Here is a 60,948-nt window from a genome sequence, read left to right as displayed (position 1 = left end):
GGAATGGACACAAATGTGTGGTTGGGACTCTGATGATCTGCCCTGGAGATTTTAACACGTGGGATATTTAATATTTTGAGATAAGGCATCTCCTTTTGGGTCTGGCCTCCTTCCTGCCTTAGCCTCCTGAGTTCTCAGATCACACAGGCCAGTACACCAGGCCAATACACAAAACAATGGTTTGGAAAGTATTGCTAGGAGGAGAAGCTCCAGAAAGCCAGGAACCTGAGGGAAGCACCCAACCCATGGGCTCTAGGGGCGGAGACTCAACTGAAGAGAAGGTTTACGGTTGTCTCCATAGCGACGCATCACAAAGGCACAGCTAAGAAGGTGCAGAGTGGAGTATGTCTGCCTTGTCAGGGCAGGAGATGGCCTTTTGGGACAAGTTGGCCCAGTGTAAGGACAAGGCTCCGTGCCCCACTCAATGTGACCCCAAGCTCCAGTCAAGTAAGACTGCCTACTCTGCGGGTCTGCGGGGCGGGGCGTGCCGTGCATGCGGTGGGGGGTGTCTGAAGTAGGGTACTTTCTGCTCAAGGGCACCCATCTCTAGGTGTGTTGCCTTGATCTTAGATGAGGCTCTAACCCAGGGAGGCACAAGTGAGTCAGAATGACCGGGAGCCCATGACCTCTCTCCTGTCCGGCCATTCATACTCCCTGCCATGCCCAAAACTCTGGGGTGTCCTTTAAACACTTCAGGTATAACCTTGAGGGGACAGGATAAAGTAACAGCTAGTGTCTTTCCAGGGAAAACAGGATGGGAGACAAGTGAGCAGAATAGAGGAAGGTTAGGAGGGAGGGAAGGAACCCAGCTGGCAAACAGCAAATACAGTGGGGCCCGGGGCGGGGGGTGTCCAGAGGGCTGGGGTGGGGATGAGGGAGGGACGGGAAGAAGGATGGGAGGAGGGATGGGAGGAAGCAGGGGGTTCAGCGGGCAGGAGCTGCTCCCCTGCAGATGAAGCTGCTAGGCTACGAGCTAGCTGGGCCTGTTTCAAAGGCGCTCTGCCAGGTGACAGATGGGGAGCTTTGCTCTGTGGTTCTTGCTTGCAGAGACAGCGGGGGTTTACCAGCTCAGCGTTTTGCGTTTGCAGAAAGACAACCTCCCTGGCTGTTAGCTGTGACACTAGTAGCATGATTACTGACTGCACCGTCAGCTCCTGTGTCCCTTCTGCTGCTGTGTCCCTTCGGAGCAATACTAGCAGGCTGCAGTCATCTAGCCTCGCTGGGTACAGGGCTGTGCAGATTCTTTAGAATTGTGCTTCTAAGAGAACAATGAAGAGTGTGTTTACATTCCAATCGAATTCTCTATAAACTAAGAATGGAAAGTAAAACCAAAAAACAAAAACAGTTCAAAAACCTTAAATGTTCTCAGTTTCTATGGGATAGCAAGGTCCAGAGATGGAGGAGGGAAAAGCTCCCAGGATTCCCAAGGGGACTCCTTAATTTCCCTTTCTAAACCCTCTATTAGGGTTCCTCTGCTGCCAGAAATCACTCTCCTTGCCTGGAATTCCCCCTTGCTTAGGATGCCCCCTCCTACCTGGGTGATCATACTCTACAGGACTTCCGGTGCCTCCACAGGACTTCCGGTGCTGCACGAACTGCCGGGGACTACACGTTTTGTCCCCAGCTCTAAATGTTCAGACCGAACTACCCAGCTGGTGACGAGGCGGTTTCATGGGTGTCCCAGAAGGACCTCTACCTCAGCATGGGCAAAATCAGTTTCCTGTTCTCCTTGGAATCTTCCAGACACTGAGAGTGTAATGGCAAGGGCCCAGGCTGTTAGAGAAGGCAGCTAGCCTCTTTGATACCTTAATTTGACTACAGAGCTTGGATCAGCTCCCACTTTCTTCTCCTGTGTCAGTTTGACTCTGCTCCTTTAGCCTGTCACAGCAACTCACCAGCCCCATCTTCCATTACTAATAAAGTCATCTTCCTCAAGGACTGATGTCTCGTTATTTAATCTTTGGTCCCCAAATAGGAGACAGTTGATGTCTGTTGTTGTGTCACTCCTGTGACTGAGTGAGCAATTCTGGGATACTGTACTCTTTTGCTCATGGTTGTTATGAAAAACCACAGAGTGGGAACTTAAAATGTCATCAATGTATAAGCCCATTGACCAGATGTAGATCTAGGCTAGATCTAGAGGCATTGTGCCTCTGGAATTTCCAGGCCAGGAGCTAACCTTCGCCTTCAGTTCCTCCTGGCTGTTAGTAGCTCTTTTGTTCTTATTTTTGAGAAGAGTCTCACAACTAGTTAGTCCAGCCTGACCTTGAACTCATGACCCTCCCTCACCTGCCTCGGAAGTGCTAGGAATACTGGCACCGCCTATGTTTCTGTGAGCATCCGTAACCATGGACATGTCATTCAGTCTCTGCTTATGAGATCTCACTGTATGTCACAGGGCTACATGGTGTTTGAGGTTCCTGGGGACAATCAGGACAACTTCCCCATTTACAGATCTGAGATTGCATGCTCAAGAGTCTCCTTGTCTGATTGCATTCAATTTCTAAGTTCCAGGATTTCAGACATGGACATACACCTTTTGGGGCCTCATCCAACACATAAATATTTTTTAAAATTCCACTTTATTTATTTATTATGTATACAGTGTTCTGCCTGCATGTATACCTGTAGGCCAGAAGGCACCAGATCTCATTATAGATGGTTGTGCGCCACCATGTGGTTGCAGAGAATTAAACTCAGGACCTCTGAAAGAGCAGCCAGTGCTCTTAACTACTGAGCCTTCTCTCCAGCTGATAAGTACTTATTAATCAGTGCATTTGGTCATCAAAACAGTGGAATGAGAACTGTCAGATGCAGGGCTGGAGAAATGGCTCAGCAGTTAAGAGCACTGGATGCTCTCGAAGAGGACCTGGGTTGGGTTCTCAGCACCCACGTGATGGCTCACAACTATCTACAGCTCTAGTTCCAGGGGATTCAACAGCCTCTTCTGGCCTCCTTGGGCTTCTGCAGGCACCTGGTGTACACAAACTCATTCAGGCACAAACATACACACAAAAATAATAAAATAATCAACTGCTACAAATAATTATTAGATGTTGTTAGTACCTGTTAGTCAAACTTCAGACTGACAGCTCCCAAATAATGACACAGAGACTTCTTATTAATTATGAAAGCTCAGCCTTGGCTTAGACTTCTTCCCAATTAGCTCTTAAAACTTAAATTAACCCATTTATATTAATTTATGTCCTGTCACATGGCTTGTTTCCACTCCTCCATACTTTATGTCCCACATGCTCTGCCTCTTGCTGGTAAATCATGAGTGCCTTAGATTCTTCCCAGAGTTCCTATCTCTGCCTGGAAGTCCCGCCTATCCTCTCCTGCCTAGCTGTTGGCTATTCAGCTCTTTATTAAACCAATCAGAAGGTGCCTTGGCAGAGACACATCTTCACAGTGTATAAAAACGCCATCCTGCAACATATCTGCCTCATCTATTAGGTTGTCGTGAAAACAAAATAATATACACAGAAAACCTTGTACAGCTTATCACAACACACAAATTAGTTACTATTTAATAATATATATGGAGACAGGGTCTCCATGTGTAGTGCTGGCTAGCCTGGAACTCTATATACATCAGCATGGTTTCAAGCTCAATAGAGATAAGGCTGCCTCTGCTTCCTGAAGGCTGGGGTGCAAGGCCTATGCCACCACACCCTGATTAACACTATTAACACCACCATGAACACCTTGGGTAAGTCACCATGGTTACCAGGGTAAGGCTTTACGAGGTAGGCAGTTAAAGGAGGTCTCAGCAGCTGGACTGTTTCTCTGCGGAAACAGCTTCACTATCGATGGGTCATTTGCAGCACTCCAGACTCTAGCTCCATATTCCCATCTGAGAAATGCTTTTACTTCACACCTGTTTCCCTGTCAGGCCCTTGTCAAACTAAACCACAGCTCACATGCCCCTCATTGGATAAAATTCCTCTGGGATCTGCCCTTGCCCCTCCCCTACATCTGAGAACAGCATCCTCCTCAAGGTACCAGAAGAGCATAAGATGTCAGCAGCTGCTGAATCTGTGCTGCTGGGACTCAGTCCATCTCCATTGGGATGTATACTTTCCAAGGCCTCCAAGGGTCTCTGTGTCCCAGAGCTGAGCATGGTGCTGGCCCACAGCAGGGAATCTGAAGAGCTAGAGCTAGAGAAGAACTGACCAGGACGGCAGCAGAACCACAAGAGATGGGTTTAAGACCACAGAGAAAGCCTGGGGATACCACCAACCACTGAGAAAGCAGAATAAACCAGTGACTACAAAAGATTTCACCAGAAACATTTTGAGGATGCTGTCATTATGGATCATGGATTTTCACATAATGTAAAGGGTTAGCTCTGATAACACCATTTCCAGGAATGTTGCCAATGGAGGTCAAAGCACACGTGTACAAAACTGACAAAAAGGATTACAGTAAGAAGAGCATTCAACGCCAAACAGAGCTATGTCAGAAAGCAGATGGGTGTCCAGGGGCTGTTGTCTGTGCTTAAGTGGCATGGGAAGGAGACCTTCTTGGCCTGAAGGCAGTCAGGCTGATGGTCCTGTCCTTACAGGCTCCTAGAGCCAGGCACTCAGCTATCCAAGCTGCTAGCTGCCAGTGCTCAGCTGTCCTCAGCAGAAGAAAAAACCTGAAGAGGAATATGCATCTACGTGATTGCCTGGAAGGCACCACGTGGAGCAGGGTTCTCAAGGCATGTCTAGGCCTGATTAAAGCAATCTTGCCTTTACGTGAATGGACACACACACACACACACTCACACACACACACACACACACAAGAAATCCCAATCCATATTCTTATGAAGTATAAAAAGCAATAAATAATTACTCAAAAATGCAAAAGGAGAAGATGACTGAATTTCGACTTTACATGGAACCCATCTGAAGGCAATATACTCTGAAATTCTATTTGGTACTGCCCGTACCTATAAAGCCACTGTGAACCACAAGAAAGGCAATGAGCTACAATTGGTAAGCCAGTGTATATAGTGTGGATATGATCAGTAATACACAGCTCCAGCTGGAGGGAGCTTGGTGAGACAAGATTTTTATCACTGAACCCTAAGTGGCATGCAATTTTAACATTGCAATTTAATTTCTAGAACTTTTCCTTTGATAGTTTTGGATTGTGGTTGACTAAAATACCCTTCATTAAAATTGCAGATAAGTGAGGCTGCATATTCTTGATCGATTTTATGGCACTTTATTATTTAGGGATCTGGTCTGATGATGTAGGGAGCAGGTCTGCTGATTTAGAAAGCTTATCTGATGATGTAGGGAGGTGCTCTGATGATGTAGGGAGCTGGAATGATTTTGTAGGGAGCTGGTTTGATGATGTAGGGAGCTGGCCTGATGATGTAGGGGGCTGGTCCAATGATGTAGGGAGCTGGTCTGTCTGATGATGTAGGGAGCTGATCTGATGTTGTAGGGAGCTGGTCTGCCTGATGATGTAGAGAGCTGGTCTGATGATGTAGGGGGCTGGTCTGATGATGTAGAGGGCTGGTCTGGTGATGTAAGGAGCTGGTCTGATGATGTAGGGAGCTGGTCTGTCTGATGATGTAGGGAGCTGGACTGATGATGTAGGGAGCTGGACTGATGATGTATGGAGCTGGACTGATGATGTAGGGAGCTGGACTGATGATGTAGGGAGCTGGACTGATGATGTAGGGAGCTGGACTGATGATGTAGAGGGCTGGTCCGATGATGTAGGGAGCTGGTCTGTCTGATGATGTAGGGAGCTGGTCTGATGATGTAGGGAGCTGAACTGATGATGTAGAGGGCTGGTCTGGTGATGTAAGGAGCTGGTCTGATGATGTAGGGAGCTGGTCTGTCTGATGATGTAGGGAGCTGGACTGATGATGTAGGGAGCTGGACTGATGATGTATGGAGCTGGACTGATGATGTAGGGAGCTGGTCTGATGATGTAGGGGGCTGGTCCGATGATGTAGAGGGCTGGTCTGGTGATGTAAGGAGCTGGTCTGATGATATAGGGAGCTGGTCTGATGATGTAGGGAGCTGATCTGATGATGTAGGGGGCTGGTTTGATGATATAGGGGGCTGGTCCGATGATGTAGGGAGCTAGTCTGATGATGTAGGGGGCTGGTCTGATGATGTAGGGAGCTGGTCTGATGATGTAGGGAGCTGGTCTGATGATGTAGGGGGCTGGTCTGATGATGCAGGGAGCTGGTGTGATGATGTAGGGGGCTGGTCTGATGATGTAAGGAGCTGGTCTGATGATGTAGGGAGCTGGTCTGTCTGATGATGTAGGGGGCTGGTCTGATGATGTAGGGAGCTGGTCTGTCTGATGATGTATGGAGCTGGACTGATGATGTAGGGGGCTGGACTGATGATGTAGGGAGCTGGTCTGATGATGTAGGGGGCTGGGCCGATGATGTAGGGAGCTGGTCTGATGATGTAGGGGGCTGGTCCGATGATGTAGGGAGCTGATCTGATGATGTAGGGGGCTGGACTGATGACGTAGGGAGCTGGTCTGATGATGTAGGGGGCTGGTCTGATGATGTAGGGAGCTGGTCTGTCTGATGACGTAGGGAGCTGGTCTGATGTTGTAGGGGGCTGGTCTGATGATGTAGGGAGCTGGTCTGTCTGATGATGTATGGAGCTGGACTGATGATGTAGGGGGCTGGTCCGATGAAGTAGGGAGCTGGTCTGATGATGTAGGGGGCTGGTCTGATGATGCAGGGAGCTGGTGTGATGATGTAGGGGGCTGGTCTGATGATGTAAGGAGCTGGTCTGATGATGTAGGGAGCTGGTCTGTCTGATGATGTAGGGGGCTGGTCTGATGATGTAGGGAGCTGGTCTGTCTGATGATGTATGGAGCTGGACTGATGATGTAGGGGGCTGGACTGATGATGTAGGGAGCTGGTCTGATGATGTAGGGGGCTGGGCCGATGATGTAGGGAGCTGGTCTGATGATGTAGGGGGCTGGTCCGATGATGTAGGGAGCTGATCTGATGATGTAGGGGGCTGGACTGATGACGTAGGGAGCTGGTCTGATGATGTAGGGGGCTGGTCTGATGATGTAGGGAGCTGGTCTGTCTGATGACGTAGGGAGCTGGTCTGATGTTGTAGGGGGCTGGTCTGATGATGTAGGGAGCTGGTCTGTCTGATGATGTATGGAGCTGGACTGATGATGTAGGGGGCTGGTCCGATGAAGTAGGGAGCTGGTCTGATGATGTAGGGGGCTGGACTGATGATGTAGGGAGCTGGTCTGATGATGTAGGGGGCTGGTCCGATGATATAGGGAGCTGGTCTGATGATGTAGGGGGCTGGTCTGATGATGTAGGGAGCTGGTCTGTCTGATGATGTAGGGAGCTGGTCTGATGATGTAGGGAGCTGGTCTGATGATGTAGGGGGCTGGACTGATGATGTAGGGAGCTGGTCTGATGATGTAGGGGGCTGGTCCAATGATGTAGGGAGCTGGTCTGATGATGTAGGGAGCTGGTCTGTCTGATGATGTAGGGAGCTGGACTGATTATGTAGGGAGCTGGTCTGATGATGTAGAGGGATGGTTTGATGATGTAGGGGGCTGGTCTGATGATGTAGGGGGCTGGTCTGTCTGATGATGTAGGGAGCTGGTCTGATGATGTAGGGGGCTGGTCCAATGAAGTAGGGAGCTGGTCTGATGACGTAGGGGGCTGGTCCGATGATGTAGGGAGCTGGTCTGTCTGATGATATAGGGAGCTGGTCTGATGATGTAGGGGGCTGGTCCAATGATGTAGGGAGCTGGTCTGTCTGATGACGTAGGGAGCTGGTCTGATGAAGTAGGGAGCTGGTCTGATGATGTAGGGGGCTGGACTGATGATGTAGGGAGCTGATCTGATGATGTAGGGGGCTGGTCTGATGATGTAGGGAGCTGGTCTGATGATGTAGGTTGCTGGTCTGATGATGTAGGGGCCTGGTCTGTCTGATGATGTAGGGAGCTGGTCTGATGATGTAGGGGGCTGGTCCAATGATGTAGGGAGCTGGTCTGTCTGATGATGTAGGGAGGTGGTCTGATGATGTAGGGGGCTGGTCTGATGATGTAAGGAGCTGGTCTGATGATGTAGGGAGCTGGTCTGTCTGATGATGTAGGGAGCTGGTCTGATGATGTAAGGAGCTGGTCTGATGATGTAGGGAGCTGGTCTGTCTGATGATGTAGGGAGCTGGTCTGTCTGATGATGTAGGGAGCTGGTCTGATGATGTAGGGGGCTGGTCCGATGATGTAGGGAGCTGATCTGATGATGTAGGGGGCTGGACTGATGATGTAGGGAGCTGGTCTGTCTGATGACGTAGGGAGCTGGTCTGATGTTGTAGGGGGCTGGTCTGATGATGTAGGGAGCTGGTCTGTCTGATGATGTAGGGAGCTGGTCTGATGTTGTAGGGGGCTGGTCCGATGAAGTAGGGAGCTGGTCTGATGATGTAGGGGGCTGGACTGATGATGTAGGGAGCTGGTCTGATGATGTAGGGGGCTGGTCCAATGATGTAGGGAGCTGGTCTGTCTGATGATGTAGGGAGCTGGTCTGATGATGTAGGGAGCTGATCTGATGATGTAGGGGCCTGGTCTGTCTGATGATGTAGGGAGCTGGTCTGATGATGTCGGGGACTGGTCCGATGATGTAGGGAGCTGGTCTGTCTGATGATGTAGGGAGCTGGTCTGATGATGTAGGGAGCTGGTCTGATGATGTAGGGGGCTGGTCCAATGATGTAGGGAGCTGGTCTGTCTGATGATGTAGGGAGCTGGTCTGATGATGTAGGGGGCTGGTCTGATGATGTAGAGAAAGACATGTGGTCTGGTGCGGGTTTTTAAAACCTCTAAGTCAACCTGCTGTTGACACACCTTCTCCAACAAGGCCACACCCCCTAATCCTGGAACACCACCAACTGGTGACTAAGCATTCACATGTATGGGATGGGTCTATGGGGGCATTCTGATTCAAACCACCACACTCATTATGTCTATATTTACACATATGTGTGTATGTCAGAATATGATTACATGTCCGCGGGTACATGCCAGGGGAGGTAGAGACATATCTCCATGCTGCTACCTAGAGCACTCAAGGAGTCACCTTCAAGCTGGATCCTAGGGACTTCATTGCAGAAAGAATTTCAGTGAGCAAGAATGCAAAGAAGAGTTGGTATTTATTACAGACACTTCTAGCAGGGACCTTAAGCATCAAGGAGACACTCAGAGAAAGAATCAGACATATTCAAGTTTGGGTATGGGCTTCCCCAGGGAACAGCCAGCTACACTGTCTTTACAGTGAGTTATTAATATGATCCTCAGCTTTCTAAGTTACAGCATAGCAAGGGGTATCTTACAATAAAGTTTAACAGTTAAGCAAAGCTTCAAATTTAAATAAAATTTAATTGGAGTGGTGATGGTGCACTCCTTTAATCCCAGCACTTGGGAGGCAGAGGCAGACAGATCTCTGTGAGTTTGAGATCAGCTTCATCTATAAGAGCTAGTTCCAGGACAGGCTCCAAAGCTACACAGGGAAATCCTGTCTCAAAAAGAAAAAAGTTAAATTAAATTTAAAATTAAGTAAAGATATGTAAGCAAGCATCAAGCTTACTTGTTTCTTGCATCAAGAATTCCCAGTGTGGTTGAAACTGTAAGGGAGATTTTTTCTTATGTTTAAGGTGGTTTTGTGTGTACAGATTTAGGGGTGAATGTGGGGTTCTAATATGGTAAACTTCTGGCCCTAAGCATTTGTTGTCTTTACCATCCTTGTTTGAGGTACCTTTGGGAAGGCATGTCTGTTCTCTGCAGAAAAAAATCCCCATTCTCTCTTAATTTTCTTTTTATTCTGCCTCGTACAGATGTAGAATAAAATAGGTAGGACTGGGGAGGGCGGGGGAGGAAGACTATAGAGGAAGGTGACAGTGGACATGAGTTAAAGAGCAAGGAGAGGCATCCAGGATGCCAACGTGTGATGTGTTTCCTAACATGACGCCAGCTGGTCACTAAAATGTAATAGGGTCCAGTTGAAGGTAGAACTCAAATCAAATTTCTCTGTGCTTTGGAACAAAAGCCTTAGCATTGTTAAAATAGCATGCATGTGGGGCTGGACAGCCGACTCAGTGGTTATGAGCACTGACAGCTCTTGCAGAGGACTGGAGTTCAGTTCCATATCAGGCAGGCAGCTCGGAATCATTTGATGCCCTCTTCTGGCCTCTTCAGTCACCATCTCATGCGACATACATTCACATGTTTGTTCACATAGGGTAAAAAATAGCATCAATGAAGGCTCAGAAAAAGCAATGTGTCTGTTTTAATGTCACCATAAACCCAACGGTGAATTCACCTTCCCTTTCCTACTGAGCCCATAAATTGACCATTATGGTTCATTGGACCCTAAGATGAAATTACTATACAGGTTTTTCTTTTATGATCTTATTTTAATCATGGAAACAACATGTGGTCAGGATATTCTGCTTTGCCACATTTTAAATCACCCTGGTGTCCTTTTAGCAGGTGACACCAACTGGGATTCCTATGCTACCACAATGAAGACAGCATTCACACCTAAAACAGGAGTGGTGCCTGATTTAATACGGTAGGTATTTGCTCATGTCACGTCCACAGACCCAATGCAAATTGACTTTGTCTTTTAGTAACTAGAATAAAAAACAAGTAGAAATTAGCATCTGGAGATACTAGTAGAGTAGGGTCCACCATCCACTCTGTGGTCCTCTCAGTATCTTGAGAACATACCTTTCCAGACTTTGTATAAGGAAATCAGAAAAATTCCCCACGTGTTCTTCCCAATGTCGCTGAGCACTGTGGGTTGATGTAGACCTGTGTTAATAGACATTATAAATGACTTGAGTACCTCCCATAGAATATAGCAGGCAGGCAGGCAATGCTGTGACTGTTGAGTGGACAGACATGTGCATGAAAGGATATTTATCCCCTTATCACCATCATCACCCATTATGTCCTGGAAGCTCGGACATCTGTCCTCTACTTCTATTCTCCCAATGAGCTTCTGAGCTCAGTGGTGGTGGAGTGTATCAGTTATTTTTCTGTGGCTATGATAGAAGTTTAGACTTAAGGTTCCAGATTGTTGGAAGGTGTAACAGCAGGCAGCTGAAACAGGAAGCAGAGAGATCTCATCTTCAACCATAAAGCAGAGAGAGCAGTCTGGAAGTGGGCTAAGCTACGAGGCCACCTACCCACCAAAATGTTCTCCTCCAGCAAACATGCACCACCTAAAGGGTCCATAACCTCCCCAAACTGCCACTGAGTGTCCAAATACCCGAACTTATGGAGGACACTTCTCATTCTAACCACCACAGTGAATGAGCAGGGAGGGGGTGGTCCTGTCTTTTATTGCATGATTGATGGGTTTGAGACCAGAAGAGAGATTCTCCATGGCATGTGCTCACTCTGTAAACTGATTCCATGAATGAGAATCTTTGCTTTTCAGAGTTGATCCTGAGAAATCAGGTGGATTATAAGCAAGCTTCTGTGCAGTCAGTCCTTGTTATCTCTGCATCACACCACCTGTGCCTCAGTTTACCTGCTGGTACAAAGGGTATGATGATCCTTGTTCAGAGACAGAAGGAGTGTCTTCTGAGCTCTCAAGCCACTGACCGAGCACTTAATCCAAAGTTGTTACTCCTTTTCATTTGTAGGTGAATAAAATGTTTGGTAGAATACAGCAGCTCAAGGGCTCCTAAGGGCTTAGTTGCTGGATGTCCCACTGAGCTGGGACAGATACCACTGTCCTCTCCCAAGGAGTATGCCAGGTCCTTGGGCTCTGACAGTTGTCCAAAGATGGAGCATTTGGAATGAAAGCCAAAACTAGAGGTATTCAGTGATTTTCAAATTCACATATTTTTAAGTTTTCATAGCTGCAATGGATGGTACTTCCAGCCCAATCTAAATATTAACATTTTTAAAATAAGCTTTTAATCATCCTCAGTGGGTACTTTAAATGCCTTAGCATATTAATATTAATTGGGGTCCTTTCCTAGTTCATTGCCTTGGCCACAATTGCATATGACATGACTTTTGAAAAATGACCTCTTTTGTTTGTTTGTTTGTTTGTTGTTGATTTTTTTTTAAACAGGGTTTTTCTATTTGGAGTCTGTTCTGGAACTCACTCCTTTTTTTTTTATAATTTATTTCATGCCATACACATGCTAACAAGAAAATCTACACCTGAGCTACAACCCCAGCTCTTATGTTCATTTATTTATTTTTGATTTAAAAACTTCAATTAAGTACCACATTCATGCAGTACTCACAGAGGCCAGAAGAGGACATTAGATCCTGTGGAACTGGAGTTTGACAGTTGTGAGCCACCATGTGTGTGCTGGGAACCAAAGCCAGGTCTTTAATAGGGTAGCAAGCACTTTTAACTGCTGAACCATGTCTCTCACCACCCCCTTGATTTTTGAAACAGCCTTACAATGTAGCTCAGGCTGGCTCAGTTTAGCCTCAAATCCATTCTCTATTCTTCACCACTCAAGGGTGCTTTACTCCAACCACAAATGCTCCTATTGTGACATGTTTATTTCTCTTTTTCAAATTAAAATATAATTATTTCACCTCTTCCTTTTCTCCCCCAACCCTTTCCATGTAGCACCTTGATGTCTCTCAATTCATGGCCCCTACTTAGTTCAGTGTGTGTGTGTGTGTGTGTGTGTGTGTGTGTGTGTGTGTGTGTGTATCTATCTATCTATCTATATATATATATATATATATATTTGTGATTATAAAATATGACCTGCTTAGTCCATATAATGTTGCTTGTATGCACTTGATTTCACAGCTGACCACTTGGCAATGGGTAATCAAGACTATTTCTCCCATCCTCAGTGACCCTTAGCTTTGTGTGTGTTGTGTGGTGCTTTGTGTAGGGCTGAGGTCCTGTAAGATTTCTTTTCCATGTTAGCATGTCTATTGGTGTCATCCTCGTTCAGTTCTTGCTTAGGCAGCCATGTTGGTGAGGCTTCATGATGGTAGCTTTACTGGTGTTTCGAGGAGACACAAAGTCACGGCAAACTCACCGTTCCTCTGGCTCGCACAATCTTTCCATGCCCTCTGCCAGTTATCCCTGAGCCTCAGGTGCAGGGTGAAGACGTCAGCTGGGATAGGGCACCACAGTCACTTGCTCTTTACGTTTTGATAGGCTGTGGTTTTCTGTAATGGCCTCTGTCTGTTGCAGATGTCTCTCTGACGAGAAGTGAGACATACACTTGTATATGAAGATTTGGAGTTAGGAACCACGGGGGGCGGGGAGAGAACAGACAATGTTTGTCTTGGGATCAGTTACCTCACCCAATATGATCTTTCCTGGCTGCACCCATGTACCTGCAAAGTTCCTTATTTCACTTTTCTTTACAGCTGAATAGTAGCCCCTAGTGTGTATGGACCACATTTTCATTATCCATTCTCCAGTGGAAGGACGTGTAGGTTGTGAAAGCAATTTATTGATCACCCTATTATACTTTCTGTAACTGAGTATATTAATTGAAAATAAGTTTTAAATGTTATTGGGTTATCACAGTCATTTTAAGCATATGACTGCTTAAAGCAATATATATGAAGTTAATAATAAATATACTACTTATGAAGTGATTTATATATTATATATGAAGTGAACAACTGACAAATTAAAAGTCATTTTAGAGGAACTACTTGTTAATGAAGTAAATGTTTATGCGTGCAGCCCCCTGTGCTTTTGGGGTGATAGGGCGCCTGGCACCAGGCTCCTTCCACTTTTGTTTTCTTTTAGTGTGCAGGCACAAGAGCCCAGGAAAATCTCCATCTATAAAAGAGCAGATTGTAAGAGAGAGACCCAGTGCCAGGGTGTCATTTAGATGCCAGAAGTCACAAGGAGACTGTAAATGACTGATCTGTTGATGGCTTGGTGGGAAACCCATTCCATTCTAGTGAAAGAAAATGACATGGCCTGTCATCCATTTACCGAGTTAGTCCCTGTTGTAAAAGTCTGAGAAATAAACAGTTCCACCGAATTGAACAGCGACAAAATTATGCCTATTGTTCATCCACTCATTTGTAACATAAAATGTTAATCTAACTGAAGACAAGACTTGGAAAGCAGAAATGGGAATTTCAACAGATTTGTTTGGCAGATTTAAAATTTTTCTAAATTTATTTTACGTGTAAGGATGTTTTGCCTGTGTATATGTCTGTGTACCATGTGCATGCCTGATGCTTGAGGAGGCCAAAAGAGGGCTTTGGATCCCCTGGGACCGGAGTTACATATGGTTGTAAGTGCCACATTGTTGCTGGGAACTGAAGCCAGGTCCTCTACAGGAGCAGCCAGTGCGCTGACCACTGAGCACAGTTCTCTAACCTGGTAGAATTTTTTAGAGAGGCTTTCAACTATCACAGACTTTAAATACATTTTTAGCTTGTACAGTTCACAGCATCTCTGTGCACTTGATAAAATCATTTTTATTGCTAAAGATGCAAAACTATATTATTTCCTGTCAAGATAAAATCTGCCTACATTTATTACTCACATAAATGTTAATATATATTTTAAGGAATATTAAGAAGAATATTGAAAAGTAAATTATGGAATACATTTTTAGGGAAGATTATTAAAAGTAGACAAGGGAAGCATAAAACAATTTAACTCCTACATGATTACCTATATACTCAAACAATGAAAATAAAGAAAGAAAACATGTAAGTTTTCCATAAACTGAGGAGTATCAGGGAGAACAATGTGGGCTGGACGTGGTGTCACACACCTTTAATCTATGTGAGTTCAAGAGCCAGCCTGGTCTACATAGTGAGTTTCCAGGCTGGCCAGGACTACATAATGGGACCCTGTCTTAAAACAAAGAAATAGGTGATATTCCCTAGTTAAGTATGTTATTATATAGAACACCATGCTAAACTTCTGAGAATAAATAACTACATTTAAAAGTCAGCTAGCCAGGCAAAACAGCTCTTGCCTGGGATCCCAGAAAGATGTCTGGTTTGCAACCAGGCTCTCTCTCTCTCTCTCTCTCTCTCTCTCTCTCTCTCTCTCTCTCTCTCTCTCTCAGAAACAACTTCATTGATTTATAACACAAGAATAGACTGCATTATAGTGAATATGTCAAACTATGATTCTATTAAAAATAAGATTAAAACACCTTGCTGAGAACACAACCCCTGAAAAACATCACATAGCACATGATTCTTATGAACCAGTTTTATGCAGTGATCTTAAAAGTATGATGGCCCAGAAAAGCTCAGTTATATTTAAAGCTGTGAGCAGCAGCTTGTGCAACTTCCTGCTCTCAGTCTCGTCTTCCTCCCCAGCTAATGACATTTCCCAGGGAATTTTTTTTTAAAGCTGAAAACCAAATATGCTTATCTTTAAAAATGAGAGGGGGAGAGCCATTTAGAAGCCTCCTCTGAAGCCTGATGGACGTTTTGTAGCTGTTAGGAGACAGGGACCTAGACGTCATTCAGTCAGGCTGCCTCTGCATGGGAATCTGCAGCATCTGGCTCAGTTTGTGGTACCCAGCCCCAGCACCATCCTTTACTCTACAGAAACACCTGCCACTGAAGATGAGCCCTGGGCAATCGTGGAGCCTGAGTGACAAGAAGACTTCCTTGGAAGCTCTCTGATCAGGGTTGTCCCAATGCCTGCCTTCTTCTCCCTTTCATGCATTTCCTGTAATTCCATAACCTAAATTCAGCTGATTCTTATTTTATATTCTGGCAAAAAATAATACTTATTAGTGTTGGCATAAATGTCTAGGAGCACACAGTATCTGGTGGTAATATCTCATGACAATAGCATGTGGAGGTGATACATGGAGAGGGAGCCATGTGGTGGTAATATTTGATGATATTATTTGGTGACCCCTTTTTGATCTGTGAGTTATAGTACTGGCAACACACATTTCACTGGGGACTTGCACATTGGAGAAGAATATCCAGGGCTGGAGAGATGGTGCCGTGGTTATAGCACTGGCTACTCTTCCAGAGCACCTGGCTTCAGTTCCCAGCACCCATATGTTGGCTCACAGCTATCTGTAACTCGGGTTCTAGGGAATCTGGTGCCCTCTGTTGGGTCTCCTCAGATGCCATATGTGCACACACAGACAGGCAAAACACCCATACACATAAAACAAATTAATAGAATTGTTTAAAAAGTAACGATATCCCAATTCGTATCTCTTTCCCTTTTAGAGAATTGATTTATTAAGGGAATCTGAAAATTAAATAATATCTGGCAAGTCTTAAGCCAGCAAATCTTTAAAAAAAAAAAAACTGTAAAACACATACAATAATTTGACATTCGTATCATTAGGGAATGTGGTACTTAGTCTCTTTGATGTTGTCATGGTGATGAAACCTAGCATCACCTGGGAAACAGGTCTAGGGGAATGTCCTTAAGGGGATAGTTTTAATTGCACTGATTGAGGTGGGAAGGTTTGCTCATTGTAGGTGTCACCATTCCCTAACTGAGACCCTGATCTTTGTTTGTGGAAGAAGGGGACTGAGCATCCCTGGCTGTGACCCTGGACTGTGTTTGAGGAGGAAGGGAGCTGAGCATCCCTGGCTGTGACCATGGACTGTGTTTAAGGAGGAAGGGAGCTGAGCATCCCTGGCTGTGACCCTGGACTGTGTTTGAGGAGGAAGGGAGCTGAGCATCCCTGGCTGTGACCCTGGACTGTGTTTGAGGAGGAAGGGAGCTGAGCATCCCTTGCTGTTTGATCTCTGACTGTTGGTTGTATATGGTTGGCTGCTTCAAGGCCCTGCCCTGCCACCTTGACCTCCTTGCCATGTGGACTGTGCTCTTGTGGGGCAGAAGAAACCCTTCCTCCCCAGGGTTTTTGTCAGAGGATTTTGTCACCATAACAGGAAAGGACACCAAGACAGCCCCTTACTCTAATCTCTGCTTCTTGTTTTTGTAGTCCAAAGAGCATCAGAAGATTAGGCTATACTTACTCACTTAGCGATCCTATTCTGAACCAGACAAATTACAATTACGAGTATTCTTGGAAGACATATGCTAAAGAAAATATGATAAAAAGTGGGACTTCAAGAGGACTAAGGACCCATAAGGCTCATCTCGGTCAAGTAAGACACCAGCTACTCATCTGTTGGATTTAACAGTGTCTTGAGCCTTCCAAAGACAGTCTGTCTATCTGCAGGGGCCACAGTCATGTTCCTTCTTGCACTGCCTTCACAGTCTCATGTTCCCCTATTTCTTTTTTTAATTAATTTTTATTTAAATTAAAAAAATCTTATTTCACAACCTATCCCAGTTCCCCCTCCCTCCTACCCTTCCACCCCACCCCCCACCTCCATTCCACCCCCATTCATTCCTCAGGGAGGGTGAGGCCTCCCACAGCAGTAGCAACCCCCCCAAAAAAAACAAAAAACAAAAACAAAACAAAAAACAATTGAAATGGTATTCATGTCCCTTCATGTCATATAAACTTAGCCACTATAATGGGAACAATTCAGCTGTGTTTAGTACCTTCATGTTGTTGTTTGCCTACCATGGCTAGCTTATAAAGCCTTTTTTTTTAATCCCTGAAGGGTACACCATGCCCATTAAACAATCACTCTCCATTCCCTGTTCGTTTACCCTGGTACCCACCAATATGCTCTTTAAAAAGTTTAATTTTATATTATGCGTGTTTTGCCTTCATGTGTGCCATGTCCATGCCTGGTACCTGCAGAGGTCACAAGAGGACATCAGATGTCCTGGAAAGTGGAGTTACAGATGGTTGTGAGCCTGCATGTGTGGGCTGGGAATTAAACCCAGGTCCCTGCAAGAACAAGTGCTTTTAACCACAAGCCCTCTCTCCAGTCCCTCCTCCATCCACTTTTACCTATTCTGGATATTTTATATGAGAAATCATGTATTGTGATTTTTGTGTCTGATTTCAACGTAGTACCCCTTTCTGGGGTTCCCCGTGGTATAGCAACATTAGTGCTTTCCACAGCTGAATAACACTGCATGTGTATGCCATAGTTTTTTTTTTTTCTATTTATCCAGTGATCTGTCTTTGGGCTGGTCCAACCTTTTGGTTATTGTACACAGTGTTGTATGAACAGATATGCACAAGAGTACTTGTGGTTAGGATCACGTTTTGGACACTCAATCCTTTCTGCCCTTTATTGTTCTTGCTTCTTCTTAGAATTCCATTTCCTGTCCAAAGGGAGCCTCCCCCCATTTCTTCAACAATCAATCCAAAGATCTATCCTCCTCCCTTCCCCAGTGGGCAAAGGTAACTGACCCTCCCCTTGAGTTTTCTTGGCACCTTCTCCCATTACAAAAGGCTCTGTAGTGAAGGGTCACATTACCCAGACTGCTGGCTGGGTTGGAGCCACCTAGAGGCATCTTTTAGATGACATGGTGGTAGAAAGGGTGATGCTCATGACTAAGAGGGAAGAGAGGAAGACAATGTCTACATTTCTGACTTGCATGTGTGATGCTGATGCTGCAGACTGGGCTGGAAGAATTCTGGGTGGTGGTGAAAGAATAGAAGGAGACGGGATGACACACTGGTTGGAAATCTGTCCAGCTGGTAGATGAGATGGAGACGTAGACTTAAAAGTCAGAAAGACATTCACTGTGCCACATTTCATTCAACTTCTCTTGGCTTTTGTCGGCTCAGCCATTAAGAGCACTTGATGCTCTTGCAGAGGGCCCAGCCTCAGTTCCAGAATCCATCTGACAGCTCACAACCATTAATGATTCCAGTTCCAGGAGACCGGATGCTTTCTCTGGCCTCTGAAGCTCCCGATGTGTACATGTATACATATTGGCAAACACTCATACACAGGAAATAAAAATAAGTAAGCTCCCTCCTCTAGTTCCATCTCCTCTCCGAGCAGTGTGGTCCTGTGTAGCCCTGGCTGTCCTGGAACTCATTCTATAGACCAGGCTGGCCTTGAACTCAGAGGCTGCCTGCCTTTACCTGCTGAGTGTTGCTGGGATTAAAGATGTGTGCTACCCTACCTAGCCTAAATAAATCTTAAACAATGAAAAGCAATGCATAATACTTTGTTATATTTATTGAAACTGTATACACACACACAGACAAAATCTCACTTTATCTATTATGCTACTAAAGACTCCAAATATTTTTTGTGTGTGTAGGTATTTTACCTGTATGTACATCTGTGCACCATGGTGTATCTGGTGCCCATGGAACCCAGAAGAAGGCATTAGATCCCTGGCAACTGGAGTTACATATGTTTGTGAGCTGCCATGTATGTGCTGGGAATTGAACCTGGGTCCTCTGGATGAGCAGCCAGTACTCTTAACTGCTGAGCCATCTCTCCAGGCCATCTCTTCAGCTCCCCATTAAAGACCCTTAGTGGGTGTTTTCATGGCACTCCTGGGTGTTCCCAGCCAGCAAGAGTGTATGTGCTTTCAGCCAAAGAGAGCTGGTGCATCAGACTGCCCTTTGTGCTTTCAACCATTGAATATTAGCGCCAGACTGTGGACACTATTAATCACTGAGTCTCAACAGCTGCTACCATTACACAGAGAAAAACAGCATATATCATGTGGCTCATTCTGTCTAGCCCAAACATCACTGATAATCTATATTCTGAGGATCCCGTGTTCAGTCTATGTCCTGGGGATAGACAACTTGCTAAATGACACAATGAGTATGCAATCACCAAAATCCAGACAGGAAACCTGTACAGCCCATGGCATCTTCAACACATTCTTTACGTTTGTAATTGTTCTCTGAAACAGATAAATTACAGAGGAATGAAGGGGTACTGCAAAGCACAGGCACACACAACTGCCTCACAGAATTGTGATGCAATTCTGAAAAGCACTTTCCCAGCTAGAGGGGAAAGGGAGATGGACACAGGGCTTCTTTTGGATGATGGCAACCACCTAGCAGGAAGGGAGAAACTGAAGTTTCAAGACAGAAGTGAGAACTGTTGGAATGTGCTGGCCTTGGACCCTGCTGGGAATACCTCAAAGTTTTCCCACCATACCCATTCCCCACCAGGTCAGCTGTAAGTGTGGATGCAATGCTTAGGGCCTGGTTTGGTGGATCCCAGAGATCCCTGGCTGGTGGTGTCATTTTCTGAGGGAGCTGGAAAACATGGTCACTGTCATGAAGCAGCAGGCAGGGACAACCTAAGGAAAGAAGGGTAACTTATTTGGCTTAATCTTTCATGATTCAGCCCATGTTTCCTGACTGTATTTGAGCAGAGCATCATAATAGTAGGAGTGGGAATAGCTTCCAGCCCATGGCATGGTACTGCATATTCAGGTTGGATCTTACCCCTCAGGTAATTCTCTCTGGAACTGTCCTCATGGGCACATAGGAAGCTGAGCTTCCATCTCTTTAATGGTTTAAAATCCAACCAAGCTGACAATGAAGATTAACTGTGAGATGTAGTCAAGAGAGGAAAATGGGAGGAGAGACAGAGAGTCAACGTGAGCATGTATAGTCCCGGGATCTCTTTGGAGGTGAAAAGTAGAGAGTGCCTCCCTCCTTAAATCCCCCACACTGTGCTGTGGCTCTATAGGGAGGAAGGCTTTTCCCTAACTCTCCAAGGGACACCAGACCCTATCTCTGCTCCTTACAAATGTGTCACCAGGACCAGAACTAACATGCATATTGTCCACACAAAAGTTCTGCTCCCGACATGTGAAACTGACAGTCTTCTTCTGTTGTCATCGACAAAGGTCCAAGCAAGTACACAAAGGTTATCTGTGATGGTTGAATCTTCATTGCTAACTTGACTGGCTCTGGAATTTCATCAGAGACATCCCACTCTGTGTGTCTTGAAGTTTGGAGAGAGATTTAACAGAGGAGGGACACGCCCTGAATATGAGTGTTGTCATCCCTGGTGGCTCTGGTCCTATACTGAACAAAAAGGGGTGGGGCGGGGAGGAAGCTAAGCTTCTAGCCACCTTGCATTCTCCACCACAATGAATTACAACCTTCAAACCATGGCCTAAATAAATCCACCCTTCCTCAAGTTGCTTTTGTCAGGTATTTGTCACCGCAAGAAAGGTAGCCACATCAGCACTTGTGTTACAGTTTGTAACTGCCAGGCCATTTCATCACACCCTCTGTACAGGCAGCTGCAGGGTGGTCACTGGTTATAAGGGGTTCCAAAGAATAAGGACACACAGACACTCATGTGTATTGTCAACTCCATGAAGTGAGCCTTTGTGGATTCTTACTAAAACCATGTTTCGTTGACAGGACTTCTTTCAGTGGACACTCCCTAAAGGAAAAGCAACCCAACCCCTCCCTTCGGTAGTTCTTCCATCCATGGAAAAGGTCCGGGAGGCAATAGCAAATCAGTTTGTTTCACACACCAAGAGGGATTTCGTGGATGTGGCTCAAGGTAAGCAGGTGTTCCTCCTTTCCCTGGGCATGTGTCTGGGTACTGCCACAGTGGTGGTAAGTGACACAGAAGTAGTCTTTCTCTTACAGGAACTCCCAAGCTAGTGTGGCACGAGAAATTTTACGAACAAAGCCAGTCAATTATAGACAGGTGTACTTTGTAAGAACGGTAAGTGGCTGGAGCATGGTTCAGTGGTAGCAATTTTGATCCTTAGCATGCAATGCAAACAAGCAAATAAATAGTGTGTTGCTCTGCACATCTATCTCAGTGGAGTCTAGAGGCCTAAAAAGATTCCCATTAGCCAGGAATCGTGGTGAGTGCCTGTACTGACACCTTTGGAAGCAAGAGGGAGAGAGAGGACTTGGAATTCAAGGTAAGTTTGATATGTGTAACAAGACCCTGTTGCAATACACAAAACAAGGAAAAAAAAGAAAGGGGAAGGGAAGCGGGAAAGACGAGAGAAGAAAGACAGGATGGGCAAAGGAAAAAAGAAAAACAGACACTCCTTCCCAGTCCCAGTGGTTGATGAGGAATTGGCCATGTAGAGCCGTGCCCAGAGATGCCTTTTCAGTGGCAGCTCATTTAGATGAGTGACTGGGTGTGTTTTGAAGAGGGTGTTTATAGAGGGTTAAGCACTGGACTGCTGGGATTCCCGAATGAGGCTGGACAGGGTGCGACGGAGGTCTTCCAGGCTGGTGTGGAAGTCTTTTGGTAGCCTCCCTTTTTTCCCAATCCATCATTCCACGCACCTTCTTCCAAGTCCCAAGTACGCAGGCTCTTTGACTTGGCTTTGCAGAGAATAAACCATGAACTAAGAAAATGTCTTGAGACTGGGCAAGCATTTGAGTTGCTACATCAATCCCTCTGTGTGATGATTTTATCTACAAATTTGTACAATAAAGTGATTTTTTTATGTGAGTTCCTTTTCTTAAAAGGGGGAATGTCTATGTTTTCTGCTGTAGTAGAATACTGCTATCTAGGCATTGTTGAATATGCCTATCTGTGCAGCTCATGTGTTGAAGGCTCAGTCCCCAGCAGGGGGCACTATTTTGAGAGATAATTGAAACTTAGGGCTTCTCTGGAGGAAGTAGGGCCAATGGGAACAAACCTTGGAAAGGCAGATCTTGTCTGTACCTTTCTTTATCTCTGTTTCCTGGCTGCTTTGGGGTGAGAATCTTGTCTCCACCATGTCCTCTCCACCAAGGCCCAGCAACAATGGAGCCAGCTTGACCATAAACAAAATCTCTGAAACCCTGCCCCAAATAAATCCTTTCTCCTGCAAAATGTTGTCACTAGAGATTGGGTCACAGTTATGATGACTGGCTAGCACAATGAGTAATTTACAAATCAAAGTTTGGTTCATGGTGCTGGAGGCTATAGGTCCCAGATACAGGGGCTACATCTGCTGAAGACCTTGGTGTCCTTAGGGGCTAGAGATGTTGGATCTCAGAAACTGGCATTATAGGTGGTTGTGAGTCATTTGATATGGTGCTAGGAACGAACTTGGGTCTTCTGCAAGAACAGTAAGAACTCTTAACAACGTCTTCCCGGCCCTTCTTATCATGAGTTGTGTTGTTGTTTTAATCTTGCATATTTGGTTGAAGACCCCTCTCCAGAGACCTTTGTTCACTCATGGCCAGCAGAGGGCTTGGTAGCTAGAAAGAGCTTGGGATATACTTGCTGAATGATAGAATATATGAAAAACACTATTTTGGAACTAGGTGGGTAGAAGATCGAAGGACAATGCTTGGTGTAGACAGACATCAGGGTCATAGAAGAGCATTCAGATCTGTGTTTTTTATGAAAGGCGTGTGTTTCTAGTCTGTTCATAGTAAGCCAATCACAGTTGTGCCATGTGCAGGGAACTCCCATCAAGACTCCCTCCTGTGTCTCTTACTCTATGGGATCCTCACCTTCCTCACAGCCCTGTCTTGGTCCCGAGACTTTCAGGCTTGGAGAAGTTGGTGAGTGAAGACTGCAAAATTAATTCCCGCTGTTATAATTCATGTATTTCTGTTGCTAATGATTTTGAATGGTCTTCTGTATTTACTTTTAGATTGTACCTTTCTGCAGAGCCTTACTTAGTTTTGATTTTGAGACGAGATCTCACTTGTAACCCCAGCTAGCTTATAACTAACTGTAGAGACCAGGCTGGACTCATACTTGGTCTAGTAACATTTTTTTTTTCATCCCGGTTCCACCGAGGCTTGAACCTAGGACCTTCAGCATGTAAAAAAGATGTGATCACCAAATCCGTCCCTCTGGTTTGCCTTGAAAAGACCTAGGAAGACCCCAGCAGGGTCACTGCTGGTTTCTGTTCCCAGCAGCAGGCTGAGTGTCTAGCCATTAAAAACTACCTATGGTCTGCTGTGGCATATTAGTTGAAGATATATTACATTTGCCTGTGCTGTGGAAGGTTTGTTTAATGATGCAAAGGTGTGCGAGAAGTAGGAGCTGGAATTTTTTTTTTAACGTGTATGGGTGTTTTACCTGCATGTGTGTCTAAATAGCACATGTGTGCCTAGGGAGACTGGAAAAGGGCTTAGGATCCCCTGGCACTGGAGTCACAGATGTCTTTTATGCTGCATTTATTTGACTCGGCGAAGCTATATTACTTTGCCTGTTAAAAACACCTGATGATCTAATAAAGAGCTGAATGGCCAATAGCTAGGCCAGAGAAAGGACAGGAGGGGCTAACATGCAGAGAGAATAAATAGGAGGAGAAATCTGCGGAGAGAGATCTAGGATTGAAAGAAGGAGAGGAGGACTCCAGTGGCCGGCCACCTAGCTACACAGAAGCCACAGAGTAAGGAGTAAAGAAATGTATAGAAAGGTAATAGCCCAGAGGCAAAAGCTAGATGTGATCATTTAAGCTAAGAAAATCTGGCTAGAAACAAGCCAAGCTAAGGCCTGGCATTCATAAGTAAGAATAAGACTCCATGTATTTGTTTGGGAGCTGGGTGGCAGGACCCCAAAAGAGCAAAGAATAAAAACAAAACAAACGACAACAAAAAGAACTACAGTGGTCAGTCAGGCATATACTCCCCATGTCTGAGAATGGAAGCAGTTCCTTGGTTGAAGTACTCACAGAGTACACAGACTATACCTCTAAACTCTAGAAGAGTCACTTTTAACTGTGAGTTGGAAGCTACTGGCCAAAGCAAAACTCAGTGACAAGCCACTCAGAAACAGTTCATAATGGCTAATCATCGTCTTCCCTTCACACCCCAGCTAAGAAGACCATGAAAAGGTTTCCCATGTCCATGGACTGGAAAGAGTTCCTTCCCCGACCTCTGGACACTGAATTTCGGCACCATTACAAAATTCCAGCTAAGATTCCTGAATTGCAGGATTTTAGTTTCAAATATGGATGCTACTCAAGCCTGCCTGTTGCTTCCCAGGGTCTAGGTAAGTAGGTCTTTGGGGATTACAAGTGCACAACAACCTGTCGGTGCTCTCAGCCTGACACATGGAAGCCAACACTGTGGCTATGACTTTTGAAAAATTTTATTATTAACTGAGTAGCACATGTGTTCCTGGGGAGACCAGAAGAGGGCATCAGATTCTCTGGAGTCACAGAAGGTTGTGAGGCACTGTGTTGCTGCTGGAAACTGAACCAGGGTCATCTGTAAGAGCAGCCAGCACTGTTAACCACTGAGCTGTCTCTCCAGCCCCTACACCGGAGATTTTTGGTCTGTTCTGGCATCCAGTGTGCAGAACCATTGGAAATTGTACATACATTACGATTGGGCATCTCCCACCTCTTATTCTGGCCCACTCTGCCTAGCTCCTGACTGACGTCCCTCACTACTCCTCCATCTTTGGGTCCCACCTTTGAGCCCTAAACAAGTTTGCACAGTGGTTGCTTTTTGGCTTTGTTTTATTGTTTGTTTTGTTTTGTTTTTAGAAACAGCAGTTGCTGCTGTGGCTTGACATCACCAGTTCCTTGCTCCAAGCCTGTCACAGAAGGCCCTGGCAGCTAGTTTTGACCATGGCCACGCAGAATGTCCATGGTTCTGTAGTTCCCAGCCTTAGGGCAAGAGGACTATGAATCTCAGAAAACTTCCAGCTTATGCCTTAAGTTGACGGCACTGTGCCTGGGTGGAGCAGTGGTTGGAGTCGGGAGATGCCCTACAATGACAGATTAGAAGTAGTCACTTCCGACTTGTCACTGAGCCTTTTCTTAGGACACGCACTCATAGGATTTTCAGATTTAGTTCTCAACCTGACCTAGTGAGAGTTCTTCATGATCTTCATGTTTTTAAAATTTCCATTGCTGGAAAACCTCTAAGCCACTCATTAAAAAAGTAACCTGATGGGTTGGTGAGATGGCTCAGCAGGTAAAGGTGCTTGCAGCCAAGCCTGGTGACCTAAGTTCAATACCCCAGACCTACATGATGGGAGGGGAATACTGACTCCAAGTCTAGTGTGTAAATTTCAGGGGGTAACAATGAGGGCTGACACTGTCCCAGCTTATACATCCAGGGCAATGCTCTACACTCCAAGGTGCAGTCCTCAGTGTCTGATATTCCAATGCCTGAACTTCTCACAGCTGGAGATTCCTTCCTAACTGTGTTCCTGCTGATTCTGCTTCTTCTCAAGGAGGTTAATGAGTAGACATTTACTTCCCTATGGAAACCACAGGGTAGAAGAATCCTGAGAACCATGGGGTAGAAAAACCTCGGTGTTCTTTCTTAGCTAGGGCCATCCTCAGACCCTGGTGTTCTCCTCCTGGGGGAGGCTGAGATCTGTGATTCAGCCTGCTCCTCACATTTGTTCCCTCAAATGGGGACACCTGAGCCTGAGGACAGTATTTATGTTGTTTGTGTTTTACAGAAGTTGGGACACTTGTAAAAAAAAAATCATTTTTAAAACATATCTTTATTATTGAAAATTACAACTCCAAAAATCTCAGAGTCCACATTATTCTAATATTAATTCATATCAAATATGAGTGGTGGGAGTTGCCTGCCCCTCTGACTTCTTCTAGTCTGAATGGACAGCACATGCTTGCTGTAAATGTCACACTTCTAAAGTACTCATCCTAAGGCTTCTTACATAACTGGCATGGTTCTCTTCATGTGCCCCTCTGAGATGTCCTGGGGGAAAATGAAATTTTTACAAAGTCCATTTATCATTAAGCAAGTGGTAAACATTACACACAGTGTTAAGACCAGAACTAATGGGCTGGAGCGATGGCTCAGAGGTTAAGAGCACTGGCCACTCTTCCAGAGATCCTGAGTTCAATTCCCCCCCACCCACATGGTGACTCACAACTATCTGTAATAAGATCTGGTGCAAGTATATACGCAGAGAGAACACTATACACATAATAAATAAATAAAACCTTAAAAAAAGAAAGAAAAAGGCAGAACTCATGAAGAGCTGATTTTCTGAAAATGGTGATCACATTCAGCCTCATATGGCTGTGTCTCCCATCCCTCCCACTCCCAGCTCCCAGCATCACCACCGCAGCTTGGCACAGCCCCTGCTCATTGGTAGTACAACTAGGTAGCATCCCGTAATGATGCTGAGTGGGCTCCAGGCTGGGCTTGGGTGTGAGGGATGTATTCAAGCAAGGAGGGGCATTTTGGCTTATTGACAGCCTGCTGCTGTCCCTGTGTCCCTGTGCTGCAGTGCCCTCTGTGCTACACAGCTACATGCGGAACCAAGAGCGCACAAAGAAGCAGACCACATACGAGAGCGACTACGGGAAAGCTTGCCTGGACTTCTTGATGATCTTAGACTCGTTCAGTCCCTCCCAAGTCCAGAAGTACCTGCAAAGTGTCTCTTACAAAGGTAAGAGGCCTCAAGTTTCCACTTCATACATTCGCCAGCACAGTGAATGCCTTTCTTAATATGCTGTTCCCGTTCCTAATACACTGTTCCCATTTTAACCCCTGGTATTGGATAACGAACAAAACAAACCAAAAAACTCCCGAAAGAGCAAACAGATAAAATGACAAAGACCACTGTCTTAGGGTTCCATTGCTGTGAAGAGACACCATGACCACAGATACTCTTATAAAAGAAAACATTTAATTGGTACTGGCTTTAAGTTCAGAAGTATAGTCCATTATCATCATGGCAGGAAGCATGGTAGCATGCAGGCAGACATGGTGCTGGAGGAGGATCTGAGGGTTCTATATCTTGATTCGCAGGCAGCAGAAGATACGCTGGGCCTGGCTTGAGCTTCTGAAACCTCAAAGTCTTCCCCCAGTGACACACTTTCTCCAACAAGACCACACCTCCTCCAGCAAGGCCACACCTCCTAATAGTGCCTATAGATTCCCTGTAGACCTATGGAGGCCATTGGTTGTAGCCTTGGGTGTGTGTGTATGTGTGTGTGTGTGTGTGTGTGTGTGTGTGTATGTGTGTGTGTGTAAGAGAGAGAGAGAGAGCTCACAACCCAGTATAGGTGTGAATATCCACATAAGGTGAATTTCTATGGCACACATGTGCCTTGTCCACTAGACAGCACACTAGCATCAAGGAGGAAGTAAAAGAAACATGGGAAGAAGTTCTAATATTTTCACATTCCTAAAAGATACCTCCTACACCCAACTCTGTGCACAGGGAAATGTGGAGCCACCAACTTCTCCCTTGTCTGTGATCAGTGTGCTGCAGATGGTTCCCAGTTGCTTACTCTTCATTGGGACCCCTCCACCTCACCCTTCCATCACTAATCACTGATCCTCATCTATCTCAGCCTCCACCATTTCCCTGTCAAAGAATTAACTCTAAAACTGACTCTCCCTCCTGCCACCAAGATTTCCTACTTGAAACGAGACTGAAGCCCTACTGTATGAGTGCATACACAGAATTGGAAGGAGGCCACAGGCATCATGTATTTCTCATTCGCTCCTCCTCTCTGGTCAAGAGCTTGTCGTTTGGCTGGTTCGGCTGACCATCATGTTCTGTGGGAGCCATTTATCTCTGCTTCTTGGTGCAGGGATTATAGGCACCTGAAACCATGGGTGGCTTTTTTTATGTGGACAATAGGAATTCAAATTCAGGTTGTTATGCTTACAAAGTAAGTGGTTTCACTCCCTGAGCCATTGCTCTAGCCTTGGAACACACACACTCTCACACACACACACACACACACACACACACACACACACACACGAGAAACAAGTGCCAGGATGTTGGGCATCAGGGAAATCTGCTAAGCACCTGCTTTGCCTCCTATGCAAGCAGGGGTGTGTTTTCTCCTGGGAGTCTTATTCCTCTCAACAGATGCCTGGAAGGCCAGGCTGTCACTTTAGTAGGAACTGAGAGCCTTCTGGAAACCTGCTGTGCATGTCCCTGAAGACACAGGCTGCCTTCACCAGTTTCGGTGCAAATGGTGTAAAACCACTCTCTGCATTTACAAAGAGCCACATCCCATGGACCCACAGAAGGAGGAACTCTGCCTCCTTCAGAAGGTGTTGACATCTGTCCAGGGACCAGGGACCTGCTATACCAGATGAAGCCATTGCACAGGCCAGACATCTGGTTTCCCACTCGTATGTGTGCAATCTGAGGCTTGGCCTTGCTCCCTAGGAATGAGCTGGGGTTGGGGGGAGGGGTTCGGGGAGGGAGAGATTCTTCGGTTAAGTGCTGTTAACTTGACCTCTGTTCTTCCCAGGAAAGATGAATTTCTCAGGCAGTGAGATCTGTCCATTCAGTCAGTATTACCTCTCTTAGAGCTCACAGTCAATCAGCCAGGTGCCTTTGGGACAAGTTAGGCTTCTGTTTCTTCTTGGTTCTCCAGGGAAGCACTAGAGACAGACACCAGAAAGCACATGGCCCAGAGCTTTAGCTGTATCATGATGCCCTGGGTTGCTGGAGAAGCCACTCTGTCCCAACTCTACTTTAATGCCCTCATCCATCAGTGCAGATCTTAGGGGGCCACTGGCAAGCAGGAGGTTCCTTTAAAGTTTTTATGCAGCAAATCTCTGTCATCATCTAGTGTCAGGGATGATGGGATAGAACTGCCAGCTCTGACCATCCCAGCAGCACTTTCACTGCAGGACTCAGCTGGGTTTCACAACAGAGACCTGAGATGTCCTAGACCCACTTATTATCCGATCAGTTTAAGTCATGGGATTAGATTATCTTAAGTAGTAAGCTTTTGTGAACTAAGAGAGCAGGGCACTGGTATGTTGATAGAAAGAGAAAGACACAGGAGGGAGACAAAGAGACAGAGACAAAGAGAGACAGAGAGAAATGGTGGGGGGAGGGGCTAGTCTTCCTTCACCAAGTTGGGCTGATGATCAGGCAGGCTAAAGAAGGAGAGAGGAGAAAGCTGAGCCAGCAGGAGGAGTGAGACACTGAGGTGGGCCTCTGTGTCCATGAACTCTGTCACCACTGCTTGGTACAAACATCTCTACTGTGAAACTTGAAACCCTGTGAGTACCCACGGGACCACAGGTGAAACGTTCTACACCTGGCTTCACACCAACTGTCATAGTTACAACACAGGCATGTGGGAAATGCTGCACACTGCTATCCCAGGCCTGTGTCTACGAGGTATATAGGAAACAGAAGCAAACTTGATGTTCAGACTCAGATCTAATCTCCTAGAGACCTCACCATGTAGATGTCCATATTCCCAAATCCAAGAAAATCTGGGACATTTTGAGCATTTTCAATAAGGATGATTAAACCCAGATTGAGTTTGTTTCTAACTCAAGAAGTGTGGACTGTGTCCTTTAGTGGACAATCTATGTTCAGAATTATTTTACTCCTTGAGTTTGATTCCAACAACGTGGAAGCTGACAGTTCCTGCATATGTTATCTGCTGGTAAAACCCTGTCATCTGCCTACTCTCTTCCCACTTGAGTGATAAAATTATCTGAAATCTGGTTTTCTCATATTTTTTAAGCTATGACTCCCTATTTTTTCCAGCAACATAAAATTTGTAAGTTGTTTCTCTTAAGCCCATAATTCAGAATTCAGAATGCATGGATTGTGGCTGGAAAGATGGCTCAGTAGTTGAGAGCATTGGCTGTTCTTGGAGGATCTGGGTTAAATTCCCAGCACTCATCTGGCAGCCCACAACCATCTATAATTCTAGGGGATCTGACATCCTATTCTGTTCTCTATAGGTACTGCATGCACATGGTACACAGACATCCGTGCAGGCAGAACAACATAAAAAATAATTAAAAAAAAAAAAAACAATGCACGTATTCACTCACTCAGCAAACTTCATTGATTGTGTGTCTATCATGCTAACACAATACAAAGATAAAACAAATCCATTCTATCAGGGAACTCACTGTCCAGTGTGGAAGACAGAGGCATAGGTATAGTGACATTTACCACCATTAAAGAAATCTTTGATTCTAGGAGAAGCCTATGTGCCGTGCTATTAGCCCTAAGTCCACAGCAGATGAGAGACAGGTTCTCAGGTCAATGTGGTTCACATATCAAGGAGTAACAGGGCTGCTCCAGCAGAGGGAACAGTGTGAAGACATGAATTGGAACAACAGAAACAGAATATTTGTATAAAAGGGGATGTATTAGATTGCCATATAAGGCAAGGGCTGGTTGGTCCAACAATGGCCATCTGGAGATAATAGAGAGCAAAATGTCTGTCCAATACAGGATGTTCCTAATCAGCACTCCCAATAGGAAACCACATTAAGTCCAGACATTCTCTGGAGAGTCTTGGAGTCTATGCTGGAAGGACAAGGAAGTCAGCACAGGATGGCCCACTGCAAGACAGACACAGGGGCTCAGGAAGAAGCATTTCCCAGCTCCTGCTGGCTGCTTCCTCTTCAGACTTCTTTTTATCCAAGTCATCCTTTGGAAGATACCACCCACACTGAGGGCAGCCTCCCCTACTCACCTATCCATGAAGCACCCCATCAAATCCTCAGCCATGCCCCACTTGTCCTAGGAATGGATGAATCCGGTCAAGTTGTCAATTAACATCAGCTACCACAAAACACAGTCAAAGCACAATGGCCTGTGAGCAGCTTGGCTGACATCAAGTTTGATGAACACTGGGTCATCTTGTTCTTTCTAATGCCCTGTTTAATTTACCCATAATGCATGTTTTCATTATGCGAAGGGTGTTTTGTTGCTTCTATACTTTAGTATAAACTTCAGAACTACAGAGATGCAGAGAAAGGAACAGACTGGGTGACAGCAGGGGAATATCAAATAGTGGGACCACTCTGGGAAAAGCATTGATAGCATCTTACAAAGTTAAGCATGTGCCTACATCATAACTTAGAGAGTCCACATCTGGATATTGGCCTGAGAGAAAAGAAGGTACAAGCCTAAAAGGGCTTGTACAAAACTATAACAATTGCATTGTTAAGATCTCAGAACTGGGAGTAGCCTCCATTTCCATCACCTGGAAAAATGGACGAAGTGTGATATTTTAACAACTTAACAATAGTAGGGAGCACATTCCTGATACATTTAAAAAAAATGTACAGACTGAAAAGATACTGAACATCAACAAAAAAAAAATCCAAATATTAAAGATGAGCTTCTGCATGATTCCCTGAATTTGAAGGTCCACAGCAGGCAAATCTCATCCATGGTAAAAGAAATGGGACCAGAGGCAGTCTTGGGGTCAACGGTATTGACTGGGAAGCATCTAGAAGGACTTCCAGGGTGATGGAAATACTCTAAAGAGCATGGCTCAATAGTGTTCAAAACTCAACTGACAAACATTGCATGTAAGGTCAATGTATTTTGTTCCATGAGAGGCACAGCTGAGTTGAAAAGTACTGGGGTCAAAGAAGGGATAGGATAGAGTAGGAACAACTCACAAATAAATGCAAATGTAACTACCGAGAACACTAACTACAATTAGACATTGTTGAAAAAGACTAACCTTGGTATCACACAAAGAGACACAAGAACAAAGTAACCTGGCAAGGGATTTGCTTTTGTAAAAATATGTAGGCTGTGACCCAAAGTGGGCTAGGAAGCACCCAAGGCTAAAATGGCCTCTGTCTTTCATCTCTAATGTACGGGGAACTTGGTGGTTCCTCTCTGTCTGTGGTTTGACCTTATAGTCTACTTTTGATTGGAAAGTGGCATGAAGGAATGGAAGGGAAAATGAGCGAGCCTCTCCCAGAAATCAGGTTCTGGGAATATGGCAGGGCTTTCCCACCAACAAAGTTTTACCAGGCAGGGGAGATAAGATATTTTAATTCCTTTGTGTAAAATTTTTATTAGGTGGGAGAAATGTATGGTATATTGGTCCTTGGTGGGCTATCTATGTTTGATAGAAAATTAGTTTTCTATTACAACACACACGCATGCTCGAGAGTGCGTACAAGCACGCGTGCGCACTCGCACGCACACACCCACACACACACACACCCTTGATCTACTGGCCTCAGCTGGCATTGTGACACTAAGAGGATGAACGATGGATGACAATTAAGGGAATGAAGAGTTTTACAGACTAGGGACTTAACAGGTGTTCAGGGCTCTATTCCACAGCACAGGAGCTGGAGGCTGGCTTGAAGGACTTCCTAAAGGCAGACAGTTATGACTCAAGGACAGCAAGGCTACCAACACTGGCCAGGAAGAAGACATCCTTGAATTCTACCAAGGGTTCAAGGCAGACGCTGATTTTCCTCACCAGTGTTTACTATTGTGCACCATATAAAGGCAGATACGGCTGCTAATTAATATCACGCCTTAATTTAATATATGACATCACACATAGTGTGCTTAATCCTTCCCACAGTGTGTGGTAAGTATGGTAATCTGCATTCAGAGACAAAGGATAAAGTTGGGTTAAATAATCCTTGCCTGCTCAGAACCGAACTGTGGGTCTGTTATTTCCAAAGCCCCTGCCCTTTCTGGCAAGCGGGCTGACTCACTCTGAGCAATTAGGGCACCGTGCTCTCTACATCATACCCAGCACCTGCACACTATACTTTCATATCAAACTTGTGAATAGCATACTCCTACCAGCTATTTGCTTCCTCCTGGGGTTTTAGCTGTTTTCTATTTAACTTGGAGACCTCTGCTTTTCTTCATTGACAGACAGACAAATTCTTGATCGCTTCATCCATTCTCATTGCAACGTCAGTGAGAGGACAAATGAGAAAGGAAAACGAAGTCACACGAAGAGACCCTGAGAGTAACGGGTGTTTTCTACTAAACAAGGACAAATAGGTGAAATTGCTCCAAATATATATTGTGTTGGTATGACTATGTATGTTTTGCTGTGTCCTGTTTATAAATGAAACCAATTAAAGTTATAAACTACCCCCTGGACATAGCTTTAGCTGTGTCTCATAGGTTTTGATGTCACATGTTTTCTTCTTTTTAATTTTATAGTTTTTTGTTTCAATTTTGAGTTGCTCTCCAGAGAAGTTTCAACTCCCTCATAATGCAAGTATTTTAAAGATGTTTTCATTGTTGATTTTTGCTTTGAATGTTGTAAAAAAAAAAACCCAATCTCCACCTTGGGGAATTCTTCAAAGATTCGCTGTATGCTGTTAATCCAGCATATGATTACATCTTACAAGAATATATGAGAAAATTTCATTTATGTAGTTCTGAAATCCTTATTGTTGCCTCAACTGTATTCTTGAACTGTCAAGTTCTGAAAAAAAATCAGGCAATAAAAATGGCCTTGCCAATCCTTGCACTTTGGGGAATTTATTTCTTTGCGTTTAAAAAAAAATGTTTTTATGCGTATGGGTGTTTTGTCTGCAGGTGTTCCAGATGCATGCAGTACCCTGGAAGGCCAGAAGAGGGCGTTTGGTCTCCTGGAACTAGAGTCAGGTAACTGCTGCCTTGTGGGCGCTGAGGATTGAATCAGGGTCCTCTACAAGAACAGCCAGTGCTCTTCTTAATTGCTGAGCCATCTCTCCAGCCCTCTCTGCTTTATTTTTGACCGCAGGATTATGCAAAGATCCTCTGCTGACTAACTTTCCCATTATATCGTCCTTTTTAAAAAACTTGGTTCTTCGTGCTTTCAGATTGAATTGCATTTGAATTGTTACTAACATTGCATTCATCTGTTTCTTTTTTTCTTTGCATCTACTCAGTGCATGCCCCTGCCACACACTCTCCTGCCTTAACTTTGAGTCTGTTTCCCCTCCCTCCCCCTTTGTAAATTTGTCTGCATATATGAATATGACCATGCGCATGCTTGGTAGCCTCAGAGATCAGAAAAGGGCACTGGATCTCCTGGGACTGGAGTTACAGGTGCTTCCTGGGAACCTCGGTCCTCTGCAAAAGTATTCAGTGCTCTAACCACTAAGCCCTCTCTCCAACCCTCATTTGTAGCTTGCTTTCAGCTCCTGTCTAGAGAGGCTTTTGCCTGGATTTTGCCTTTTAATGTGGTCAGCTGTGTGTCAGCCCCATGATGACAGTGACACATCATCTGTTTGATCTTAGGTTTTCTGTACCATTATTGCTGTTTGCCATTTTTGCTCCTCATTTTTTTTCTAATTTTCTCTGCCTTTTGAGCATGCAACTTTTTGTTGCAAATGTATATATAAATCATATAATCCCTATAGTCCCAGTACCTTTAGCTACTTAACCTCTTTCCTTGTTTACTAAGGGAAAAAAATTCATTTTATTTTTCCATTTTGGTTTTTGCCTCTAATCCCACCCCCTCCGGTTTAAATTCTGAGATAGTTCAGAATGTTTTTATTGGAGATTTATTTCTCTGCTTAAAATTAATGGGCATTTTATATATTGTCAATCATTTACCCATTTGGTCCATTACACAGAACTATCACTGCTCCCTGCACCCCTTATTTCTATGTGCCATGAGCTCCATGTTCTGATTTACACTCATTTAGAGAGAAAACATCTCTTGTATTTCTCTAGGGGCAATACTCCAAATCCTTACTTGTTCAAGGACAACCTGTATGTAGATCAGGCTGGCCTTGAATTCACAGACCCATCTGCCTCTGCCTCTGTCATGCTGGGATTAAAGGCATGTGCCAACCATGTCCAGTTTATATTTTGATTTTAATGCTTCCCTTTTTCCCCTTTCTGTACATTTCTTTAGGTTGACCTATGTTCATTTATTATTATATCATCTTCACTTTTACTATCATTTTATTGTTGCTTATCAGGTTATTGGTTGTCCCAGTTTTTCCAGTGTAAGTCTTGAATTAAACAGATTTTACACCAAAACTTTGTCCCAAAGTATCTTCTACAGGTCCTTTACCTGTATGTACCCAATTCCCCAATCCTTGGCCTTTTGCTAATGTTATATTTATTTTATTTTTACATGGAGTGTAAATACATGTTTCTGTGAATTTAAGACAGATGATTTAAGCAAAGTTAGGTATTTATGGTACTTAAATTTATCCTTCTAGCCCTCTTCCTTTCTGATTGTAGATCTGAATACATTTGGCATCATGTTCCTCTTTTAGGAGATTCTGTACCTACCATTCCCATAGCTTTTCCTCCTGGTAGAACCTTCCTGTGGTGGTATTAACTAAGTCAGAAGATGGAGTGGGCTTAAGGTTAGTTATTGAGGTCCCCATCACCAAAGGCTTCAAACTTTCCTCTCTCACTTTGTGTTTGTCTAAAAATGCCATTTCTCCTTTGTTCATGAAGGTAACTTCCCCACCTACAGAATTCTTTTCCAACAGGTTTTATTCTTTCAGCCACTGAGTGTTCTATTGTTGCTGTATGTCCAAAACAGAATGTTCTGGAATTCTTGGTTCCTCCATGCTGCTATTTTTCTCTTGTTGCCCTTCTAAATTTCCATCTTTTGTTTTCAATAATTTGAATATGCTATAAAATGTTTCCTCTCTTTGGCCAGGCTTCGTATGTATCCTTCATGCTATTCTCTGAGCTTCCTAAACCAATGATTGAGATCATTAACTTTGGAAAGTTCCCGGCCACTGTGCCTTCAAACATGTCTTCTACTCCGTTCCATTTATGTTTCATTTGATGCTGTTACACGATTCTGGAGTGTTTTTCCCTGGTTGGTTTTTGCTCTTTATACTCCAGTTCAGCTGACTCCGGCTGGTGTGGCATTCATTGGGTGTCTGCCAATGTCACAGGTTCTTTTCTTATCTGATGGTCACATCTACTGTTCAGCCATCAAAGGAGTTCTTCATCTCAACTGATATATTTTATTGTCTTTCTGTGAGTTCCAGCTCTACTGAAATACATTTGGTATTGTATGTTGTCTGTGTTTTCATGGGAAATGTCAGCATTTTAATAAAAAATTCATTAAAAATTTAACATCTGGGGCCGAAGAGTTGGCTCAGTGTTTAATAGCGCTGGCCACTGTTGAAGAGGTTCCCAGCACCATAGGGCAGATCACGGTCACCTGCAACTCCAGTTCTAGGGACCCAAGCTCCCTCTCTGGCCTCCTTCAGCATTGCACTCATGTGGTGCACATACACACATGCAAGCAAACAATCAAACATGTAAAATAGAAAGAAATTTAAAACATTAGCAGTCAAATTGGAATAACTGTGCTGAAGAAAGCGGTTTCTATCCCTCCTGATCCCACAGCTGCTTTGCCCCAAATAAACACACAAAGACTTATATTAAATATAAAATGTTTGGCTGAAGGCTCAGGCTTCTAATTGACTAGCTCTGTCTTAATTACTAACCCATTTCTATTAATCTATGCATTGCCAGGAGGCTGTGGCTTACCCATAATCCAGCATGTTACTCCTTGGGCAGCATGGCATTTCTTCGAGGCCTCCCTCTATCCTCCTCTCCCCAGTCTTCTCCAGGTCTCCTGGCCCCACCTACGCTTCCTGCCTGGCTACTGACTAATCAGTGTTTTATTCATCAACCAATAAGAGAAACATATATACAGAAGCATGCCCCCCATCACTGTGCCTATTTGTCTGTCTCTGTGGGCTACTTTGTGTCTGTGTCCTATTCTTGTTTCCAGTCACACCCACAGCCTGGCTCTTTCACACAGGGAAAGAGTTGTGCCCTCAAACTACATAGTTTTCTTACCTAAAGTCCCATGCCCCCACATGACAAGATGTGTGCACACCCAAACCTTCTAATGAGCCTTCAGAGAACAGATGCCTGGTGACCTGAATGCCCGAGTCTTCAGGAAAAGGGGTCAGTGCAGCTTCCTGTGCAGCCCCGTAACACTAAACCAGAGGAGGCTCAAGCCCCCACACAAGTCCTTCTTTATATCTTGGGAAGGAGCCTTACTGCTGTGCCAATGCTTTCTGGTTTTGCAAAACTTCAGTTTAGGAAGTTGAACTCCAGGCATCCTTGTTACCCCTTTCAGGGGAAAAGACAGAGACAGGAAAGGGCTTCCCCACCCCCAGCCTTCCCTGTAGGACACCTTCCTTTCTAACTCAGAGGTCGGGGGATGGTGGCATTTATCCTGGATGATTAGATGTGTCATTTAATGGCAGAACAACTTATCTTATGGGTCCATGAAGTCATTCTCTTTTCCTGGGAAAATCCTTTTTAAAAGATTTACATATTTATTGTGTATACAGTGTTCTGTTTACATGCTTACCTGCATGCCAGAAGAGGGCATTAGATCCCATTAAAGATGGTTGTGAGCCACCATGTGGTTGCTGGGAATTGAACTTGGGACCTCTGGAAGAGCAGCCAGTATGCTTAACTGCTCAACCATCTTTCCAGCCCAGGGATAAACCTTCTTGCCTTCCCTTTGGCTCAGCAGACAAGAACAATTTCAAGTCTTGAGTAAGGGGAAAACCCAAGAAGGCTTCATCCTCTCCAGCACACATCATTAGACTGTGCCAAAGCACAGTTAAAGACAGGGTTCCCAAATGAGGTATCAAGAAGTCAAGAGAGACTCCGGGAGAAGGCCAGTTTTTCCTGGGAGTCTGTGGCATTTGAAGTGGTCAAAAAGGTGCTGAGCAATTACAACCCCATGGCCCCAACTCCCATCTTTCTTAGGCTCTGCTGATTACTAATTTAAGGAGACGCTTTTCCAGTGACCACCATTTCTTGTCCCTGACAGCGAGGTGATGCAGGGAACCAGGCTGGTTTGCCAAACACCTGCTGATAGAATTCTTTGAGTAAAAATAAAAAATTAAAATAAAATGCCAGTTTCTCTCCCCTCGGGAAAAAGTGTCAGCATTTTGGGGCCCGACTTGACTGATGTGTGCAGACTGTCTTTTTCAGTACTGTGACATTCAGCTGCATGTGGCACTGCCCCTCTAGCTCTGGAAACACGGGCTGCAAAGAATATCCAGAACCTGGCTCCTGAGGCCACGGCAACCACCAGAACCCCTCGCCAGTGTTCACAGTCTCCCTTGTCAGAAGAAAAAAAATGCTGCAGACTTTTACACGCAGCCAGTTTTTGTAGTGTAGGATGGTAGTGACTGGGATAGTTTTTGTGCTTAAGAGCTGTTATGTTGGTATGGGTTAGCATCAGAAGTTAGGCTGAGTGGATGTTTGCTGTTGTTATGTGTCTTGGGCTGTGGAGACTGCTATAACCAACCGCCCCGTACACTGAGCCTTGTAAACAACCTGAGGAATATAAGATGGGGTACTAGCTGGCTCCGACTGGGTGAGGCCTTGGCTTCTAACTCACCCGTGACACCTTGTTGTGTGGCGAAAATGTTCCTTGATCCCTGGTGCCTATTTCATAAAGACAGTAAAGCCATTTGTAACCACTGCCACCCCTCCCGAAGGCCTCAACTCCTAACACCAGCACCTGGGGTAAGGATTTCAACAAAGGAGGAGCACACACTTTCAGATGGGAGCACTCCCTCAGTGCACAAAGGAAGGGGAGCACACATTTTCAGATGGGAGCACTCTGGTGCACTTGCCTAGCAGCAGGTATTCTTTAAGGAGTGATTGGCTTGCAGAGTTTTTTTTCTTAGTCTTTTTAAACAAATCATGCAAAATGAATTTTAATTATTCATGTTTTTTAGATTATAATATAATTATATCATTTCTCATTTCATTCTCCATCCTCAATTTTTTCCCAAATACCCCTCCTCCCTTGATCTTCTTCAAATTCTTTTTTTAACTATTTAAAACAATTTTACAAATTAGATTTATTTGATTATATTCTCCCCCCATAGTCCTCCAGATCCTCTTCTCATCATCCACCCAACTTTTAGTTCTTTTTCCTAAAACAACCCCAAAACCCAATACAACAACAAAACATAGAAAATGAGATACAATAACACCCCCCCAAAACACAACAGATTGAAATCCAATAATGGCAGTTATTTGTAACCAGAATAAATGTCAGTTCTATTGTTAACCTTTACCCTAGTGTCTATGTTTTCATTCATTCATTCATTCATTCATTCACTTTTTTAACTTAACAAAATAAAATGCAATAAGATAAAACTAAAACTGTCACATCAAAGGTGGACCAGACAAACTAACGGCCCCGTGCGGCCCCGTGCTTTCTGTTTCAGTCTCTGTGAGTTCATTATCGGCTTTGCTCATGTTGATTTAGAGGCCATGTTTGCCTGGTGTCCTCCATCCCTTCTGACTCTTACATTCTTTCTGCCTCCTCTACCCTAGGGTTCCCTGAGCTCTGATGGGGGAGGACATAATAGAGCCATTGAGACATCCCATTTAGAAATGAGTGTGCCAAGGTGTCTCATGCTCTGTGTAATGTCTGGCTACGGGTCTCTTTGCATCTGTTCCCATCTGCTGAGGAGGAAACTCCTCTGCTGATGGTTGAACAAGACACTGATCTATGAGTATAGCAGAATATCAGTAGTCATTTTATCGCTATATTTTGAATTTTCTTTTCTTTTTTAGATCAGTATTATTTGGTTTTACCTTACATCTCTGGGCTATCTAATCTCAGGCTCTTGATCACCCAAGCAATGTTGGGTGTGGTTCCCATCTTGTGGCGTGGGCTGTAAGTCTGATGAATTATTGGTTAGTTACTCCTACATGCTTTGCGCACAATTGCACTTGCATATCTTGCAAGCAGGACATCATTGTAGATAAAGGGTTTGTGACTGGCTTGGTATTTACAAGTGGCATTATCTCTTTGGATAGTGTGCAGAGTACATTGTAAAAAAAAAAAAAAAAGTCACTGGAATGTGGGGATGAAGTCTCTATGTGGACACCAGTTCGACGTTTCCATGTTCAATGAGTTGTGTACGTGTCGTCTTCAGAAGTGGGACCCTGCTGTCAGTTTCTGGAGAGCAACCTATAGTCTTGACAACAGTTTGGGTTGTTTGGGGATTCCCATTGGGCCTCTTGGGCCAAAAACCCAATTAGATGTAACATAATCCTGTACTGGAAGCTGCATTTAGTGAGAAGAGATGGCCAGTTGGGGCTGTCTCCCCCAATATTTGACAATTTTACGTAAAGTTCCTCCATAATATGTATTATTTTAGGAGTGTTCTACTGTATCAGGTTTCCATACTACCCTTTAAATGCCCTCCCTCTTCTCTTTGATTAATCTTCCCATTTCACACTCTACCACATCTATTCATAAATATCTATTCTATTTCCCTTTCCCAGTGAGATCTGCCTGTCACTCTGTCCAGTCCCTTGCTCTATGCCTGCTTTCATTTTTTCTATGGATTGTAGCTTGATTATCATTGACTTAAGAACTAATACACACATATAAACAAATACAGATCATATTTGTCTTTCTGGGTCTGGGATACCTCACTCAAGAAGAGTTTTTTTTCCCTAGTTCCATCTATTTACTCACAAATTTCATGATGCCTTTTTTAACAGCTGAATAATATTCCATTGTGTAAATGTACATTTTATTTATCCATTCTTTTGTTGAGGGACACCTAGATTGTTTCCAGTTCTTGACTCTTATGATGAGAGAGCAGCAGTGAACATGGTTGGGCAAGTATCTTTGTGGTAGAGTAAAGCATACTTTGCAATACAGAGGTTTTTTACATAGCAGCATGCAGGCAGACATGGTGCTGGAGAAGTAGCTGAGAGTCCTACATCTGAATCAGCAGGCAGTAAGGGGAGGGGGGAGGGAAGGAGGGAGAGAGGAAGGAGAGAGACTCTGGGCCTGGCTTGAGCATCTGTAACCTCCAAGCCCACTAACAGTAATACGCTTCCTCTAACAAAGGCACACCTGCACACCTGCTCTAAAATGGTCACACCTCCCAATAGTGCCATTTTTACTCAAACCATCACATAATCTCAATATTCTGAAGTGGGAAAACAACTCAGTTTTGGGGTGACGCCCACAACCGTTCTTTGGCTGGGCTCTTTCCAGAGTCTGCAGGCCCTGTCCTAGGTCAGCAAGCAAGCATCTCCCTTTCCCCACAGGCATCTGCCGTGTCTCCTCAGCTCGGCTTGCCCTGGGAAGGGAATTAAGCTTCCTGAGTGACAAAAAAATGACAGCTGTGAATGTGACACTTGTCCCTGATTTCTGTTGTTCCTGGAAGCATGGAAGGGATACTGTTCCCAGCTCTGGAGTTATCCAAGCAGGAACCGCGACAGGGTTGATAGAGGGCCTTTTATTTTACATTCTCAGCAAACTTTGGAATCGAAATGACCATTGGGTGTCCCTCTGAGATTCCTCTAGACTCAGGAAGCCAAACTGCAGGTGAGCCTGTTGCAGCACAGCCTCCCTGGATTTGCTTTTTTGCCTGTTTGTTTGTTTGTTTGTTTCCTGGGTTGATGGGAAGAGTCTGTTGTTCAATAATTCACTGTGAAGTGATTTTTATGTTTTTCACTTTTTATTTAGTGTTCACTACAGATACATAAATGTATAAGCCCATAAAATGAATGATATTTCTCTGGAAATGTACGGAGCCTACCCAAGGAAGCTTCCTGAAACTCACTCAGATTCACAAATCTGGCATTGAGGAAATGAACGGCCACTGCCATCTTAGGAAGTGTAGACAAGCCAGGCTTCCTAATGGACCTCAACATTCCAACACACCCCAATGATAGGCATTGCACAGGTGCTCCATGCATGTGCACATAATTTGAAGGGAAAAAGTTTAAAACTCATTTGAAAAGAGTATGTGTCTTGAAAGGTCAGAGGACTTGTGGGTGAGTAAAATGAACAGCGTCTCCCTCATAAATACTAAAATGTATTAAGAGTCATTTAAAATTGTCTTAATGGTGCAAGGAGAGATGAGGCTAATGGAACAAGAAATTGTGTAGAAAAAGACATAAATTATATGTATATATGTTAGTATAATATAAATTATATGTATATATGTTAGTATAATATAAATTATATGTATATATGTTAGTATAATATAATATAAATTATATATATGTATATATATATGTGAGAACTTGATATTTAATAAAGGTGCCAATAAAAAGCTGCATAGAAACTGACTTATTGAATAAATAACCTGAAAGCTAACCTTTCCAGGGAAAAGACTTACTTATATATTACTTGGTAATAAAAAACAAATGCCAGATAGGTGAATAATATATGATTAATATAGTTATTATTTATAGTGACATACTGCCAGTTTTCCCCAGCATAATGTTTTTATTAATTATTTGGGAATTCCATACAATGTACCCCATCACACTTCCTGTTCCTCCCACCCTTGCATCCCCTGCCAACCCCCCCAAAAAAAAGAAAAAGAAAAGAACAAAGAAAACATCAAGTCCAGTTTGTGTTGCACATATAGTTACTGGAGCATGGTCAGACTCCCAGTGGGCAGCCCCTTAAAGGAAACGGAGCCCTTCTCCACCCAGTGAGAACCCTTCAGCTGTGAAGAACTGAGCTTCAACATCATTATCACAACTTTTAAGGACTCTCTTCCATAGCATCAGGCCTGGACAGCTTCTTTTTTGGGGGGAGAGGTTGTTACAGAAGCCTTCAATGTGTCAGTCTGCAATCACCGAAACCCCTGCAAAAGAATCTTCCACGTCCATAACAGCTGGCAGCAACATGCATTATGGACACCAACATGGCCTCGAGCAGCATCACAGAACACGGAAGTCTTTGGAGGAGACTCATTCCAGAAAATGAACCATTCATTATCTTGGATATCTTGTTGTTGCTCAGAGTCAGGGTGATCCTGTCGTTGGGTGGTGTGTCTGGGGGTAGGACGTATGCAAGCTCCAGGCTGTAGTACACCACCCTGCCCTTGGCGCCAGCCTCGCTGCTGGAACCCAGGGCATGATCTGCAGCTCCGGGACAGTGTGGCAGGCCCATGCTGTCTTTGTCCCATCAGGAGTGACAACAGCAGGGGCTCTGTGCTTTGAGCAGGGGGTTGGAGTGACAACACCGTCCCAGCCATAGAGGGTGGCAACAGGGAGAGGCAGGGCTGGTGGTGGCCCGGCCCGAGACTGCGTGTGCCCCAAAGACCAGTTCTACTCTGTAGCGACAAGCTCCTTTGTGGGACGCAGCCACTAGGCTCCCATACCTGTTGCCCCCATTGGGTCTCTAGCCCTGCTTCTCTTGGCCCTTGCCCTCCATTCCGCATCGTTTTTGTTCAAATGTCAGATTTTTCAAGAAAAGAAAAATAAGTTTTCCAACTCCTTGTAGAATTTCTTTTTGGTTGGTTGGTTGGTTTCTTAAGTCTATGGTTAAGGAAACCTTTTCTAAGTACATAAAATTCAGAAATTTAAAGACACAACTAAATTTGTCTTTCTAAAACTTACAACCTTCACTATGGCCAAAATAAATGTAAAAGTGTTTATTCTCAAAAATAAATAAATAAATAAATCACCATCACCTTCATGGAAACACAGGCAAAGATTTGCCATATGGACAGAGATGAGCCAAACAGTATTGGGGAGGGGCCCTCATGATGGCTAGAGTATGTCTTCTAGGGGTATAATAACTAAGAGCCATGAGCTAAATGGCTTAAATCAAAATGAAAAATACAGTCTTGTAGTACTGGATACTAGAAGTAAAAATCAAGGTGTTAGCTGAGTGCTTTAGTTAGGGTTTCTGTTAACTGTGAAGAAACACCATGACCATGGCAACTCTTATAAAGGAAAACATTTCATTTGAATTTGGGTTGGCTTACAATTTCACAAGTTTAGTCCACTATCGTCATGGAGGTGTGAAGGCAGACACGGTGCCAAGGAAGGAGCTGAGAATTCTGCATCTTCATCCACAGGCAGCAGAAGCAACCTTGTGTCACACTGGGCAAAGCTTGAGCATAGGAGACCTCAGAGCCCACCCCGACAGTGACACACCTCCACAAGGCAACATCTATTCCATCAAGGCCACACCTCCCAGTAGAGCCACTGCCTATGGGCCAGAGATTCGAGCACATGAGTCTATGAGGGGCTATACCTATTCAAAACACTACAGTGAGGATGTCCTTCCAGAGCGTGTCAGTCAAGATCCTGGCTTCCTCTGGCTTCTGATGATCCAAGATATACCACTCCAGTCTCTACCCTACCATTACATGTCCACCCCCCCATGTGTCTGTGCCTCCCCACAGCCATCTTTCTTGGTCTCCGTCTGCATCATTTTCTACTACACTGGGCTACTGGGAACAGTTCTTCTAAGACACCGTCTGGAAGTTTGTTCCAGATGGTACTTTCATTAATTTTCCTAATGAGTTCCTCATATAGATGGAAATTTTACATTTAAAGTTTATCATTTGCATTCATCAAATCACCAGATAAGATATATATATAAAAAAAAAGTGTCAAAATGTTTCCGTTCATCAAGCAAGGCCTGTTAGTGTGACAGTTTAAATAAGAATGGTCCCTAAAGGCTAAGATATTTGAGGGCTTGGTCCCCAGTTAGTGGCACTGTTTGGGGGAGGTGTAGGAGATGTGGCCTTGCTGGAGGAAGTGTGTCACTTGGGTGTGGTGATAGTTTGTTTGTACTCTAACAAATAAAGCTTGCCTGAAGATCAGAGGATGGAGCTAGCAACTAGCTAGCTAACCATAGAGGTCTGGAGGTCTGTATAGATAGACAGGAAGTGAAATGGCTGGGTGGAGAGAGGAATACAAGTGGAAGGAGACAGGAGCTCACTCTCTTTTTGGTTGGAAAGTTGAAGTAAGGTGTGGCTGTGGTTTGCTCCTTCATCTCTCTGATCTTTCAGCATTTAATCCTATATCTGACCCTGGGCTTTTATTATTAAGACCTATTAGAACTAGTGTTACACTTAGGAGTAGACTTTGAAAATTAAAATCTGGCTATTTCCAGGCCCATCCCCTCTGTCCTCTGTGCTTTGTGTGTGTGGCTGTCAGCCTCCTGTTCTAGCTGCTACATCTGCCGGCTGCCTCTACTCAGCCATCACGGACCCTAGCCCTCTGTAACTATAAGTCAGAATAAATTCACCCTTCTGTAAGTTGCCTTGGTTGTGGTGTTTTAGTCACAGCAACAGAAAAGTAACCAATACAGTCATTAACCTCAGAATGGAAAGTCATGGGCACATTTTGGTTGATGTTGATGCAGGAACAGTCCTGCTATCTTGCTAAGTGAAAAAGCAGGCTAGAAAATCTCACTAATACAAAATGCTAGTTGATGACTTCAAAGTGCTACTGGTTACTATGGGGACGGAGAAAGCAGAGTCTCCACCCGCTAGCTAATTTGTCGAACGTTGCTTATAAATGGGATCTCACCACTTTCTAACCTACTTTCGTTTTGCTTGGCAGTCTGGCAGTCTGCTAAAGATACCACTTTTATAAACTCACCCTAAGGAACTCTTTAAACAAATGGGAGAGATATAAAACTAGTTAATTGATATTGCTAATAAAAGCACTATTACACACCACACACACACACACACACACACACACACACACACACACACACACACACACACAGGTCAGTAAAGTCCATGGTCCTCTTCCTACATGGAACAGAATAGATTTTGGACAGGAGACCATTCTTCTGAAAAACAGGGGAAACCCGGCTTTTGTGACAAAGCAGGCTAAACCTATACTACAGAAGTTCACCACAGCAAACTTGACCTTAGCATCAGAGTTCTATCCTGGATAGGAACACTTGTACAGACTGAAGATTAAAATGTCTGGGGAAACGAACAGAGGAAGGACAGAAAGATTGTAAGAGCCTGGGGGGGCGGGGGGTCAGGACAGCTGCAGCTACGGTGTCTTCCACTCAGGACAGGAAGTCTACACTGGGAAAATCTCTACAATATGGTTGCCTGAATAAGACCTGCATAGTGACGACACCAGTTGATGTGCCAGAGTGGACAGAGTGGGGAGAGTTTCACAATGCTCCTGATCTATGTGAGAGCTACAGGCATCCAATGGCTGCTGAGGGAGAATCTGTGTCCTCCAGAGCTGAGCTCCCTGATAGGTCATCCTATCCCAAATGGAGTAACACTAAATAGACGTGTGTGTGTGTGCGTGTGTGTGTGTATGTGTGTGTGTGTGCGCGCGCACGTGTGTAACAGGAGGTCATGAGTTTGAGAGGGAGTGGGTAGAGGGTCAGAAATGATGTAAACATAATACTTACGCATGAAACTCAACAATGTTAAAAAATTTAATGGAAAAATTTAGTGCATCCCTACTCATTCTATAGGAGTTTATGGGAGGCCATAGGTGGTACAGTTGGGGAACAGTTGAGAGGAGCTCACACTTAGGTGGAAGCCAGCCCATCCCCAGACATCAATGATCCTACCATACCGACTACTGAAGCCGAAGTCAGCCACGCCCCCTCTGGGCGTCTTTCTTTCTCTGCAATGAGAATTGCAACACTTCAGGATTACTATAAAGGTTTCGTCGATGAAGTCTTTGAAAGCTGTTGGCAAACTAGAAAACATCACTTGCTCACTCACTTGCTTGCTTGCTCATTTATTCAACTACGCCATCCATACATAATTCTGGGTTCTGGGGACTCATTATGAAAAGAGATAAATTCACATTCATAGCACTTATGTTAAAGGGGGAAACTTGATGACTAAATAAGAGCTGTATGTTATATCGAAAGATACAGAAAAACAAGCATATGTCTAAGATCTATTCATAACATGCCATTAACTTTGCATTGCAGTGAGGAACCCTAAAGTAGGAAAAAAGTCAAGTAGGCTAAAGGGACAACTGTTGCCTTGGAAGGATGTTGGGGGTGGACCGAAACGGCATTGAGTTTGCCACTGGTGGCTGTGACTGAGGAGGGGAGACTCTTGCTATCTGGGAAAGAGACTCCTGGCAGAGGGAATGATTGCAGAGTCCTGCATGCCCTACTGGAAGTGAAGGGAGGAGAGGAGGGGGAGGGTCCAGACAGGAGGGTGGGGCCTCTGAAGCCATGGTCACGGTCATGTCTTTGGATTTTTCTTCCAAGGAGATGGGAAGTGTGTCAGGGTTTTAGAGGATTGACATCACCTAATATCTGACTCAAAAACTCAGTTCTCTATTTGCAAGAGAAGTAGACACACAACAGGGAGAGTCGTTGGAGGCTATGCTGAAGTCCACATGACAGATGTGGAGCGCTTGAGAGGACTGAGGGGTGGGTGGGTGGGGCGTGGATGGGTTTACAACAGAGGTAAAGCCAACAGGACTTAATGGTGGACTTGGTGTATATTAGTGAGAGGAAGAGGGGTTCAGGTGACTTTAGAGTTTCTATCCAATGCCTCCTCAAGAACAAAGTTCACTGTGTAAGATGGGGAAATGGGGGAGGGTGGGAGTGATAACCAAGGTTCATTCTTGGGTGGCAAGATGGTACCTTGTGTGCTATGGTCATACTTTGAACAAAGTGACAAAATGTACTTCTTTCCAGAGCGGCTCACTCGCTCATATTTCTTCCTTCCCACAGTGTCACATGGTTATCAATTACTGACATATGTGAAGGGATTATGGGGGAGGCGTGGAGAAAGGAGGCACCTACAGCCTGTAAGTACTTCAGTTACAAATCCTGGCACAGACAGTGGGCACCGGAGCATCCATCCTGGGTGGACTTGATCCACACGGGCTGCTCCCAGCAAGAAAACACACAGTTTTCTTCATATAGCATCCTTCTGGTCATCTAACAAGAGGCTGAGTGGACAGGAGCCCAATCAGTGAAGGGGTCCCTGGGAATTCTTGCCACGTGCTACCATGAACTGGAGACAAAGATCATGCTCTGCTTTGGGAAGATTGGAAACATCTCAGGATAACAGGTAAGGGAAAAGTTACTTTTGTTTTTGCTAGGGAAAACTCTGATAAAATTGTCTAGAATTCTCTTAGCTTAGGGTACAGGCCTGGATCTGTTTACTGTAAGAACAGGCTATGTAAGGGAGGTAACTGTTTACGTTGTCAAGGAAGATGGAGGGACATTTGTCCCATTTACCATGACCAGCTCCCCCTGAGCCTGGCAAGAGCAACGTGCACAGTGATGTTTTCCAGCTTTGTGTGTGTAGCTGGCTGTTGCTATGGAATTTTTCCTCCTAATCAGACCTTCTGCCTTGATAACTTAATTACACACACACACACACACACACACACACACACACACACACACACACGAATTGGAGTCCTGAAAATAAGAGAGACTTTGATTAATGGAAAATTAAAGTGCTTTCAGAAACATTAATTGGATAAAGAGAAGATTATCCAAAGAAGTATAGGGCTATCCAGCACCCTTTACAAATGCAAGGGCCACGCCCTCAGAAGCTTCTTGTTCAAGGTACAAATTATCATTGTGGATGTTTCACCTTTATGCATGTTATATGTCAGTTTCTAATCTTCTTCTGACCACAAAGATTCTGTCTTTGTTTTTTTTAATTATTGTTGTTTTTTTGTTTTGTTTTTCCTCTCATGCCCTTCCATGAATCTTTCTCACATTCACAGAAAAATAAATTCTAGAATATCTGCAAGTCAGTCTTCCAGCCCACCCTTCTCACTTACCAAGTGTTGATGAAATGCTTTTAAAAAGTATCTAAGCACCTGGAATGCATGCCAATAATTCTAACAGTACAGAGACAGCGGCAAGAGGATCTGGAGTCTACAACCAGTTTGACCTACACAAGATCCTGTTTCCAAAATAAAAACCTGATCCATGTCTTCTGAGGTGGAAGAAAAATGTTTGTTCTGACTGTTGCACCCCTAACATTAAGTTAGTGGTAAGGCCATCTGTGATGTACCCGAAGCAGCCAGCAAATGCTTCTTCCCAAAATAAGATGAAATGAACCATTGGATTATGATCTAAACATCCTAACCTTGCTTCTGACCCACACCTAAACATTTAGAAAAGTACCAGCTCCCAACATCAGCCTGGGTGGTTGGAGCTTTTCCAGCTGCATGACAGAAGCAGGGGCATCTCCACCTGAATTCATCGAGGAGATATTTTCTCCCTTTTGTTTCAGACACAGCAATCTTGCCCAAAAGCCACTCGGTAGGCATCCACTCAAATATGATTGGCCAAAGATGAGTTATAAGGTCATGTCTAATTTGAGACATGTCTAACTTGGCTGAGGAGTGGAAAGATGAAGGACAGAAAAAGGGTAAGATGGTGGTATTCTGTGGAAATGATCATTCTGAGATGGATAGAAGACAGTGTTTGCAGGACCTTCTGAGGGGGATAAAACCATCTGTTCTCCCAAATCAAATGTATCCCCCACACATCTTTGGGTGGACTTCCCTAAGCATAGAAGATAATTAAGAATCTTGTAAGTTTCTTTGAGCCTCTCTTAGTGACTGATCTTCACAGTGCCCCATAATGATACCACGTCTCCGGGCATGGTACACAGTAAACACTCAACGTGAATTGAAATTCTAATAATACATGAAAAGATTTATTTAGCTCACAGTAGTGTTAGGTTCAACAACAGCACACGCTCAACAAAGATCACCCTCGGCCTCATCGCTTCCTGGTTGAGAACATAATGCCTAGATGTACACAGGGCCAAGCCAATCCTTACACTTCAAACCAGAAGAAGAGATCAAGGGCCAGACTTGCTCCCTTTCACAGTGCTCTCAGAACAATTCAAGCGGTCACCTGTCAACTACCTCATGCCTTTAATGACCAAAGGTTCCACAACACTTCCCATCACCACCACCCTACAGATGGGACCTTTGGTCACAGAGGGCCTTTGGGGACAAACCATATTCTAACCGTATCACTGATGACCCTGATATTAAACAGTTGGAAGGCAATGGACATGTATCCATTCTGGACATGTATCTATTCAGCAATGGGCACTATCTATCTGTTCAGCAAAGGGCATGTTCCACAGCTTAGCTGAGGTAACTAACTGGTCTAGACTGAGGAACTCTCTAAGCTAAGATCTGGTGGCTGGATTTGGTGGGGATGGTGGCTGTCTGCCATGTGTTCATTTGCATTCCCATTGAAGGTGCTGAGATTCCCTAGGCAACTCCTCTCCTGGGGATGACAGAAACATAGCAGGACAACCCTCAAAGCCTTTTAATGTCTTGTCTCAGAACTGGCTCTCTGCCACTTTGTCAAATTAGTCAGAGCAAGCTATAGAACCAAGGTCAAGGGCAATGCAAGATGCAAGCCAGGGGTGATGCACAATTACTGGCAAGGGGTGTGGACACAGAGAAGGTGAGGAACTGGTGCAAGGATACCTCAATCTGCCCAACCATATACATCATGTAAAAGGCAACAGAAAAGAATCGCCAGCAAGTGTGAAGCCAGGGTACCCAGGGAAGACCTGTAGTTTTCTCTTTGCACAGCTGCATCTCATTGCAGTTCAAACTATGCCCTGTAGTCTATTTAGAATAGGATGCCCCAATGCTGGCTCCATCCCACTCCAGTCCATTTATAATTTATTCAGTGATGCCGGACGGCCCTCCAGGCGGGGACTCGGGATGTTGACTCCTCTAGTGTGGTTGTTATGGAGAGCATTTCATTTCACATCTGCTGATACAATTTTCTGTCTCTCAACTAAAAAAGGTGAGGTGAAGAAAAAGGAAATTTATATTCCACTAGCTGTAAAGGATAGCGATTCATTTATTCCAAGCTATATACAAATCAGACTATCGTCTTTCAGACAGAATCAATAATACGATTTTAAGCCCACACACGTTTACAAACGCTAGCACTCCAGTGCAGCTGGGTTGCCATGGGCAACCAGGGCATGCCAGCTCATGATCTGAAGCATGTTGCTGTCTTCCAGCCTTGCAAGCAAGCACATTTGGCAGACAGAATTCTAGGGAGCCCAGGGCGCCTGTGTTGGCTCTGATCTGGCTGCCTCACAAATGCACCCCTGTGATGGCTTGCATTAGCCCTTGTCTGAATTGCTTAGCACTCTTTAAGCTCCTTCTCCCATCAGCTCTCTTTGATATACTTTGTGTCTCTGCAGGCTGGGTATGCACAGAGGGTAGATGAAGGAGCTGTGGGGGGTAAGCAGGTGATGAGAACAGGTAGAGAATGAATGGCACTGATGCTCAGTGTATCAGGAGACAGAGCTCAGCTCAGTTGGCTGGTTGCTAACTATAAAGTAGGGCCAGTGGAGACCATGGCATGGCCGACAGGGCTCAGCAAAGCCTGTCCATAGAATAATTGATCTGTCTTTTGACTCTTAAGTCAAGGAGAAATGGGATTACAAACTCCTTTTGCCTTGGGCTGCCAAAGAGAAAACTTTCTCTCTAGTAGATGTTTATCAAAAGATTCATAAAGCAAGATCCTTGCACTGTAGTTATAGCCTGGGACTAGCAGGTCTAGAGACAAATACCTAAAGGGTTCCATGTTTCTGAAGAGTCTATAAACCATCACTGCCTCTGTTTGCTTAAGATGCAAACACTCTTGGGGTGAACAAGCCATCCCAGGCACCACTGGGGATTCCGTGACAACTGTGGCAAAATGAACTGCAATTAGGATTATTGTTTAAACATACCGTCATTTATATCTAATTACTATGTATTACAATAAAAAATTATCATGAAATACGTGTCAGATTCATTTTTTTGTTGACTTTATTTAATTACAATCCTTCACTTGCACAGATTTTTCCCAGACACATCCTTGCTTCCTCCATATCTTCTGTTCAGAATGGAAACTACTTATGGGGGTATTAGGATCAACCCTGATCCCTTCCTCCCTCTCTTCCCACAGAAGGGCTGCTCAACTTATGCTTCCCTTCTTGGTCAAGTAAGGTGGGGACCCTACCCCCTTACCCCTTAAAAACCTTTTCTGAATTTGAGAGTCCTACCTAAAGCCATCGCTGTCCAGGCTGTTCAGAGTGTTGCACTTGCCAGGTAGGGTGAGTCTGAGTCCTTCCTAAGGGAAATATGTCTGTCTGGTATCCATGCAGCATCCTGAAAGCAGCAGCCATCCTGGGGGAGCCTATAACACTTCGAGCTCAGACATCTCCCACAAGGTCCCAGCCTTCAGGGAAGCCCAGACTTCAGAGTGTGGAGCCTGCTGACTGGCTGCTGCGGGCCTGCCTCACTCGAGAAAGGATGCGTAGCCACTCGGTCAGCACACTCAGGAAGACCCCTCTGCACCATGCAGACCTGGCCCACAGTCTGAGGGCTGAAAAGGTAAGAAGGCAGTAGACTACACATTCGTCTCCAGGGAAATCTCAAGCAGAGCTTGGGACTGGGTCCCCATGGTGTATCAGGAGTTCACTTACTGCCAGCAACTCAGTGAAAATTGGAGCCACAGTCAGATCCCTCTGCATCTGCTTGGTGCCTATTCCTTTGATGTTGGAACATCCCCAGGTAACCCAGGGACTTGCTGGCCCCTGTCTACCTCTCTTTTTTCTCCTTCAGATGCTCACTGTCTTAAGATTTCTATTGCTATGAAGAAACACCATACCCATGGCTACTCTTAAAGGAAAACATTTAATTGGGGCTGGCTTAAATTTTCAGAGATTTAGTCCATTATCATCACGCTGGGACATAGTAATACTGTGCAGGCAAATATGGTGCTGGAGAAGGAACTGAGGGTTCTATAATTTGATCCACGGGCAGAAGAAGCAACTATGTGTCACACTGGGTGTAGCTTGAGCATATAAGACCTCAAAGCTCACCTCCACTGCAGTACACTTCCTCCAAGAAGATCACACCTCCTAATAGTGACACTCCTTATGAGTCAAGTATTCAAAGATGAGTCTATGGAGGCCATACCTATTCAAGCCACCACACCCACCCGTAGTTTCCAAAGCCCAGATCCATTCTGTTCTTTCTTAGCTCCTGTGATAAATTACAGCCATGCTGATACTGTATGGGTCTAAATAAATTCCAGTGGCCCAAGTCTCAAACGCTTATGGAGAAGACAGGTGTGCTTGCCCTGGAGAAAACTATACTCAACAATCTCTGTCCCAGGACTTGACCTGGCCAGCACAGCTTTACCTCAAAGGGGATTTTAGGTGGCAGCATGGTGAGGTTTTAAAAAATAAAGAGGGAGTTTTGGCTTAGTGGTACAGCACTTGCCTAGCAAAAACAAGGTCTTAGGTTTGGTCCTGAGCAAAGAAAGAAGGAACAAAAGGGAGGTAGAGTGTCTTTGTTATGTGCCCTGGTTAGTTTTATTGTTAACTGACATAAGCTTGAGCCATCTGGGAAGAAGGAACTTCAGTTGAGAAAATGCCTCCATTAGATTGGTCTGTAAGCAAGCCTATAGAACATTTGCTCAATTTATGATTGACAAGGGAGGGCCCAGCCCATGGTGGTTGGTGCCACACTTAGGCAGGTGGCCCTGGGTTATGTCAGAAATCAGGCTGAGTAAGCTATGGAGAGCAAGTCAGTAAACAATGTTCCTCTGTGGCTTTTGCTTCAATTTCTGCCACTAGGTTCCTGTCTTGAGTTCCTTCCCTGACTCCCCTCAAAGAATGAGATTGGGGCTTGTAAGCCAGAGAAACCCTTTCTTTCCCAAGTTACTTTTGGTTATCCAGGATTTCATGATTACTCTTGCTTAGAATGAGTCCAAGAAAGATAGTATTTTACGTACTTTCTTCAACCAAGACCATTTAAAGAAAAACACCGGGAAACAACTCAGAAATAGCAAGTTCTGTGCAGATTACGGACTCTCCAGTCAGTTTTTAGGAGGCAGGGAGTCATGTATCCAAAAGCCATGTATGTGTTCCCAAAGAGAAGAAAACAGCCACAAGGTTTAGAGAAAGCTTCATAGGAAAGACGATATTGGAGATGGGCCTTGAGGGATGTCTAGGAGTTTCCTGTGACCGCGTGAAGCAGAGGACTGAAGTCCACAGCAGTTGAGGAGTAGAAATATGGTAAGATGGGAGAGGGAAGGAGGTAAGTGCTGGGTTAAGTTCTTCCTGCCATCATCATAATGGATAATATGCATCAAGAGGGGCTTTCTTGTGTGCAGGAGTCATCAAACTGTGGGTAAGATCAGTGGATCAGGAAATTGATTGACTGGATCATGTCAGCCATCAAAAATAATGCCACATAGTAGGTAACACCCGAGTGTGTTTTCCAGTATAAGCACGGGAAGTGCATCATGGGACTTTGGCTCTTTATGTGAGTGACGAGTTGGGGTATGAACTTGACTCTGTTAGAACCCCTGGGATCTATTGTGTCACACTGAGACTCCTCCCTCCCCCCCCCAGCCAGGTTGGCTTCCAAGAAATCTGTGGTCATCTCTCCAGTTGGCTCACAGCTGTCCTTCATGCCCTCCCTCCCCCCAACAGCTTTATTGTGGTGCAATTTGTGTAGTTAACTGTACACATCTAGCATACATAATTTGTTAAATTTGAAACTTTTTCCACAGTCAGGGCAACAGACATCCATTAACCCAAAAAGTCCCCCATGACCCTTCTGTGTGTGGATTAGGAACATTCACTTACCATCCCTATACAGCCCAGGATGACCCTGAATTTCTGATTCTTCTGTCTCCACATCCTTTGTGCTGAGAGTAGAGGCACACACTGCCACACCTAGTTTATGAAGTGCTGGGGATCAAACCCAGGGCCCTGTGCATATTAGGGGCTATCCCCAGCTAGAGGCCTACCCTATTTGGTAAAATATTAGGGGAACAGTTTAGTGTGGTTCTGGCCACTATGTCATGCCACACAGCAGATGGCTAGAACCAACTCATCTTTCAGGATGGCAGCTACATGAATGATCCTTTAAGAAGCTAAGATGAGAAATGCCATAAGATCCAGTGAGTCTATGCCTGGGTTCATACCAAAAGATTAGAGGAGGTTTCTAAAGAGAAAGATGAATCCCCATGACTATAGAGCCATCTGAGCATAACTGAGAGATGAAGATGACATAGCCTGGATTTTGTCTGTGGACTGCACTTCCCTGTGGAGTATTGCTTAGGACCAACTGGGTTTGTGTTTTTGTTTTATTTTTTGTTTGTTTGTTTTGTTTTTGTTTTGTTTTGTTTTTTTACCATGTCAGAAATATGATAAGACCAGAAATTCCCAGTGTGTGGGAACAGGCATATAGTCCTATAGTCCAGAGTGCAGGGGGCTGTGCGATGATGCCATTGCAAAACAAGAGAGACAGCCTAAAAATGGCATGGATTAAATTCACTGTGGGAAAACAAGCATGCAGGAGCTATTTTAATTTTGTGTTAGAACAGACAACAGCCAAAGTTGTTCATAGGGTAGAATATTGGCTTTGGATGTAGGAAATGAAGACATTGTCAGAATCTTGCCCTCATTGACAGGTGGCAGCAAAGAGCCCAGGAAGAAAGTAGGCAGGAGGGTCTGGCCTGGGTTTGTGGCTAGGAGCACCAGATTCCTTTAATCTCCATGGAGCCCAGACTTGTTCCCACCACTCTAGGCTGTCTTCTTCATTTTTGACTTCACCCTTCCCTACATTTTGGTCCCAAGAAATTTCTAGATGGTTCACTCTCAGTCCTTTGAAGATACTGTCATTCTTCAGCAAGGCTGAGTATCTAAGTAGGCAGAAGTGTGGTGGCATGATTGGTGACACATGGGGTTAGATGTTTAAAGGTAGAAACACTCCAGTTGAATCTCCTTCCTTTGGTAATAAAATAAAAGCCAGAACTGTGAGATCTCTTCAGTTCACCCAGGTGGTTTTTGAGCACCTGTGCTCAGCAGACCCCAGTCCCTGATATGTGAGGTAGCAGAAGGGATGCGTAGGAAATTATTTTAACATTGAAGTCACTTTGCTGATCTTCTGACACCTAATAGATCTAAAAAAATAAATGATGATTGTGGTTTAATTTTTTTAATTGTGTGTTTCTATATAGCCCAGGCTGGCCTTGAACACCTGACCCTACAATCTCAGCTTCCCTAAAGCAAGACAGTCTTTTCTCTTTTTTTAACTTTTAAATTTTATTTCATGTGTATGAATGCTTTGTAGACTTGCATGTATATATACCAAGTGTGTGCCTGCTGGAGCTCTAGAACCAGTGTTACATTTGTGAGCTCCCATGTGGGTTCTGGGAATCAAACTCAGGTCCTCTTTAAGAACCACAAGTACTCTTAACCACTGAGCCACCTCTCCAGCCCCCAAGACAGTCTTCTTTAAAGGCCTTACATTCTTGTGATTTTGAGAGGCCTTGACACAATCCCCAAGACTATATGTTGCCTTCTTTGTTCATGCCTATGATGGTTTCTTTTCCTTAAACAGTGTTTAAGGAAACAGTGTAGTAGCTTTCCATTGCTATGACTAAGTGCCCAAGGTAGACAACTTAAAAGGAAGAAAGGTTTATTGTGGCTCAAGTGGTCAGAAGTTCCAGTCCACAGCAAATGGGCAGGGCCTGTGGCTTCACAGTGTAGAGGGGGTAAGTGGCAGGGGAATTCCAGTCACCTCATGGCTGCTGGGAGGCAAAGAAGACCCAGATTCTCAATATTCCTTCCAAGACAACACCCAAATGTCTTTACTTCCTCCCACTAAACCCTACCCCATAGATGCCCCACCACCTCCCAAGAGTGCCATAGGCTTGAGCCAAGACTCTAATACCCAGGCCTTTGGGATATACTTCAGATCCAGTTTATAGGAGTAATCATAATTGCATGAATCTCATTCCCTTCAGGACCCATCCTCCCTGCCCTTCTGGAATACCCTTCCTCTCTACAACTCTTAGGACATGTCTATTTTCTGAAACTATAGAGAAAGCCATTCATGATACAGGCTGGCCTGCCTGCCTTTCTTCTTCTCATCCATCCATCCATCCATCCCCTCCCCCATAATCTTATATTTTTCCAAAGGGAAGCTATCCTGAGAACAGGCAGGGAGCTGGAAGGCCCAGTAGGAAGAAATAGATTTTCAAAGGGATGCTTTTATTCGATTAATTAGTCAATTCCCCTGTTGTAGAAGAGAAATTATCTGTAAACCACACTGGCAGAGGAGACTCTTACTGCAAGGAGCAAAATGTTGCTGGGCTGTTAACAATAGAAGAGCTCATTTGCAATGCAAATGAGCAACCAGCAGGCAAATGAGCCCTTCTGGGAAAACCACTCTAATCATAAACCTGCTTGCCTTGGGGAGACTGGAGCCATGGACAAGCAGAGTCAGGACTCCTAGAACTCCCTCTAATAGGGTCTGCCAGGGAAGGAGCCAGGTAGTTTTCTCCGAAATTGCATTTGAATGGAGCAAATGCATTGCTTGGCAGTGGCTGGTGTCTTTAAAAGTCCAATCCTTGGTTGCAGACTGATTATTTATGATGATCACTTATAGCCTCGATAGTTTGGCTATAAAATAGTCAGACATTTCCCTCTGTTTTTTATTTGTAGGGAAACACGTCATTCAAGTATCTTAATGGTAGAATGTGACATGCTGGTGGTGGCAGTTAGGAAGTTTCAAGCCCTGCCAAGCACAGGAGCACCCAAAAGGGACATATGTTTTCTCTGCTTCCTGTTCCAAATTTGCCTTAAAAACAAGCGATTACAAGAAAGCCTGGTTTTATATTTTCAAGGAACGGAACAATAATGGCCCTGTTTTGTTGCAGTTTTTCAAAAAAAAAAAAAATGTATGTTTATCGCTGCCTTTTTTTTTTTTTTTTTCTCCAAAAGAGCTTGGTTAATGATCACTAGGTTTTCACTTTCCTGGATCACAGATGAAAATTTGATGAGGTCTCCGAGAGCTAAAGATGGGCTTTTGGTTTTTGGTTTGGTTTGTTTTAAAGGGCAATGGGAATTCAGTTACCATGGCGTGGCAAGGACTGACAAATCTTCTCTAGTTACCATCATTCTGTCCCTTCGTTTGATGGCAGGTGGAAGAAGCAGGCAGGAAGGTTTGTGTACTACATATAGTCAGGAAGCAAAGAGACACAGAAAACCAGGACAGCACCTGTACACCCTGCCTGATCACACACACACACACACACACACACACACACACACACACACACACACTGCTAGTGTCTCCTGCTTGGATACTGGAGGAGGCTGGGGGTAGGCTGTGTTTGCAGGAGATTGCTCTGGGGAGTAGCTGGAAAGGGTCACATCTTATTCATAAATGAAAATTACCATAGAGTCCTTTATAAATTATACAATCACTCTGGCTTGCGTATTCTGTCCTTTGTTACCATTATTAATGAAGGTTCTCACACCACTCTCTCAGCAGTATTTCTAGTACATTTATAGAGCAAATAGAAGTTTGTGTCTTTCCGGATTAGGGAGCCCTCTCCTGGGAGGCAGGGAAATATTTTGTTGCTATTGTTGATTGCTCTTTTATTCTGGAATGGAGAGCCAGGAAGATGAAAGGCCAATTCTCTACCTATAATGTTATGACCATTTTAAATTTCAGGAACTATTAAGACAGAGAAATAGTTCCTCTGGGTGGCAGAAAGATGGAAGTTCGTGTCAGAAATAACACATGTGTACTCTGGGTTTTCCTTCCTAAACCGGGTCTATTTGTGTTCTGAATCTGATCTTGAGCTCTTGGATGAAAATAATCCTCCTACCTCAGTCAGTTGACTAGTTAGATTTATAGGCATGCACCAATATGCCCAGCCATTTCGGTATGTGAATCTGTGTGTGTGTGTGTGTGTGTGTGTGTGTGTGTGTGTGTGAGAGAGAGAGAGAGAGAGAGAGAGAGAGAGAGAGAGAGAGAGAGAGAGAGATTGCTTTGTACAAACCTGTAGCTACCTGGTTCTCCCAAGACTGCTCCTTCCTGTGAAAGCTCGGCTCACATATTTTCTCATTTGCATCACCTGTGAGCTTGGGAAAGTCACACCAGCTTTTGTGGATACTGGGCAAGGTCTGGTTGATGAAAACGCTGAATTTGCTCCCTAGAATGTGTTTACTGTGGTCATGAAAGCAGCCCCTCAGACTGACAGGATCATCTTTAGTGTGTTTTTAAATACTGTCCAGATCTGCGCTCCTATGGTTTGTAACTGCTCCTGGGTTTGTGTTTTGCTGGAAGACCCCGACAGGGAGATATTCAGAGAACTGGGTTTCCAATTTTGATCCTCCATGAAAATGAGTTTAAAAATAGCCATGGATCATTCAAGATAGAATCTGAAAGGTATTTGTATTTTATTATGATGGTGTCTTACCCAATAGCTTTGGGGTCAACAGGAGTTTTGGGGGGCAGGAAGACCACCACTTTGGAGGCAGCTATAAATCTACTTCAGATGATCCTGTTAGGGGCAAAGCCAGTTTCTCTGCCATAGGTCACACTGCAATTTAACTCATCCCTGCCCACTCACTGCCTTTCATTCTAAGCCAGAAGTCAAGGGGAGTCGAACTGATAAAAAGCCAACATTTTGAAATAGCAGATAAGAGGCAGGGAGTGAGTAATGTACGCTGTGATCTGTGTACTGAGCTGAGGGAGGTGGACTAAGAGAGAACCTAGAACCTGCCTCTTTGCCGCTAAAAAGCTCAGCCCAGGAAAAAATGGCGGATCTGTTTTCCCCAGAAGCACTCCCTCCAGCCTTGAAAGCACAGGGGTCCTAGGCTGAGGTCTGGTCACTCCGCAGGGACTTTAGAATCAAGGCAAAGTATTCTCACTCTGGCCCTTTTCACCCTTCAGTCCAGCTTCTGATGTTTTTTCTTCTATTCCCTCCAAATCAGTCCCTATACTCACCCTCTCATGTCCCCTTTCTCTATGGCCTCGGCCCAGACCACCCAACCTGATGGCAGAATCCAGGGCTGGGCGCTGAGCAGAAGCAGCAGAGACTCTGACCCGTGAAACTGCAACAAGTTGGTTGCTAAGCTCTGTCACCAGCTTTATGGGAAATCACCAGCAACCAGAAATTGCTTTTAGTGGGTGTTAGTCCTCCCAATATTGGTTGTAACTTGTTTTGTTTTGTTTTGTTTTGATGAGATTGAACACCGAGTGACCTTGGAAGAGCTACAACACTTATATGCACTCTTTGAGGTAGGCACCAGCCAGGTAAACTTTTAAATACCTATCTGGGCAATTTGATTCTTTTCTTGATATTTGATTTTTCAGTACAAAGTACAAACTTTTAAAATTTCTACAAAGTAACCATGAAGAATAACTTTTTGATTGTCACTTTTTACTGGAATCAAAAGCAAATTGCTTTTACTTTCACCATTTGAATTGTTTAATTTTTAACTGATTCCAAAAAGTGCACAAAACAGGAACCCTATGAGAAACCAGAAGTGTTTAGGTGAATTTCATTAGACATTCAAGTCTTTGGACTTTAGCCCCTAGACTCAAGAAAACACACGTCTGTAAGTTCTCAGTTAATGGTTTATCTTTCCTTTTATTTTTCTCGTAGGAACACGGAAAGAGAGGAAGACATCTGCTGGATATGGAAACATTCAAATGCATAATGAAACAGAGTATGAGGCCACACAGCCAAGTAAGTGGCTTTTATAAATATCAGATAATGGAGAGAGTGATTAATGCTATGACACACAAGCTGACCAAATTCCAGCATCTCTGTAGACAACCTAGATCCCAGCATCTCTGTAGACAGCCTAGATCCCAGCATCTCTGTAGACAGCTTTCCTCTACTAAGACCTGGTTGAGTTAGTG

The 60,948-nt window shown here is 44.4% G+C and overlaps 1 protein-coding gene across 2 annotated transcripts; it reads left to right on the top strand.

Moving 5' to 3' along the window:
- The first annotated feature begins 347 nt into the window (after positions 1–347).
- Tex26 (testis expressed 26) lies at positions 348–33,452 on the top strand. Of its 2 annotated transcripts, XM_051205414.1 has the most exons (7): positions 362–447; positions 10,489–10,573; positions 16,917–17,082; positions 21,204–21,348; positions 24,580–24,756; positions 26,986–27,147; positions 33,358–33,452. In XM_051205414.1, exons 1-7 carry the CDS (start codon positions 369–371, stop codon positions 33,450–33,452), a joined length of 909 nt encoding a protein of 302 aa, XP_051061371.1. In that variant the 5' UTR covers positions 362–368. The 2 variants fall into 2 exon arrangements, 1 of the variants encoding a protein (XP_051061371.1); XR_007835833.1 differs by lacking the exons at positions 10,489–10,573; positions 16,917–17,082; positions 21,204–21,348; ... (1 more) ...; positions 26,986–27,147; positions 33,358–33,452 and adding an exon at positions 1,556–1,896 and having other exon boundaries at positions 348–447.
- Positions 33,453–60,948: the final 27,496 nt, after the last annotated feature.

The sequence above is a fragment of the Phodopus roborovskii genome, unplaced genomic scaffold, assembly GCF_943737965.1.
Source record: "Phodopus roborovskii unplaced genomic scaffold, PHOROB, whole genome shotgun sequence".
Lineage (NCBI taxonomy): Eukaryota > Metazoa > Chordata > Mammalia > Rodentia > Cricetidae > Phodopus > Phodopus roborovskii.
Note: the sequence above shows the minus strand (reverse complement) of the source record. Positions and strands in the feature narration are given on the sequence as shown.

What these genes read in the sequence shown, in the direction of transcription:
- Tex26 (XM_051205414.1), top strand. Translation starts at nt 369, where the DNA reads ATGGCCTTTTGGGACAAGTTGGCCCAGTGTAAGGACAAGGCTCCGTGC. An exon ending in ATAAGGCTCATCTCGGTCAA is followed by an intron (nt 17,083 to 21,203) that starts GTAAGACACCAG and finishes TTTCGTTGACAG; the next exon opens with GACTTCTTTCAGTGGACACT. An exon ending in TTTCGTGGATGTGGCTCAAG is followed by an intron (nt 21,349 to 24,579) that starts GTAAGCAGGTGT and finishes TTCACACCCCAG; the next exon opens with CTAAGAAGACCATGAAAAGG.